The 72,089-nt window shown below is 42.0% G+C and overlaps 1 protein-coding gene across 1 annotated transcript; it reads left to right on the forward strand.

The window, feature by feature from the left end:
- Positions 1 to 35,765: 35,765 nt before the first annotated feature.
- E2F7 (E2F transcription factor 7) lies at positions 35,766 to 52,558 on the forward strand (the record flags this gene model as incomplete). The annotated part of the gene is made up of 12 exons (XM_082280624.1): positions 35,766 to 35,846; positions 38,356 to 38,631; positions 40,593 to 40,761; positions 43,182 to 43,463; positions 44,109 to 44,267; positions 45,308 to 45,445; positions 46,266 to 46,460; positions 47,109 to 47,193; positions 47,805 to 48,324; positions 49,167 to 49,443; positions 50,674 to 51,098; positions 52,382 to 52,558. The coding sequence occupies 12 exons, from the start codon at positions 35,766 to 35,768 to the stop codon at positions 52,556 to 52,558; spliced, it is 2,784 nt and encodes a 927-aa protein (XP_082136750.1).
- Between the last annotated feature and the right edge of the window lie 19,531 nt (positions 52,559 to 72,089).

Below are 72,089 nucleotides of genomic sequence, written 5' to 3' on the forward strand. Positions count from 1 at the left end.
GTAATTTAATCTCTGTATAACAGAAGATTGCATTACCCTGGAAGAAAATTCATTTGTTTAGTTGGGAAGAAGTGACATCATTGAATATGATTCACTTATCTGTGGGTTTAGGTGAGCAGTCTTTTTTAAGCTGATCAGGAGAAAAAGGTGTTCAGCTGGCTCTGTAAAAAAGAAATAAAATGTTGTTTTCTGAAAAAAGGTAATGGCTGTTTCTTTTTGTGGAAAACGTGAAGTCTAACAGGTGTAAGGCAGAACAAAATGAGCATGAAAGCAAGAACACATTTCCATATGCTATTCTGAGATCTCTGAGGGAGACTGAATCCATTTCCACATGGAAAAACAGCACACACATACAGAGTGGGATATTTCTGTTCTCCAACCAAGATGCATATCTATCCAAGGGGATACAGAAATACCAAACTACACTTTGAATTCCTGGGGCAAAACACCAATATCAGGAGTTTGTATCAGGAACTTGACATCCTGCAGGCAGCAGCGCCCGTGTGCACCATGACAGAGCTCCCTTTTGGCTGCTCCCTCACCTCTGTGACCCAGGGGAGGTCTCTCTGACCTTGTTTCTTCCTCCTCTAGCTGCCACTTCACCTGTGAGCTGAAGAATCCATGTCCAAGGTCAGATTTAAGGTCCTTTTGGGTTGCATTGACATATTTCTCAGCTGTGCCACAGGATCCTGTCTACCGGCTTCCAGCTTTGAGATACCCAAGTGATGGATGCAAATTTACAGAAGATCCTATGTCATGGATCCTGAGACAACTAAGGCAGAAGAAGCTTGTGGGTGAATCAAACTCTAAGAAGCCCACTTTCCACAGTGAAAATCACTGCTGCAATGGAGGTACATGGTTCTTTACACCATGCATGGGGACAGCCAGACATCCAGCAGGACAATGCTGAGATGTCACCATGCTGAGAAGGGAGCTGTCATATCTAGCCAGGAGGAAATAACAGGGAAAAATGGGACTGCAAAGCTGACTAACTTCTAAAGCTGCAATAATAGCAATTCTCAGCTGTACACCTCTTCCTGGAGCTAAATCTTACAGCCAGGTCAGTCACAGCACAGTCACAACTGTCCAGAAGGAGACATTATCTTATACATTTGAGATACCTTGGCATAACCAAGAAAGGGATGACAAAGCAAAGAGAGGGAAAAAAAAAAAAACAAGACTAAAAACCCAAGAGTCCAGATTACTGTAGAGCATTGAATATAACACCAGGTGTCATCCAGGAGACTGAAGCTGACCCCTGTGCACTCCAGCACACCAATCAACATCCACTGGTCCTTCAGAACCATCCCTTGAGGGCTAAAAGCCATGGCCTCATGAGCCCACCATGTTTTTCAGGACTTCCTCAAAGACTGGGGTGTTCCTGCCAAGCCCTGCCCTTCAGTTCTGAGTGGAGAGCTGCTGGCCTATGTTGAGGATGGATTTAAACCCTCTGGTGACTGGGACATGCATTTTGACATTACAATAAATGCACCTTACTTCAGTTAGGCTTAAGCTGGTTATTCAGTGGCCAGCACTGACTCAAGGTGAGATCAGAACAAGCAGGATGTGTAAGGCAGCACTACTAGCTGGACTGGGAGCTTCTTGTCAAAACCAGCGTTACTGAACATACAAGCTTCAGTTGCTCTGTCCACAAAGGACCAAATTCTGTGAGTTCCACATAATGGTGGAAATGTCACCAGTGTAAGGCTGGAATCACAGAGCAAGATCTATCCTCCCTCTATCCAGCAATGCCCAGAAGCTCTTGCCATGCGAACTGCTGGATTTACAAGGGTCAGAGTGTCCTTACAAGCAATGACAATGCTGTCAATAGTACAGCTAAGGAAAGATGAGAGCTAGTTGTTGCTAAGAGGCTTGATCCCAGGTTCCCGTTCCTCCTTACACTTTCCACTTGGCAGTATCTCTTGATTCAGCAATCAGTCTCTGGGCAGACAAGGGAGCGCCAGCACCAGGAAAGCGATGTGAGCGCAGGAAGAGCCACGGGAACACCACTTTCAGGGACAATTAGCTATTAAATCAAGTCACCCACAGCATCAAATTGCACTGCCAGAAATGGCTTCACACCTCTTCCAGTGCAACTTTCCTTTAACCAAATGCCCTGGTGAAGTGTCTCATCTTCTTCCTATCCCAGTAGCTGGATGGAGGGTCCTGAGTGCTTCTCCCACAAGCAGAATCAACAGCAGGTTTCAAGTGTGATGGAGCTGAAGAGCACTTGTTTGTGCAAGAGGATTTTGGTGATGTTATTTATCACAGGCATTTCTCACTCTCTGTTTACACATCTTTTTAGCTTCCTCAACTTACTTGTGAAGGCATTCCAGAACAACCAGCAGAGGATGTAAAGCTGATAGCTTATCACCCAGGCACCATGAAGACACATGCATCCTGATATATATCAGGATAGAGGAAGGAAGTGATTTAGTCCTCTGGAGCATGAATGCAGGTGCTCTACAGCTCGCAGAAGCCAGCACATACAAAAGATTCCCGAAGGCTGGTGAGTAATTCAGTGCTGACTTTTTCAGCTGTGTGGAAAACTCCAAACACAGCAGCACTGCCATATTTGTGAAATGTAAAATGAAAAGATATTGATGGCTGGTATCTGCAGCTGGGTTTGTTCTGCTATTTAGGTCCTGTTTCAAATGGAAAAAATTTAGAATAATATGTTAATGCTTACACTGACAGTATTCACATATCAAGACTTGGACTATAGGCATACAGAGCAATTCTGCCTCAATTATTGTGCTTCTGAAAATGTCCTACAGGAAAGAGATGGCAAGGCAGCCTGTTTGGGTTCAATAGCTTTATATACACTGGATTTCATCCTGATTTTATCAATCTAGAAATGAATAAAAAAGCGATATCAGATAAAAAATATGGTTGTTCAGATTATAGTTTCTAAGAGGATATTAGAAAGATTGCAGTTTTTCCTTAATGCCTTCCTGGAGTTTTTAAATAAACACCCAGGTTTCCAGGTCTTTGTAAATTTAATACCTTTTGTCTCTGTTTACTCTTTTTTCCTCTCTCTAGATTGTACAATTACATGCACAAATATTCAAAGTGAGACCAAGTCTGAAAATCACCTAGGCCCACAGCATCCTTGAAACATTAACAAGGAACTGTAGTCCTTTCCCCAGACCTTGTAATACAGCTAACATATCAAAATAAAAATGCCTTATGCTGTGAAGGTAGAGATGTAAGAGAGGGCCAAGAACATCCATACCCCCAAAAGGAATAGAACCCTCCATGCAGGGGACTCCCACAGGTTTCAAATGTATTTCTTCAGCTGAAGTGTTTCCTGACTGAAACCTATGTGCTCATATTAAAAACATCATCTTACGGTCTTTTTTGAAGGTTGAGATCAGAAATGTTTTATACAGTGCACCTTGACTTTAATTCAATTTTATGTTTACATCATTTCACATGAAAACTTGACTTTAAATTTCTTTTTTTACCTCTGTGGAGATTGCACAAGTCTGGGAAGCAAAGCATTTTATTACACTGCAGACTGAAATCTCCTGTTTTCACAGTAAATGACTATGATGAATTGGTGCCTGTGACTGCGGAGCCAGTTCACAGAGACATCACGTCCTCTTGATAAAGGGTCTGCTAATACTGTTTGCAAGGCAAAAGCTTGGTCATTAACCAGAAGCTTGATAGCTTACATAGCCTTTTAGTCTCACATAAGGATAAAAACATAAGAGGGGGTCAATTCTATGCAGTAGATGGAACATTAAAACTCTCTTCCATCACTCTGGTCACTACAGGTAATTTTCAACACAACCATTCTGAAGTGCAGTGCAACTATTCATTAAGAAGAACTAAACAAAGCTATACCTTCAAACTGTGGGCATAATTCCTTGCAGCACAAGAGGTCCCTCAAGCAAAAGAGCTTTTTGCCGGCACTGGCTTGGACCCACAGTAAAATTCCAGCTACTGCATTTCCCAGTCAGTGAACAGTATCAGCTCTGTGCTATGTCATTATGAGTGCTGGACATACCAAAAGTTCTCCTAGGTTTGTTTTTTTTTTTGTGAATAGGGGATTGATTTGGCCAAACACTTGAGATAGGTCTATATTCTTCCATGTGGAACTTGAGCTTCTTTTTTAACACAACCTGCAGCTATTGCTCATTGCTTGAGACAGACTGACACAGTTTAACAACCAACCTCTGTGTAAAACTCATAATTGAAATGTTCAGAATAAAAGGGAGCGTGTAAGCCCATGAAGCACACTAGCCTTCTTTAAGGTATGTTTTTTCCTCTATCTTCTTAAATACATGGAATCTACCTGTGATTTTCCTTTCTCAGAATAGTATATCCCCTTGCCAGACTTTTGCGAAGTTATCCGCCTCAAGAAGGAATGAAAGAAGTGGGATTTGTGAACACTCAAGACTGCCAAGAAATCAGCTGAATGTAGCACAAAATCTTTAGGGCTCCAAAAATTTAATCTTCTTACAATACTATAAAGCCAATACTTATTTACTGCTTTCATACTACAGTAACAGCATACACCCTACCTGAGAACCAGCACATTTTGTTTTCAATGGGGACAGCATCCTAAAAAGTGTCTGCAGGCAGATTAAAATCTCAAACCACTGCAAGGGAAGATCATCACTGGCTGTTGCCACCACTGCTTTGAAGACCGCTCCTGGAGGAACTGCCTGCTGCCATCTATTGATGCACTGTAGGAAGGCGGTGGACCAGCAAGGCGCTTCAGGTGCTTCAGTGAACATTTTCACTGCTGGGTTAGAAATCCCGTAGATCTGAGGTCTGGGACTCTGAGAAAAATCCTTACTTGGTGACTCAAGAGCAACAGAATTATTTAACATAGCTCAAGCCAAGAGTTCATGACAGACAAATCTTAGCTATGTGGGCTTAGGATGGCCTGAACTCCAAAACCTTAAACACCATGAATATCCTTATTGCATCCTCTTTACCTTCCACTGCAGGGGAAGCATTAAGATCTTGACTTTTAGGGGGCCCACCTTATGGAGAGGTCACAGGATCCGTTCACTGCCTCTGCACCTAAGAATTGGATAAATTTGTGATTGTCACTTTCAGCCAGCACCCACAAGTCACTTGGCCTGGGTAAAGCCAGGACCCTCCTAGCCAATGCTGATAACACACCAAGATGAGAACAGCATCCCACGGGAGCAGCAAGCTCCCATGACATCAGCTTTGTGTGACACCGCAGTCACTGCAGGGGCAAACTCTGCAGTCCAAAGAAAGAGGGTGGTAGTAAGGCAGCCCTTCCTAAAAGGCAGCTGCCTTCGACCCTGCAGTTCAAAAACAATTTCCTTCCAAGTAAAGAGAGGAATAAGGGTCTGTTGAGCCTGGTACTGGACCCCTCAGTCCTAAGCAGCTCAGTGCCTTAGAGGTGACCTACCCAGAGGCAGTACCCAGAGTGCCAGTCAGCTGTGATACAAGCCAGCCCTCCTGTACGCTTGTGGTGTACCCTGAGAGAGCACAAAAGGGTCACATTCACCAGCTACATGCTGCAAAATTCACAGGGGTAGGAAAAGAAAGAAGCAAAAACAGCCTTAGGGATGGGATTTAAGTATGGCTGGCACCTGGATTGCCAGTAACCTCTGGGGTGAGTGTAAATGGTGCGGACTCCCTGGCAGTGAGTGACTGCATCTTTGCAAGCACAGAGCACACCAAGATTTATTTGAGTTTCTTCAATGCTAGGCAGCAAAGGGATGGGAAGGTTTCAGTCTGTGAACAGAGGCTAGAAAAATTATTAGAGAGCACTGTAATGAAAGAAGTAAGTTTTAAAAGGGAATCTTAACTCATGATCTGATCCTAGTTAACCCTGGTAAGACAAATGACAGGAACATTTTTGAGTTAGTCCCTGTAGATGGCAATAAGTTAGAGAGGAAGAAGAGAGGTGAGCAAAGAGCTGTGATCTCATTGGAATGGATATTTTAGTTACTATTGGCAGCCTGCTGAGTCAATTCTTCCATGATTTTCTTAAAACAAAAGAGCTTTCCTCCTTCCCTCCCCCCTTATTCAGTTTGAGACTGCTTTTATGTGCAGATTTGGACCCTGAAAGCAGAGAAGTACTGACCCCTGAGGTCCCCAATGGAGTTAACAAGACTTGGGCGGCAGTGGAGAGTGTGGGCTCACACGCCTTTTGTTTTATAGTATTTTAATAACTTAATTTTTTTCTAAGTAGCTCTTCCTTTGGCTAATGCCAGAGGATGGTTTTCATTAATGCTTTTGTATAGCCTGCGCAGGATAGTGGGGCATCAGCAAAAGACTCCCCTCTGCCTGCAGTTTTCATGTTGTTTATGAAAGAATCACAAGGAAATTTTCAACCTTTTGAAACCTGGGATCTTTCTATTGAGATACATGTCATATATGAGGGGCAGATGAAGCAGGTGCAGTGATAGCAAAACAAAACATTCAAAACTTGTGATTTTTGAGCCTAGGTATAGGCTGTGAGAAAGGGGCAATAGAAATCTTTATCAAATAACAATTAAAAATCTTCACCCTCTTATTTGACAGGGAGGCCTAGACTTCATGTACCCACTCTTACTTCATGCTTCACATATTTCTATTAGATTGCCTTTGGAGTGTGAGTGCAAAGAAAATAGGTTGGTAATCTTTCTGGAGACACAAATAAACTTGACAGATTATCTCAGGAGAGTCCTGTACATTCTAAGCGTCTGCAAGTTTAGGCTCAGGAAAAGATTTGGTTTATAGACTAATTGCTTGAAGGATGAATTTTGAATTATAGAACCAACCAAGGCTTTTGACAATTAAGATTTACCATTCTAATATCTTGTCCCATAATTTAGCTCTCCCAGCTGCTATCTGGTGCACTGAGTAACCATTAGCATTTCAGTTTGGGTTCTTGTGTTCTGCTGATGTATGCCAGGAAAGGTTTAGATTAGATATTAGGATTTTCTTCACGGAAAGTGTTCTCAAGCATTCGAACAGGCTTCCCAGGAAAGTGGTTGAGTCACCATTTCTGGAGGTATTTAAAAAATGTGAAGATTTGGTACTTTGGGACATGGTCTAGTGGGACTTGGCAGCGCTGGGTTAACAGCTGGACTTGCGGATCTTAAGGGTGTTTTCCAACCTAAACCATTCTGTGATTCTATTCTCAGTATGCAACCTGCCTCCACGCAGAGACATATGGAACTGGTGAGTCCTTTGACCAGCATTACATAAATTTGAAGAACTGCAAAGAAAATATTGACACAGATTCAATCTACAGCATTTATTACTTACCAACACTTCCTAAAGCATGAGAGTGAGGAATCCAGCTTTTATCTCTCCGGTTTTTTGTGGACTTAGGTGGTTTCAGTTTGTTGCTTGAACTGTATATGGAAAAGTCTACCATAAATAATTTGGTAACCATTTTATTTCAAAGACAAAATAATGATCATGTAACTCCTAAGTTGCATGGGTGCATTTAAAAACAGTACAAGTATGAAGAAAAGTGAGAAGTTAAATTTCTATTCAATGTTTCTTTTTTATTTGCTGTTGGAATTTTATGAAGTTTGGTTTCATAATACAATACCTTTTTCGTCACTCAGTGAGAAATCTGAATGGCTTATGCACTGCTAAGGCTTGTAAATCAAATTTTAGGACTCACAGCAGAAACAACTCTATGTTCTTCAACTTATATTTTGCCTGAATGGTGATCCTTTCTCTCTTTTCTTGGCAAGTGTTTTCTCTCACAGCTTTTGGCCACCACAATAAAAGCAAGACCTTAGAAAGCATCCAAAGGAGGTCTATGAAGATGGTGAAGGGTCTAGAAAGAAGCTTTACAAGGAATAACTGAAATCACTTGGTTTGTTCACTCTGGAGGAAGTCTGACGGCAGTCTACATCTTCCTCATCAGGGGAAGCAGAGGGGCTGACAATGATCTCCTCTCTGTGCTGATCAGTGACAGGACCACAGGGAATGTCCTGAACTTTTGTGAGGGGAGGTTTAGCTTGGATATTAGAGAAGGGTTCTTCACCCAGAGGCTGGTTGGGCACTGGAACAGGCTCCTCAGGGAAGTGGTCACAGCACCAAGCCTGACAGAGTTCAAGCAGAATTTGGACAATACTCTCAGACACATGGTGTGATTCTTGGGGATGGTCCTGTGCAGGGCCAGGAGGTGGAATTTGATGATTCTTGTGGGTCCCTTCCATCTCAGACTACCCTATGATTCGATGATTCTAGGATTCTAGGATTCTGTGATTCAGAGGCAGCAACATTTCTTTTTTTGCCTATCTGCAACAGAGACAGATGTGTGGAATAGTTAATAGCACATGATAAGGCTATTCCAAACTCCTGGTAATCTGATCATGTTCTATAGTCCATTCCTTTGTGAGGCTAGGGCATACAGCAAGGACACTTACACATAGATCAGACTTTAGCAGAGGACTAGATCTCTGAATTGCTCTCTACAGTTTCCTGCAAGCATACTCTATGTGCATCTATATTACAGAATATGAGTTCGATGCACAAGGTCAAAAGGGAAAAAAAGCTTATGCCAGCAGATTTTATAAATATACCTTATAAATGAAATTTTAGTGTAAACAGAATAAGAGAGTGATTTAATTCCTGAAGACCCAGCCCAGAGACCTCACTAATGTGCTAAATAAATTTGAGTTGGTTATGCCATGCTCAAAACCAAAAAAATTAAACAAGCTGTGGGTAAAGTATTGACTGGGACAAGGAAATCTAGATAGAAACTCTTAGCATTTCGCCAATAATAATTCCTTAGCACTTTCCACTAACAACTTGGGCAAAACAGGCTGGACTTGAGCAAATTAATTTAATTTATTCCCAAAGAAGAGTCAGAGTAGGGGGTGAGAAATAAAACCAAATCACAAAACACCTCTCCTCACCTCTCCCTCTTTCTGGGCTCAACTTCACTCCTGATTTTATCTACCTCCTCCCATTCAGCAGTGCAGGGGGATGAGAACGGGGTTTGTGGCCAGTTCATCACATTGTCTCTGCTGCTTCTCCTACTCAGGGGAAGGACTCCTCACACTCTTTCTCTGCCTCCAGTGTGGGGTCCCTCCCACAAGAGACAGTCCTTCACAACCTTCTCTAATTTGAGTCCTTCTCATGGGGTACAGCTCTCCATGAGCTGCCCCAGCATGGTCCCTTCCACACGATGCAGTCCTTCAGGAACACACTGCTCCAGAGTGGGTCCTCCGTGAGGTCCCAGGTCCTGCCAGCAAACCTGCTCAGTGTGAGCTCCTCTCTCCATGGGGCCACAGGTCCTGCCAGGACCCTGCTCCAGCACAGACTTCCTGTGGGGTCACAGCCTCCTTCAGGCACTCATCTGCTCCAGTGTGGGGTCCTCCACAGGCTGCAGCTGGATCTCTGTTCCCCCATGGACCTCCACAGACTGGAGGGTCACATCCTGCCTCACCACGGGCTGCACCACGGGCTGCAGGGGAATCTCTGCTCTGGTGCCTGGAGCGCTTCCTGCCCTTCCTTCTGCACTGACCTCGGTGTCTCCAGAGCTGTTTGTCTCATGTATTCTCCCTCCTCTTTCACAGCTGCCATGTCACAGCATTAAATACATTATCCCAGAGGTGCTACCAGCATCACTGTTGGGCTCAGCCTTGGCCAGCAGTGGATCCATCTTGGAGCCAATTGCAGTGGAAATTGTCTCTGTGGGACATGGGGGAAGCTTCTGTCAGTTTCTCACGGCAGTCACCCCTGTAGCCTCCCTCTGCCAAAACCTGGCCACACAAAGCCAATACAAGCGTACAGAAAAGGGCTTTAAAAGCAGTGTTTAAAAACATGAGTTAAACTTGTGATTAACCAGGAAAAGTAGAAGAGCATTATGGTGTTTATCTGTCTCTACCTGGAGCTGAGACTATTAGTAAATTCAATTTAATAAATCCAAAGCACAGGTAACCCCTTTTTGTGTACAAAATTAGAGAAAACTGATTTCTCTCCCCAAAACTAAAATCACCTTTTTAAAGCATTGGCACACACATTCTGCACAGAGTAAATAGAATTATTATAGCACTTCTTTCACCTTGCTCACCAGCAGTCTCCACCCCTTTCTTCACATTGAACTGTCAAAAAAAAAAAAAAAAAGGGCAGAAAATAAGGAACAACAAATTAAACCACTACATATATTTTAAATTATATAATATATATTATATATGTATTTAATTATAATTTTAAATTCTAGTTTATAATTAGAAACACTGTCTCTGCTATCAACAGGAATGCTTGATTCCTTTAAGGAAATGTTTTTATTGTTATATCACAGCCTCCCCCCTTTCTTTTAACCAACAACCAGAAAACCCCAAAACCACCTTTCATGTCCTTTTGACAAAATCTTATTTTTTTGCTACAGACTTCATAGATAATTTCAGCCCACTTCAAGGATCCCACCTGAAATCCCAGGTGACAGTATGGAACTTAAGTTTTCCTTCCTCAAACAGTGGTAGACAGCATGACTTTGAAATTCTTGGGCTCCCTATTCTCCCCTTGCACGTCTGAACTTAAAATTGAAAGAGATTAAATAGATGAAACTATCTCTTCCATTTCTTCAATAAGGTGATCTACTGTACAGAAGAATAAATTTCAAGAAGTACTCTAGGGGGAAAAAGATGTATGAAAGATATTGTAGTTAAGAGAGTGTCTGCTCAGTATCATGGAGCTATAGCTGTGGGGTTAGCAATAAAATAATATTGTTAAGCAAGGCCTTGTTAAGTAAAACTCTGCCACACATGAACCCCCAGCACCTGACATTGTCATACTGTCTCCAGCCCTCTGTCCTTGCCTCTGCCACGTATTAGGCTCAAGAAGCACAATCCTCTCTACTCCAGAAGCTGCTGGCTGTTCTTTCAGAGACCTCTCGGAACCTTGCCTTTTCCATGGGTTTGTCAATTGCCATCAGCCCAGTAGTGGGTGAACTAGTCTGCTCATCTCTGCTGCTAATCACACAGCATTATTCATGATGTTGACCTTGGTAAAATAATTAATGTTCAAAATAAAGCACTTGCAAGCATCCCACAGGACTCCTAACTAAATCAACTTCAAATTTCTTTGCAGACACCTATTTTGTCCTTTTTGTTCATATGTATGTATACACAAACCCAGTTATTTATCTGCTGAGATCATTCTGTCAAAAGTTGCTCATCTTCCTGTCTATTTTTGAGACCAAACAAACACCAACTTACCTCCCCTCTCCCTCAAAAAAATAGAATGAAAAACAATGGAATGAATAAACCGCTATGTCCTAACAAGGTTGGGGTGCATCATTTTTATTTTCAGAAGATAAAATGCTGTGCCCTACTGGAGATGTGCTATGCTGAAGTAATTACTAAGATGGTAATTCTTTTCAATACTTCAGACAGGATAAAAAATAGCTCGTTTAAAATATGGCAAATAGGCCTTACAGTACAATGAAAGAGATGAGAGTTGGAAGAGAGTCATCTTTAGATTTAAAGTAGAATTAATAATATGCCATTGGCTGCTGAAACTACCTGAATAACTAATGGCAATTAGCAAGCAATCTTTCAGTATTATTCATCAATAACTACACAATTTTGTGAGGTCCGTGTGTTCCTTTTTTGTGATACAGAATAGCCTCAGTGTTCAAAAAAGTACATAAAATTGAAAGTTTGATCCAATTCCAATAAAAAGCTATAGCAATGATTTCAGTAGGAACTGAATATGATAACCTTTGTGCAGAAAGCACTTGAGCAGGTGTAGGCCTACTATATTACAATGTGGAAGTAATTGGTGCTGAGCACAATTAATAGCTAACAGAGATGACCTATATGTAAAGAAGCATTGAAAAGAGCAATAGAAACATAGATACAAGGTTTGGTGAAGAAAAAAAGAGGTAGATAGAAGAAAGGCATTTCATGAGACACAATTTATTGTTTCGTATTCTTCCCATCAGTTTTGGAACACCCTGTTTATTATAAAGTTCTCTAAATATCTCCATTTTCTAAGAGAGGATATCCCTCAGCATCATTTAAAAATATATTCTAAAATAAAATTTCTTCTTCATATTTCTCCTCTGCTATGCACAGACTATCTCCAGAAAGAAAAAATCATTCCCAGCTCTTGTTTCTTCCTTCTTCTTGAGCAGAAGCTGAAGTCCAGGAATTTCAGCCTGAATATAAGGAAGATCTTCTTTACTGTGTGGGTCACCATGCAGTAGAACAGATTTCTCAGAGAGGTTGTGGAGCTTCCCTTGATGGAGATGTTCAAGAAGTATCTGGACACAATCCTGTGCCATGTGCTCTAGAATGACCCTGCTTGAGCAGGGAGGTTGGACCAGATGACCCAGTGTGGTACTTTCCAACCTGACCCGTTCTGTGATTCCTGATGGAGGAAGGAGCTGGCAATAAATATTGTCAGAATGAGATCATCTGTCCATTTAAACCCAAAATTTACAGCTCACTCACTATCTGTTCAGGTGTAGGTATAACTAAAAATAGGGTAGGTGCAAATGCAGCAGCATATATGTCTGGAAGAATTTGCTAAGGGAAAGCCAAATTGCTTGTAATTATTTATTCTAGAGTCTTGTAGTGCATCACAACTACATTTATTTATGGTGGGAATGTAACACCGCTCCTCAGAGCAGACTGGGATCTTCAGTAGCATCATGACAGTGACGTCGTTCACCCCTCCTTGGTGACTGTCATCTAACACAGGTCAGACAGCCAGCAATTGCAGTGGCTTTACTAAAAAATACTGGGTTTGATTGAAGGTTGAGTTCTGTATTGCATGGCCTCTAGCTCAAGTCAAGGCAAATGCTGAAGAAAATCATTCAAACACACATATTGGTCTGTATTTGTTAGAGTTTTCCTCACAGCTTGGATCCATAATTTCCTCTGAAACTCCTTTTCCTGCTGTCTGGAAGAAACTTGTCATCTGTGATCCTTTGCCTCTGACCCTTTCCCCCACTAGCTGCTTTTCTCTCTGGACAAACCTGGGCTGAGTATTTCCTGGTCATTCCTAGAGTTAGGGAACTCTCATCACTGGAATGTGGCGTGTCTGATGGCACACAGCACTGAATACCACGGCTTAAGTAAGTGCTACAGCTTCTGACATAACTCATATCTCCTACATAATACTCATAATGCCATCACATTCTTATGAAGAAAACCGAAGTATCTTCAGTTCAACTCACTTCTCTGAATACAGTCATCTCACATCCTAGCCTGTCCCAACCCAGTTCCAGATGCATCTCTGTTAAGGTGCAAGGCTTCCAGAGGCCCTACATCACAACTTGTGGGTTTCATCTTGAGCAGGAGTGGATTCACCCTCTGGAACCTGCTCTCCATCATTCTCTGAGCATCTCTTACCCTTCAGCACACCATGTGAGAGGTGGAGCATGCTGGATAAGTTCAACACCAGTATCAGCAATAATCTGGTTTTAAAACTTGCAGCTCAGCGCATATTTTCTTCCTAATAGAGCCAGTCTGAGTTTTATTACGTTAGGGATCCATTAATGAGGATTGTACCCAGCAGAAGCATGGTTACATGAAGGAAGCAGATTTAAGCCTAAGAGCCTGAATCTTGTAACAGATGGGCTGGCCATGCTTGCGTTCGTGGAACTGGCTCTCCTCTCCGAGTCTGCATGACATTCACCAGCACAAGGCATCTGCTGGTGAATGTCAAGCAGACTCAGAGAGAGGAGCCAGTTCCACGAACGCAAGCATGTTCAGTGCTCAGTGGGTCACTAAACCTTAATCGTGTTCACAGCTCTTCAGGCTGACGCAGAGTCGATATAAAAATACACAAGTTTGCCAGACTGAAACCCTCCCACCTCACTCAAGATTCAAGAAAGGACATGGGAATTGAAATGATGGTATGACATGTAGGCTCTGAAGAACATTCTTGGGCTGTGTTACATCCAGGTGTTTTGTGTGTGGTGCCAGGTGCAATATTATTGCTCAGGGAATGGAAAATTAAGACTGTTGGGGTTTTATCGTTCAGCAAGGGTACAGTCAGACCACAACAGGCATTAAGGTTAACTGCAAACAACTGAGTTACTGTGGTCTGAGAAGCTGACTCATCATCAGAAAGATTTTAACTAACCATCTGCATGCCTCTGACTCATTGCAACTAAGGAATAAACCCTATATATTTAGCTTAGCTTAATATGCTTTGCTTTACCATGGCACCAAGTCAGGAGTACATAAACAGGCCAGGTTAAGGCACTTCAGCTTTCCATCTGTAAATTGATCACCTGTTCAGCTGTTAATACTTTCAGACATTCAGAACAGCCTAACAGGAAAAGTTTGTAAAACATTTTGGTCCCTAAGCATTTTGTTTCCATTTTGTGCTCTGAAAATCCGTTTAAATCAAAGATATCCCCTAAGCCTCATACTCCTAGCTGGAGATCCAAGGAAGCTGTTCAATTTGCAGGGAGAGTTTTGAGCTTCTGCACTGTATTCCATTGAATATTCTGCTGGCAAGATTTTGACTGATGTTTGTAAATCCTCACAAGCTTAATTAGTTTGAGTCAAACCTAGATTTCTTTGGTTCAGTGAGTGTTCTTGAATAAGAAGCAGAATGCTAGTGAACTGTGGAATTATATAGCACAGGTCCCTCTAGAAATAGATTAAATTCCATAACTAGAGTAGGGCTGCATTATATGTTTTTCAAGTGCCCAGATTCAGGGGTTGTTTTTGCTAAAGCTTTCTGGTAGAAAACATCTCAGCTACATAGAAGCATACTACAGATGTAGATTTTTGCATTTCACATTACTAAAGTTTCAAAGATTCTACTTTAGTTTTGTTTCCAGAACAGTTCTTTAACTGCACTCCTCCTAAAAATATGTTCAGCACTAAAATCAAAGCCAAAACACTGAGAAATATTTTGCTTCCAGGTAAAAGAACCTTTTCCTCCCAAGATAAATATTCACTCAGGCACAAAGAAAAGAAAGTATTGGCTCCTCAGACAAAATGTGCCGCCTTAGGCTATTGTGACATTTTGTTCCATTATGTCTGCAGAAAAGCTTAAACTGACCAGTGATAAAAACACACATTTTATTTTGTTTATGACCAAGACAAAGTATTTGTCTACATAAATGGATAAAAATGCTTGCCTAATGCAGTTGAAGATGTATTTGGTAGTTCTGGATTGCTTGAATATGATTGATTTTCCCGTTTTGTCCTTATCTTTCTCAATAAAAGAGTAATGTGGACATATATCAGCATAATTCATGCTTCACCATTCTCAAGGCTCTAAACAGTTTTATAATATTTCCCCTTAAGTCAGCGTATACTTTACCAGATCAGCCATTTGACAGTTTCAAGGATAGCTTAAGGATTCCTTTGCCCAGTAAATCCCTTGATGCTAGTACCTGTTTGATAGACTTGTGTCACTTTGGTAGGTGTCTAATTCTATTTACAGAGATCAAAACTAAAGAACAACTCCCAAAACTTTACAGTGCAGGAAAAATATGAAATGGGAAAATCAGATTAAGAAGTACTTAAGCAATAAATAATAAAATTACATATAAAATGGACTATCTATCTTTGCCGAGTTTTTTAATGTATAGGTGTTGGTTGGTGATTTTTTTCCCTTGTATCCAGGAAAAGCCTAGCTTTTGGATATACTCAGGGAAAAACATGATATGGGGCACAAGAAATGCATGTTTTGTGGGAAGAAGGACCAGAGAACATGCACAGTAGTACATGAGACCACCATTACCTACAAGCCAGCAGGGGACAGTCGCAGTCCTGGGCTCCTGTTCTGCAAGGGATCTGGACAACAGTTACAATCTATTGCCTGCCCTGAAAATGCAGGACATCTCATCATCTGTCTAGGATTTAGTCCACACTTGAACCACTGCCTTCCTTCATGGGTTTACCAGAAAGAGAGCTAAATAGGAGACTCTAAGCACATTGGAGTCCACTGTTATGGATCTTAGAGCAGAAGCAGCCCATGTCATCCGTGGATGGGTGAAGAAGGTGCTGTCCAAGGCCCCTTTATGTCTCCTGCTCTTTTATATAAAATCTATGTAAAACACATTCATCAAGTGACATGATGAACAAGCACAAATGTTTCATGGTAATTCATTATGAGGAATACTTCCCTTAATTCAAACATGCTCAGTTTGTAGTTCAATAACTACAGAGAATTTGCAAAGGTCTCTTTTCCTCAGTGCCAGCATGAGACAAGGCAATTTTGAAACTTCTGTGCTGAAGGCAAAATTCATATGAGGAATAGGTTGACAACCACAAAACTGACATAAAAAATGGCCACCAGGTATATAATGAGATCTGTTTTTATTTTGCTTTTTTGTATTGGTAGTTTTAGGATTTCTGGGGTTCGTGCTTCTTCTGAAGGTTGGGGGCTATCTTTAAAGATGATGAAGATAAAAGATTTCCTTAAGCACAGGCTGTCACATTAAGTTTTATGACAAAGACCAGATAGTATGGGATTTAATATAAAATCTGAAGGAAAATGTCAGAAGTGCATGACTTTCTGAAGGGCCCCTCTTGCCTGAGGGAGCCCGATGGACCGGTTGTCTGTGATTTTCCTCCCTGCCACTTATTTTGCCAACACCTTCCTCCCAAGGACAGCGTCTTTTTGGACTTAACATGTGCCTGGATGGCTTCAGCTGTGTACAGTCTATCCTGAGCTGCAGATGACTGCCCAGCATGTCAAACAGGACCTTGAACCACCCTCAGTTCCTCCTGCGTGACTTAGCCTCCACAGACTGTTTAAGGCACCCAGCTGGAACAGTCCGTGGGAATCCTTGTCCATATTGCAGTCGCCTGATAGAGTCCCTGCTAAAACTTAGGAAGGTGACGTTAATATTCTGTCCTTTATTTTTCAGAGCTGTTGCCTTCTACTGTGATGCCTGCAGGGGCTACTTCTCAGCATAAAATAGCAGGAGGCTACACAGTACCCTTGAAATTTCCTCGTAGTGGCAGAAGGAACCCTGCTGGGACCCAGACAGCTGCCAGGACTAGCAGGCTGCCAGCTACACAGCTCTTCAAGATCCTCCAAGAGAAAAGCTTCGTATCCATGTAAGTCCAACATCTCATTAAAATCTCTTTCGCCAGACGTTAACTGATCAGCCCAGCCAGATCTGTAACGAGGGATTTTGAGCTCACTCTCACCCTCCTCAGGCCCTTTCCAGCTACTGCAAGAGTCTCCCTGCAGCAGCGGCCCGGAACTCGCAGGCAATGAGTATCCTCTTCCCGCAGTCGTCGGACGGTGCCCTCCGCAAGCTGCCTGTGGCTCTGAGCCCATCTCTCTTCAGGTTAAATGGTTCCTGCTACGCAGCATCCATTTCCTCATGGCAGAACACTACCTGGTGTCTTGAAAGGGGAATACAGTAGTATGGCATCTTGTGAATAAGAGGACAAAGATGGTTTGGTAGACATACATGCAAGCACTGTCCCTCCAGAGGGTGAGACCCATACATAAGCAAAAAAAAAAAAAATTCTGAACTTCCTAATTTATGCAGCTAAATGATTATTATAACCTTCCCCTGCTTTACTGCTCCACTTCAACCTGCCACCTTTGTTTCACACTCACTATTTCCCCTTACATGTCCATGGGTGGCTGCTGGGCCATGTGTGCTTGCAGGCATATCCAGGGGCTTAGAGATGTTATGATTCCTGGCAAACAATACCATATATACATGTTTGCTTCCTGGCTGGACAATCAGGCTCCTTCCTCACTTCCAGACCCCTACCTTCCTCTACTACAATACCTTATATGCAATTAGTAGCTTTTATAATACTATAGTACAGCAGAGATCTGTATGTGGAAGAGCATATGAAAACCACAATCTTTTGTTGTAACATAACTTTCTGTGTTTTCTTAAGGAATGACAACTAACTGTAAATATGCTTAGTTTAGGTTGCCTTTTGCAAAATGTCTCAAAACAGTCCACTGGAAAAAAATATGATTATTCTGTTTATGAAAATGAAGGTACTTTTCAGGACTGTGGGTTATATTTCTTAGAATGGCTATGACTAAATGGACATGAGGCACTTTTAAAAAGGTCAGGAGAGAAGTTATGTTCAGCTGCCTGCTCTTTCCTAAAGCAGTAACCTGATAGACTTTACCCTACTTCTAGCCAGAGTTTTGACAGCCAGCAACTCACACAAGGTTTACACATGGTAAAAATAAGAAATCAGCTAAATCTCATTGTTGGGAGCTGAGCTAAAACGTAAGTCTATTTAATGAGCTTGAAGAATGGCTCATACTTGTTCAGAGAAACCTTGGCAGACTGATCCCTATCCCTGCTCCAGTCTAGGTTGGCCCACATTTCTCCCCCATTTACACCACTGTGTAAGAGATCAGAAATGGTGGGACTTCCTGAGCACAGTGAGCTGCTGCTGCCCTGGCAGCTGCAATGGCACTGCTCTTTCATTAGTTGTGTGATGTTTGCAGTGATTAAGCTAGAAGCAGGTCAGCACTTTTGGGGGGATCTTCCTTGGGGATACACCTCCTTGCCTAACTCCAACTGCCACTATTCCACAAGAACAAAAAGCCTTCACAAGGCCTTGTGAACAGGCATGCTTTGCCTTTTAAGTGCATAACAGGGATTGCTATCCTCCCTCCACTAATCTTTTTTCTTCACCTGTTTCTTTTTTATGGAACCCCTTGTTCTCTTCTCCTTTTCTGCCTAATTTTTCTCTGCTTTTAACCTTTTGCCTTGTTAATTAATTATTCCTTCTTTGTCTCTCTCCTTCCCTCCCTGCCTCATCGTTGACAGAAGGTGACACACTGCTCATGCTGGGAGCATCTACCAGATGACTGCGAAAATGAGCTCTGGCTTATAGACTGCTGGAGGAAATTACAGATGCCCCTTCCAAAGTGACTGCCACACAAGTGCCAAAAAATTGAGGGATGAAAACCAAGACATTTTTAGGCAGAAAGCTATCATCCTACCAGGACCTGAACAGCTATCAGGAACCTGTATGCAGCATATGCATGAGGCTTTCTGCTCAGGCTGTTGTTCTGGTCTGGCAGCTCTCCTGCAGCAGCTTTTGCAGGTACATTTCCCCTTGACAGATTGAAGATTTTTTTCCAAGATGTCCAAATTTGACCTGAACTACATTGCATAAATAGGACATTGCATAAATAAGTATTAATATCTTCCTATTTTCATAAATAGCTTTACCAAGATCAGCATCCTCCTCCCTGCTTTGGAGAGAGAGAGACTGACACACAGCACAGTGCAGTGACCAGCTCTGTGTCACACAACAAAGCAATGACAGAGCCCATAGCTCATCTGTCCCCAGACACAGCTCCTCAAAAATTATGATGATGATAGTTGGGGTTTAAATTCTCCTCTACAGAGACACCCTTCAAATACTATTGATCTAATTAGACATCATTTAATAGTCTTAATAGTCACCCATTCATGGACTCACGTGACAGCTACATGGTACTCTTTCTGAAAGGGCCAAACAAAAAAAATTTACTGCAAATTGTTATTCTTGAGTGGTTTGAAAACTCCAGGGACTTTAGAAATATGAAGAGTCAAAGTCAAGGCCTGAAATCCATCTACTAGATATGAATTTCCATGCACCCTCCATTGGTAAGGGCTGTTTTGACACACCTCACTAGAATGATGACCAGATCAGTTTGTTTTCAAATGGCTGCCTTTGGAGTCTGAAGAACTTAAGACTGTCTGGAATTTAAGCAGATACTTGCAAAGTCACTAAAACTTCCAACACCTGAGAGATGCTTTTGGCTCCACAGCTTACATGTATTTTTGATCTGGTACATGGTATAACATTATCTGCTTTGTCCAAAACATATTTATGTTAATATTAGACGGTTTTACTGCTGCATTTGATTTACAACTGAAAGCTGTAGAACAACATACAGTTAACAGGAAAGCAAGACCAGTTCTGAGAGCCCTTCCTCTTTTAATAAGGTTTGCTGTGGTAGATAGTTTATGCCTTGTAACTGTAAAGGAGAACATGAATAAGAGTGAATGAATCTTTCATATACTCCAACCCCAGAAAGCACCATTCTCCTCAATTAGTTTGACCTCCTTTGTTTGAAAACAAAATAAAAATAGCAACAAAACCCCCAGGCCATAAAATTTCAAGATGTTGCTGAATCAAACCCATAAATTTGACATACTAGAGCCAAGATAAAAAATTCTGCCAAGTCTGTATTTTACAATAGCTGAGATGTGGAGAAGTGTTTTTTCTCTTGAGAGAAATTGTCTTTAAAAGGCTTGTAGTACCAACATGCTGCTTCTTCAAAGACATTCATGCATGTCTTTGGCCCATCATGCAGGTTAGGGTACTGTGTTACAGCTCTTGCTACCTCAGGACTCCTTTCTAACACAACAATATCTGCAGATCCTTTCAGACAGCTCTGTGCTTGTCTGAGCAGTACATGAAAAGGCCAAATCTCCTTCAAGTTTATAAGAGTTTTGCATATACCAATATCAGCTATATCAGACTAGTGAAGACACATTATAGATGCAGTCTTCTACGGAGAAAAGTTTGATTTGTTGTGGTGGCTGTGTCTTTGGAGTGGTTAGGCAAGTCACATCTTCCAGACCCAGCTGGTCCCTCATCCCCATGCCCCACAGAAGTCTGCAGCTCGCTCAGCTGTGCCAGTTGAAGAGAGAAGCCTCTCTAAGGCAGTTCTTTTTGAAATAAAACCCTACTGCTTTTTCTGTAGGAGACAGTTGGAACACCACTGGTTTTTTCCTTCTGCTGCAAAGCCAGTTTCGAAGAGTTTTCCTCTCCTTGCCCCTCCTTTCTGGACTCCAGCAATTATTTCCTACACTCTTTCCAATGTTATGCTGAGGCAACTCCTTAGCATGTCATGCTCTAAACTGTATCAGTAGAATGATCCAGATTAAAAATGAATCCAAATTAAAACCATGCCACAAATAGACATTTTTTAATGTGTGGTATATCTTATGGTCAGTCATGCACAGCATCCACAGAAAAAGCTGTAGCATCACATTAAAAGAGTCCTGATGAACTGCAGAATGGTGATGGGAAGGAGAGGGAAAGATCATCATCTCTTTGGCAGGTGGAAGCCACACCCATGGGATGCCAGGCCTGTCCTTGGGCTGCCTGTGTCTTTCTGTAAGAGGCAGTCCTGTCCCAGGAAGGTCCTGCTTCTCTCTTCTGATCTTCAGATACTTGGTCCCTCACCACAGTGCCAAGCACTTCCGGGGCTGTGCTGGGAACTGGGCCAGGCAACTCCCTTGGGTCAGAAGTAATCCTTTTGTAAGCAGGGACAAGAACTTCTAAAACAGTGTGTCCTCTAAAGAAAGCAAAAAATTACTATAACCTGGCTTTGAGAGTGTGTGTTTTTCATTGAGCCAAATCATTCCAGATATTTAAAGAGCAGTCAGGCAAATACCTCAGCTGGCAGTGACCTGCAGAAAGGCAAGGGGCAGACAGACCAGAATGAACAGCAAAAAGAATTACTCTACCTCAAGCACAGTCACACTAAATATTTAATAAATAATCTAACTTCCTTTCCAGCTCCGTTTTCTTTTCCTGTCACGTCCCTGTCAATCTCTCAAGAAGATTCATGTCCTTGTCAATCTCTCAAGCAAGAATATTTCAAGACTAAAGTTCAGACTCAGTCAAGTTGGTCGTATCCCTTTACTTTATTATGCTACTGTCATCCAGTTGATCAAAACCAGACTGTAGAATCTGGACGCAAAGCTAGATATATTGAATGACATATTGAACAGAGAAGTCCAGCTGATCATAAAAGCTGGATTCCTGAAAAACCGAGTAACACAGTTCTTTCTGAGAACATCTCTTTAAATACTCTGTAGAAACACATACAGTACTTTCATAAGAGAAGGAAATGTCTTCACTTAAAAGTGGTGTGCCAGTATTACTGTTCTCAATAATAAGACGTAGGGTGAAAATACAGGAATGACATGAAATGTTCTCAAACACTTGTCTTATGCAGTGTATCAAATCGCTTGTGTCTTTCAGAGTCTCACAGAACGAAAGGGTCTACTCTGAAATGACAGAATATGTCATCTGCTCCATGAAAGGTAAATGTTTCAATTATTAAACATCTTGAAAGGTGTGTCATGGGCATGCTATGAGTACAGAACATTGGAATCCACAAGAGGGAGAGAAATTAATGAGCAGGAAATGTCTGGAAAAATCATCAGGAGAACGAGACCCCATGCTGCAGTAGGGGACAAAACCCCCAATATCCTCTCTAAACTCAAATCTGATGACAGTATAAATGAAGTGCATGAGAAAGATGCAGATGTGAGTGCACACTGAAGTCCTTACAGTTCTCCACAGCATGCTGAATTTATCCTCTGCCTACATGAAGCATGGTACAGGTCACAGATCTTTCCGTAGGAATAGAATAGTCACAATCTGGTTTAAATACAGTAGCTAAAGCATGTCTTTCTGTCCTTCCCCCCAGTTTAACAGGGCTTTTCACACTCCAGTTTGAGTTACCTTGTTCAGTGAACAGATGGTATGTCAACGTACTTTCACTGAAACTCCTTGGAAAACAGAAAGCTGCCCCATGCATTTTTTTTACCATACCCTCTACATCAACTGTTGTTTTCACCTCAGAACGATTAACATGCTTTTTTTCATTTCAGATGCCAGTGTCACACCTATACAAATGGTCATGAAGGGCAAATGAGTAGTGACAGGTATACACTTTGGACTTTTATTCTGTCAAATTCATTCCAGCTACAGTAGATTTCCAGAATCAATATTGACTGACAGCCAGTCCTTCTAAATATCAGCATCCTCATGAATCAAGTCTACTCTATTACACTTCACCTACAAAGACAACACAAGAAAAGCAAAACCTTGAGACCTTCAATTAGGCACATCTATGATTGATGTACCTAAGTTCACTGTATACACAAATGTACTTGCTGAATAATTTGTACTTAACACGCTTCCCAATTTCATGGGGAGTGCAGCAACTTTAACAAATCCATCTACATGTTTGCAAGACTCATAATACAAGCCTCTTCCCAGGAAAAGAAGTATTTCTCCATTCTCAGCTAGACAAGTTATCAAGTCTCAATCAGAGCAAGGACATTTCATGCCTGTAAATACTTTGTGCTTATCTCTAGCAATGATAACAAGATTCTGACCTTGAATCAATGTCATCAGTCACCAGCCAGTGGCAGCAGACCCATTTGTTCTGTGATTTTGTACAAAAAGCCCAGTTATTATATGACCTGAATGCTTGAGAATGCCTGCTGCTCTTGGACTGAATGCAACCAAGAATCCTCACTGGAGATGGCAGCGAGATGCAACTTCATCTTCCAAATCACTCAGCATTTCCCTCCAGTGTCCAGCATTTCCCTCCAGTACCCTAGGAACATCAATTTGCTACACACCTTTCTGTGTGACTCCTCTAAAACATGTAGGAATGTCCAGATCCAACATAATTGGGAACACTCAGCATCTACGCATGAACACCATCTGGATCTCAATTTCACATTTAATTAGGGTATTGCCAAGCTCTATGTGGAATTCCTAAAGCCAAGGTCTTCCTGCAGAAAGTACAAAATTAGGTATTCAGCATAAAATATGCAGAGACTGGGTCAAGCCTAATCCAGCTGACTGCAGGATGATCTGCTCTCTCTCCTCTGGGCCTGAAACCAGTGCTTCAAGCATCTTCCATGTCTGGTTAGAAATGCAAGGCTGAAAACACCTCCTGGATTTTGGATACCAAGCTGTCCTAGTGGCTGTTAATCATACTTTCATGAAAGCCAAGGAGTTCAGGTTTCAGGGGTAGATTTGTCTGGTCTTTTTTCCAAGACAACCCACTCTCCCAGGCAGGAGTGTGAGCCTCTAACTGTGGACTCCAGAATCCACTCAGGTTAGTATTCCAACTGCCTCTTTACTGACTCTAGTAATTATTTCTTTTTGTTAATATAGCAACAAAAGAATGATCAAGCCCAATCTGGAACAAAGCGCATTGGAAAGTTCAAACCTTGTAAAGCTCAACACCAGAATATATATGCTAACTTTTCTTCATTACTTTCTTACTTATTTGTTGAGCAAGGACAGGTGGTTCTTTAACAGCCTTCCTCCCTCCTGAGCATCTTTAAATTTCCCATTTATACTGATCATTTTAAAAAGAAGGGGAAAAAAAAAAGGACTAAATCAGTTCCTGACTTTTCTGGAAATTATTCTGATTCTTTATGAGTGAGAAGGGTTAAGCACTAGATTATTAACAATTTTTACCAAGCAATGAAAGTAACCCCTGAGCTTTTATTTAGCCATCCTTGGTGTTCAGCAAAAAAAAAGAGTGGCTTCCATTTAATGTGTGGTGCCAGTTCTCTAGGTTAGATACAGCATTCTTTCTTGATAGTGTAGGCAGTACCAGTAACATCAGTTCTTGGTATTTCATCTAAGGAGATGAGCCACTGCACTGAGCCTAATTACTGGCATTCCTAGCTATATGTCAGGAGGACACTGGATGTGTTGGATAAGCAATTCACTCAATGCTTGCACTGAAAATGAGTTACTTTTTAAAGGCATGTGGTAGACTACCTAGTTTTTGCAGCTTTCCCAACATTTAAGAGAAAAGCAGTGCTGTTCTTTATTTTGAGCACTGTCTCATTTCAGACAATTGCAAACTATGTCAGCAAGCTGCAGTGAAGGCATATTCAGAGGTTTCACACAATTACTAGGGGCCACAGAGTCTTGATAATTATTTTCACTTTTCACCTGCTCAACCAGAGTAGCTGAAAGAGATCAATTTCATGCTGTAACTGAATTCCCAAAGGAACCAGAAGCCTCTGGTTGCACACACTGCAGCTCAAACACAGCATCTCATTCATATACTCTAGAAGGCTTTTGAGAATAAGAACAGCACTGTCACTTAAACGTGTGATTTACACCTGCAAATCAGCTAGCAGCATTAACACACTTGGAGATTGATCCTATAGTGGTACATCATAGCAGACCTTTCATTTTTTCGTTTTTACTGTTTTAACATACAGCTTAAGGTAAAGAAAGCCTTTGTACTCAGTCGGACATCATATTTCAAAGCAAAGTACTTTCCACACTGTGTAATTCCACTGTGTAATTACAGTGTGGAACTTGTCACTTCAGAACACTGAGGTGGCCAAGAGTGCAGCTGAGTTCAAAAGTGACTTTGTGCAGGCGGAGTTCAGAGGCAGCTGCTCAACGTGACTGCCTAGATGCAAGTGCTTTCTCAGGAAGTTCCTTGAAGTACTGGACCTGGGAAGAATGATCAGGGAAAAGATCACTTTCTGTAAATTATGATTTTATGTACTTCTCTTCAGTGTTTGTTCCTGCTAGTTGTGAGACACAGGGCTGCTCAGGGCAGACTTCTGGCTTAGTCTGCCGTGGTCATCCCTGTGTTTCCCTATATTCATCAGCACTAACTATAATTACTGAGCAACATGGATGTACAGGTTTGTACAGTTCTGCTCAAGGTAACCTCCCTGAACCTGGTATCCTCTCTGTGACTGACAGATGGTATGTACATGGTAGTCCTTAATGAAATGCATATTAAGTGTGTTTACACAAGCTAATTGCAGCCAATAGGCCTGACCAGACCCAATCTAAGTGATTTCCTTCTCTGTTCTTCCTCTGGTTTCTTACTATCATCTCCCCCACAGGGCATATCAGAGATTTGAGAGAAGGTACTGTTATCTCTGATTGAAAAAGAGGTATTGTTTGTATTTTTCTAAAAGAATATAAATAACTGAGTTTAACTATCTTTCTAGTAAACCACTGCTCAAAACATACTCCAAATGCTCCAGCAGAATATCTTATTTCCCACTTGTTTTGTATGAACTATATCAAGCTTAAGCACATGATTATTAAATTTTAAAAAATAGAGAATGGTTCACTTGGTAATTTTACTGGTTGATGAGAGAGGGTATTTTTGTGTGACTTTCTCTATAACGTACTGAAGCAAGAAATGCAAAAAGGGAAACAAAAAGAGCAACAGTCTAGAGGGTAGATAGGCTTTCTGGGCTTGTAAACTACTCTCATATCCAATCCCTTGCACTGCAACTGATAAGCTGTTGTAGTAAGTCAGGTCCTAAAACGCACCAAATTCCTAGCAGTTTCCCTGCTGATTTGTGGGGCTTATAGGGCAAGTCTTGAGCATCAGACAAATGGTACTTGGGTTTTAGCAGAGACACATAGCTCCATTCTCTATTGGCGTTTTAAACCCTATTAGGCTGGGGTGCTGTTGTTAATTTCATGGCATTGGTTGACCCCTGCCAAAACAGCCATATTCATACATCAAAGAAAGGGGAAAATATTATTCTGGGCTTACAAACATTGGAGAAACAAAAATGTATTTAGAGAAATCTCTAGGGCACCTTTTGTAATATATCCCACAAAACATATAAGATGGCAATGCTATCTATCCTCTTCTCTAGCCCTGAAAAGATCATTACAAATAGGTATTTCAATTTATTTCACCTCCAAGAGCTTCCTTTCATATCAGGGAAGAAATTTTGATAAATCACAGCTTTCATGTGCCAACCATAAGACTTCTATTTTCCTTGAAGTGCATCGTAAGTATAATACTAAATCCTTACAAATACCAAGAGATTTAGGGTCTGCTTCTGGAAGGTGCTAAATGTCTTCATTCCTCTGCAGGTCAAATAAGCCCCTACTATCTATCAAATGTAATGCTGGACCATTGCTTTCTGTAAGTGTCACTATTTTTAAAAACACAGTTGTATAGGACTTCAGATATATAGTCAACTCTGCTCTGTTTCTTATTGGCAATTTATCTGGCTTCCAGACTGACCTCACCACAGCTGGAGACACATCATATGGCTCTGTGCAGAAGCAGCTTAGTGCTAGTTTATTACTCCAGGGACAACCCTGCAGGAGTGTATCTGTATTGCTCCACTCTATAGCCTGGAAACAATGCTTTTGTGTGGAAGTAGTTCAGCTAGTAAACACGGCTGCTCTGCCAGATTGCAATTAGTCCCCTGGAGAACCATGGAGCGCTCTTTGCTCAGAACTCTAAGAAATAAAATATTGAAAAACAATAGAGATATCATTGCATATAAAACAAGAGGTCTAGGGCAGCTCCAAGCAAACTGGCTAATGGCCTTGGGGTAAAGGGGAAGAGTAGGGGCATGGAAAAAAGCAAAGTGACATAAGCAATAGCAGTTCCAAATACTAATTCACCCATGATGGAAGTGAGGAGGGTTTATTAGCCTGAGGGCTTATTAGCATGACTGCAGGGTCAGGTGGCACCAGCTCAGGTTCAACATCCAGACAATACACTTCTGAAACCAAAATCTCTAGATAATGTGACACCAGTCACCAGAGCATCTGTGCAATGTACGCTTTGAGTTCAAGGCTTCACCCCAAAGTTCGGGTGCTCTGAAGACTGCTGCACCAGGCTCTATGACATAGGACAGAGACTTCCATAAAGTCAGGGCTCAGTCTTGTCATTATCTACTGCTGTCTGGGTGAAAAGGGCTTCCCATTTTGCATGTGGGTTTACATTTCAGTGTGGCATCTGCCTCTGCAAATGCTGAATGTGACTAGGACCGGGTTTCAACTTCCACTCTGAGAGTCAGGGACCTGTAAGTTGGCACTGACAGCCCCAAGCACCTAAAGGGTGTATTCTCACTCCCACCCCGCAAAGCAAATGCATTGTGCTGTACTGGCCATGCAAATATGTTTGTATCAAGTTTAGAGCTTGCTATTGACAGTAACTAGAGGTGATGGGGTAGGTAACCCAGTTTCAGCCCTGGCTGCAGCCTCGTATCTTCCCAGGCAGCAGGAACTGCTCAGGTGAAAACCCCATGTCTTCTTCTGCAGAAGAGCTGACTTCTGATGGCTGCAATGGATGTTTGGTGATCACAAGATGCTGTCCTTCTACTTTAGAGGCTGAAATCTGCTGAAGGTGCTCTTTAAGTTCAAGTTTGGATCTTATTAATTCCTTATCAATGTCTAAGAGCTTCTTTAGTCCTACTGGCAGCAGAGATTTTCCCCTTTTTTTTGTTAAGTGGTTTTCTTTATCTGTTTTGTTAGCCCTGCTTTATAGGAGCTGGCACCAGCCAGGCAGTTTTGTTTAAGCATGGCACATACATAACCTGAGAGACCAGTGGGAACTCCTCTCCTTTCCATAGCCGCTTGGCAGGCAGTGAGTCCAGTGACAGTTTTGCTGATGCATGGTAACTTGGCAAAGCAGCAACCCTTTAAAACATACTGTGAAAGGACAGCTGTGGTGGTATCTTCTCAGCAGTTGCAAACTTTAAACAAAGACAAAAACTTAAAATTGATAAAATTTGCAGGTGAGGGGGGTTGTCACATAAGAGATAAGGACTGCTTTACGAGAAGAATGATAAAGATTTCCCCTGAGCCTTCTTTGTCCAGGATTAACAACCCCAGCTCCCTTAGCCAGTCCTCATATGACTTGTGCTCCAGATCCTTGACCAGCTTCGTTGCTGTTCTCTGGACATGCTCCAGCACCTCAATATCTTTCTTGTAGTGAGGGGCCCAGAACTGGACACAGGACTCAAGGTGTGGCCTCACCAGTGCCCAGTACAGGGGAGCAATCACTGCCCTGGTCCTGCTGGCCACACTATTGCTGATCCAAGCAAGGATGCCATTGGCTTTCTTGGCCACCTGGGCACACACTGGCTCATGTTCAGCTACTGTCAATCAGCACCCCCAGGTCCTTTTCTACCAGTCCACTTTCCAGCCACTCTGCCCCCAGCCTGTAGTGCTGCATGGGGTTGTTGTGACCCAAGGGCAAGACCTGGCACTTCACCTTGTTGAACTTCATCCAGTTGGCCTCAGCCCATTGATCCAGCCTGTCCAGGCCCCTCTGCAGAGCCTTCCTACCCTCCAGCAGATCAATGCTCCGGCCCAGCTGTTATCTGCCAACTTCCTGAGAGTGCACTTGATCCCGGCATCCAGATCATCAATAAAAATATTAAACTGGACCAATCCCAACAGTGAGCCCTGGGAAATGCTACCAGTGACCAGCCACCAGCTGGATGTATCTCTATTCAGCACCACTCCCTGAGTTTGGCCATCCAGACAGTTTTTTACCCAGCAAACAGTGCACCTGTCCAAGCAGTGGAAAGCCATATTCTCCAGGAGAATGTTGCGGGAAATGGTGTCAGGTGCTTTACTAAAGTCCAGGTAGACAAAATCAACAACCTTCCCCTCACCCACTTTGCCAGTTAATTTGTCATAGAATGAGATCAGGTTGGTTAAACAGGACCTGTCTTTCATATACCCGTGCTGCCTGGGCCTGACCCCCTGGTTGGCCTGTATGTGCTGTATGATGGCACTCAAGATGATCTGCTCCATAAAAATAAAAAATAGCTATTAGTGAGAAGTGAAGTCTGTTAAAACGAGCAAGAGGTGACCTGCTTATTATTACCACAGGAAAAAGCAATACTTGAAAGACCTTGCAGTTTAAGGTAGGAAAGCATAACAGGAACTAATGGCCTGAAACTTTAGACAGACAAAATCCAATTAGAAATAAGGAAAAAAATTAATAGGGACAATGGGATAATATTTAAACTAATAATAGTGGAAATGATGGATTCACAGTCTTTTGTTGTCTTCAGATCAATACCACATGCTTCTCTGGAACACAAGCTTTAGCCAAGCAGAAGCCTTTAGAATCAATACAAGGGTAATGAATACAATTTTAATGGCCTGCAACACACGTGAGGTCAAACCATATGATCTAATGGTCCCTCTGGCTTTATAATCTAGGAACAATCATATCAGATCAAAGAATACAGGGCAAAGAAATGAAATGAGTTAGGAGTGTTTATGGCAGTCTTTCTCAGGACTACTGCACAAAAAAATTAACAAATATGGGACTTTCTTTTTTCTGTCATGCCTGTCCATCTGTTGATTTTGTTTCTCCATTGGAGAATATTTCAGGAATAGATTTTATCCCTAACTGTAAACAGTCTTACAGAATTCCCTCGGTAGCATATCACTAGGGTCATATTGAGACTTCTGTTATAGTATTTATGATACTAATTTCCAGGTAAGAGTCTATTTTTCAAATTTTTATTTTCCATGTTTGGTCTCAAAAGAAATTTTTAAATTATTAAGGGAAGTGGTTGTCCTGATTTTAGACAGGAAATCAGGATGGAAAACCATTCATCTGTAAGAAGATACCTGGCCTTCTATTTCACTGCCAGTTTAATAGTTAAACTTTCAGGTGGCAGGTCCATGGAGGAAACTAGCACTACTGAACCATTCTGCACAACAAAATAACAGCAAATAATCTCTATCACTAGAGAGCAGTTCTGAATATTTACAGCACAGAATACATCCCTCTTTAAGTTAAACTACTGACAGTTTTATGGAACAACAAATCTTTTCCTGTGAATTTTTTGCAGAAATGGTTCTGTACCAGTGTTTTCTTGATATTCCACAAAAGAAACAAAGAACTCTAGACTTTAATTTGAATCAATGGAGGTTGCAGCTGCATAGATGTGTGGTCTCATGTCTGAATAGCATCCTATGCTGTGAGGTCCTGATTCATCTTAGGATGAGTGCAGTTTCTCTCTGCTACAGCAGCCAGATGAAAGATACCCATAGACCCTTTGCTTTTAGATCAAGGGCTATGCAGGATGAAGATACGATACAGTGTGCAGGAAGACAGGGTTTCAACCATCATGGTGGCTTTCTAGAGTCATCATGTATTATTTCAGTAATCCTTTTAATAATTTTTAAATGGTTTTGCAGTAAACACATTGATTCTTTGTTCACTTCTCTTTAATGCAAAGTTATCTACCCAAGCCCTAGCAGAGTAGGTCTGTGGTATGGGACATTAAGCAAACTGTATCCCACTTAAAGAAGAGTAATGAAATTGGAAGTTTACAGAGAGCTCACCATTAATTTCAGTATGCAGACAGCAATTTAATTCTGAACAAAATAATGGGGGTGCAATGCTACCAGTGCAATCCTTTGTGAAGGATTCAGGTTTTTTAACAGCAGCAGCTGGAAGTGATTTTCAGGTGCAAAGCTGACTCAAGAGCAGTGTGATTTAGCAAGCTACCTGCTTTCTTATGTGATCTTTGTCAGGTTACTTGAGATCAGACCCATAAAAGGACTGAGGCATGGCCATGCCTGTTCCTCCGCTCCTAGAAGGGATTTTTCAAACCAGCTGGAGCACTTGCCTACACTACCCTCTATGCAAACAGTCAGCTGCCTTCCATGAATCTGCAACCCTGAGCAGGGCTGCACCTGAATTAGGCAATGGGAAATACCAAAGACCTGAGGCCCTTCTACAAACTGTAGCCTCAGGTTAAATGTCATTGGTGCCTTCCTTGATTTGAGTCCAGGAAAATTACCTACTATTTTTATAGAGAAGACAGAGCCAAGGGACAAAGCAATGATACTGATAGAACACCAAGAGACTACAGCAGGCAGAAAACGGGAAACTCATCCAATGCCTTCCTCTAGTGGAATGGTTTCCAACGTGCATATCTTCCCTGTCAGTAAGTGAGCCGCTCACCTGTGGTCTATTTGTGACCCCTCTCTGTCCCTCCTGTGAGAGCTGGGGTTCTGTGTTACAGTGAATGTAAACTTCAAAAGCAAGTGGAGAAGTAGAGGAAGAAGGGCTTTGCTGGGTCCAGGTCCCACTCCCAGCCGTGCTTCTGTGTTCTAGCCACAGCTAGTGATGCCACATGTCCATAGAATCACTCTCAATGCAACCTCTTCCGGCTGCTCTTGAATGTTAAATGCTCATGGCTACTGCCCCTGCTGGTGCAGAACATGCGTAGGTCAGAGCAGCCTGAGGTCCTTGAATGGTGGGAACTTCCAAGTTGCCCCAGAAAGGAGATGATACCTAAGCCAGCAGCATTTTGGAAAACCATCAGCAGCAGACACTGGGTACACCACTACCTTCACTGGTGAGAACACTGGTATACAAAGATTCCCTGATGGCTTGGCAATTGGGTGACTCAGTCTGGCTTTTAATGGAAATAAAAGCTCATAATTGGATCTGTCTCTTCCTCACTCCCAGCTTTTGACCTGAAATTTCAAATATCAGCCAAAACAGATGGAGAAATATAATTTTCCATCATAACTGAGCTCATAGGAAAAGGCAGCCAAGAAAAGGAGAGAGAATAGAGGAACTACTGGGTCTTTGGTTCATCATATTTTTTGCATTAAAAGAAGTCTTACAGGTTTAAAGGTCTTAAAAACTATTTCCTATTCTGAGATGAGAAGTACTGTTGAACACATTGATATGATTTGTTTTTATCCATCTCCTCTGTCAAAGGTATTGGCTTTCTATCACAAGGAATTGGCACTTTCACCTCCACCTTGCATGAAATATTGTATTTACAAGTCTAGAAACAAATGGAAGTAAATTAATGGAAATGCTTAATTCTTAATAATATTCATGTTAAATAGAATATATGTGTATATATATATATATTAGTCCACGTACCATGCATTCAAAATCATAAATAACCAGATAGTGGGTTTTGGTCCTGTAAAAATTATATAACAAAATCATTCAAGAACAGGCACTTGTGTTTAAAAATCAGTTTGTTAACTTATTCCTGCCAGTTGTAGTAGATTACCTGTGCATATCGAAATAGATATAAAAATCGTCTTGGAACATGTTATGATATATGATGGCTGCAACAATTAATCTTATCTGATAATCAGCAACCTTCTTTCAAGTGCTATAGCCAAGCAAGGAAATGCAGTGTCATAGTTTTCTTCTGATTAACTCATAACTTGTTTACCAGTTAAAATTTGCATTTCACTATTAGATATTCGGTTTTTTATTTCACTGAACAAAAAAATTGCTTCTTAAATGCACTACAATACTGTGTATTCATCTTATGGAAAAGATTAACATTGCTTAACAAATATGTTTCTATATAAAAATATATAACAAACAGCAAAGTATATTTTTATGTTATATACATTCATCACATTGTGTAACAGTTGAATATGTTAATCTTGAACATTCTTGTTTCCATATTACAGAAGAATCATTGTACAGAGGAATCCAAATTACTGGCAATACCTCCCATGAAAAGCGCTTCTCCAGTCTAAATAAAAATCATTTCCGCAGACTAAACCAGCACCCAGTGTCCCTTCACACCCACTGCGGCTCCCACAGCTGCCCATCTGGTGCTCTGTCTCACTTCTCCCACCTTAGTCTATATATGTGACTCACACCCCTTACAGTACTCAGTGCCAAAGTGGGCTCTAGCACCTCTCTTAAGCATAGGTGTGACGCCTCTCTCCCTCCAGCTCTGCTTTTCTGCCTCTCGTCCACATGCTGAGCTCCACACCTTCTGGGGCTGAATTTAACCCAGCAGATTCCAGCCAGGGCCCTTTGAGCAGTACCCAGCTCTGCTGCCAGGAATACTGTGCATGTCAAACAACAGCAATGTTTAACGAAGGTGTCAAACTTGACTCAAGCTAGTTCTCCCTTAAGGACTTGGAGAGACCTTTAATAGTAACACGTTTATATTCAGAGGCATCCTTAACCTGTAAGAAGTCACAAGCCTTGAAGGTCAAATAAGAGCCCAGGTCCATCCCAGTTGCAAAATTATGGTATTATAAGTCAGTAACATCCCAAGTAGAAAGTGCCTCATTGCCTGCATAGCCTGTAATGATATTGACAGGTATTTGGACTTCAGCTTCCTGAGTCTTGTGTCAACCTACAGATATTCTGATTAATGGCTTATAAATTACCAGATTTGTGTGGCCAGAACCAATCACCATAATGACCAAATGAACTTCTACATGCACATGCCATGGTATTTCAGCAAGTAACTCAGTATTAAGTTCCTAACCACCACTAAGGTCTTAACCAGAAAGTCTCTGTGCTAGAGCTGCAAATGTATTTAGACCCACTAAACTTTCACAACATCTAATACCTTACGACAGATGTTATTAACCTGCAATGGATACACAAATGCCTGTGACAGTTCTAAGATAAAGGTCTGAGAATGTATATTTCTGTGTCACTTTAGTTTAAGTAAATGACTAAAGGGGACAGATGGCAATTTCCTGTCGCTGGGGCTGCAGCACACAAGCAGGTTCTCAGCCACTACACTCTCTTCTCACCTTCTTTCCTTTAGCCTAGAAATCATGCCTGGGCACGTCAGTCTGTGACACAAGATTCTGTTTGGATTTTCCATGACTATGCATCTCTTATGACTCTCATGAGTCTGTTTTTAGAGTTCCTGTGTGTGAAAGCAGCAGTGATAGTTGACTCCTTAGAAATGTTTCTTTCTACATATCTGCAAATATGTACTGAGAGACACGCTTTGCAGTTACGGAATTAATGTTCCTCTTAAAAATAGGAAGACTAAGGTTTAAAAAGTATGTAGAGCTTTTTTGTATAGGGCTATTTATTTTTTTTTTTTTTAATAAAAGGAGGTTCTCTGAGAGTTTATATTTTATTCTCTTCAGCAAATTGTGGTGTACTGGAACTTGCTGAAAAGAAAAAATCAAGAGTATTTTAAAAACAAATAAATTACAATTAATGAAAGAGAGAATATCTACCTGCTTTCTACATTCCTATTGAAAAGAAAATTTTTCTATTCCTCAAAAATTACCTAGTGAACATTTTTATAAATTATCAGAACTGTGCCTTGGATTTTTTTTTCTGTGACAACTCATTACTAGCTCATGAGCTATGTCAGAGCTCCCACAACAAAACAAGACAGGAATAATGCAGAAGCATGTCTGCTATTACCACAACAACAACAAAAATTCTTAGATACAAGAAAAAAAAATCTTAATTACACTTCAACAAGCAAAATTAATTACATTGCACTGAGCAAATTTCTCCAGAAAGAGTCTCAAGCTTAGAGCAATCACTTTCAAGACAGAAGTTCTGCACTGCAGAAAGCTATGATTTTGACAACTTTTCCTTTCCTTTTTTTTTTTTTTTTCAACACTGTGTTTCTATACTCAGAACAGGTACAACTCTCATCACTGCACGGCCCCACAGGCTGCCGGGATTTCACGTGTTAACTTTGGACAAGGCTCCCTTCCAGTTCTTTTATCTTGGTATGTAGTGAGGTGCCGAAGGAGGGAAAACCACACAGCAGAGTCTCAGGAAAAAGCGAAAAGTCCAGGCTGCTCCCCATGGCGTCTGCTCGCTCTACCTTCACGGCAGCAGACTCGCTTCAGGGGATGAGGCGGAGGATCACAGGGCTGTCCGAGCTGCCCGGGGCTGCTGTGCCGCTCGACCCACGGCCCGGGCGGTGCTGTCCCGGCGCGGATACCGCGACGGCGTTTCCTACGAGCCAGTGGCAGGGCGACCGAGGCAGCACCCGGCTCCCGCTGACTCAGCCCTTCCTCCCCCCTCACAGCTTTAAGGACGGCTGCAGCGGCTCCGGGCAAGAGGCAGGCGGCTCTCCCGGCAGACGCACCCGCGGGCCCTTTCCCGCCTGGCGCGGGCGGCGGGAAGGGCGCGGGAGGGGGAGGGCGGGGAGCGCCAAGAAAAGGAGCGAAACGGCTCCGCGCGGGCGGGAGCCCCGGCCCGCCCGCCCGATGCCGCGCGCCGCCTGCCCGCGCGCTGATTGGCCGGCGGCGCGGCCGGGGCGCCCCGGCGGCCGCCCCTGATTGGCCGGATTGTAAAGCGATGTCTGAGGGCGCCTGGCGGGAGCGGCAGAGCCGCGCGCCCCCCGCGCGCCCCGGCCCCGGCCGAGGTGAGGGCGCGGAGCCCGCCGAGCCTCCCGCCCCCTCCCTTCCCTCCATCCCTCCCCGGGAACGCAGCCCCGAGCAGCCGCGCTCCCCTCGCGTCCCTCCGGGGACGGGAGCGGCTCCTCTTAAGAGCCGGGCTAAAAGTGCCTTTTCGCTTTGCAGATGGAGGTGAGCGTCCTAGCCCTGCGGGACCTGGCGAGCGCCCGGCCGGGGCGGCGGGGCCGCGCCGAGGCGGCCCAGAAGGTGAGCGGGAGGGCCGGCGCGGGGTCCGGTCCGGCGCCGCGCGTTCCCTGCACGCGTTGTCCGGAGCCCCGGACCAGTGCGGGGAGGAGAGGAAGAGGGAGGGTGGCGAGAGCGGTGGGCGCCGCGGAGCCCCAGCCCCGCGACAGCAGGGCCGCCACTCGGGGGGCTTTGGAGGGGGTCGGGCTCTGGATTGTGCTTCTGTGGCTCCCGTGGGCAGCTTTTGAGGTGCTGCCCATCGGACCTGCTCTCCCCTGCTGGTCTGTACCGCAGCATCTTACCTGTGAACACTTGGAGCACTGGGATGTCCAGCGCTACCCCTAAAATAAAGAGATAATCCAGTGTAAGACGCCTGAGTCATGCCACCCTTGTCAGTAAGTGAAGTTATTGCACTCTGGTACTGCACACAGGGAACCACATTTTAGCTTTCACCTGAGTAAAACTCACTCAGCGATCTCAAGTATTGCAATGGCTACCATGTGGTAAGGTGGAGAGGGCTCTTGTAGAGACTCACAGTTTTAAAGGTAAGAACCACCAGGCCTAACTTGGCACAGGAATAGTATAGTCTTGTTATTTAGCAGCAGTTTGAGCACGCTGATGGACATGTCCACTATGCTTGCCTTCGGTCTGTATTCATAAAGTGGTGTTCTTCAGTCAAGAGGCTAAGTACGGCCAGTCAGCAAGAAACAAGCTCATTGTTTCCCTACTGCCTCACCAGCCAGGAGATGACATATGTAGCCTTAGCCATAACCTTGCTCAGTAACATCTCCTGAACTAGATGCAATTCACGACCTGCTGTGCATGCTCAATCTGAGTCCTCCAAAATTCACATTTTTCTTGTCAGATGCCATTCCTATTATCTCAGAGATTTGTTTCAATTCCTGCTTACATACTAAGTTCATCAAGCTGGTCTCTCCCATCCTCTATCTCATACCAACTGCCCTTGTGATTTTGTGCAATACAGGTAGGACTTCACAGAATGTTGCAGCTACTGAAAAAAAAAGAAAAGGGGGAGAGAGGGTAAAAGTGTTTTTTACCTTAGCAGGTAGTTATGGTAGTAGAAAATAAAGATCGGATAATAGGAGAAAAAGATCTGAAAGGGCAGAGTCATGTGCTTTTCATGTAGAGCCACTGCTTTCTTCATGGTGGTATTTGCACAAACATGAAGATTTGAAGTACTGAAACAGCAGGTTGCTTCAGTTGCCCTCACTTCAGTTCCATTATCACCAACCATAATGAACAGGAACTTCAGAGGAAGATAGACTTTCTCCATTACTTAAGGTTGTAACATGAAATTGCAAGAAAATACTGAGTGCCAACACTATATAAATATCTATTCCAAGAAGTACCATGGCCTCTAAACTGACCCCTATTTGTCACAGTGTAGTAAGTTACAATTGGCTGACTGTTAGTTGTAAAAAAAGAGATGTGTTTATTACATCCTTTTGGGAAATTTATAGGTGAATGTATGGAGAAGTGTTCTTTATCACTGCTCAGAGCACAATGCTTTTGATGTGCCAAATTTGTTTCCAGTCTGAATGCTACAAAACTGCTCCTAGTAAAAGCCGGTTTCAGTTGTTACTAGAACTTTTTTTCTGCTTTCTAGCTAGATTGTGCCTGTTAGGATGACCTCTGGAATCACCTATTTAAATATCTATTTCAACTACATAATAGTTAAATTACTCCAAGTAAAAGGCAAAACTTAAGAAAGTTTCCAGCTTTTATTCAGTTTCTGAATTGGATTTCTTACAGCACAAAATAAAATACATTATATCAAGGATACCAATAATGCTTCCTTCAGTCAGTCCCTTGAGGTGAGTTAATCTGTAGTGATAATTCTTGCAGCAAGAGAAAGGGATCCAAAGATGAAATACAAAAAAAGTTTGATAGCAGCTAGGGACTGGAAGGAGTTGAGCTTCAGTCAGAAAATGATAAAAATCAGCTGATGAATTAGACTTTTTCCTTCTAGCAGCTCTTAGTTGTAGTCAAGGAACAGTTATGGAGATTTTCTTGATTGCTTTGAGCAGCAGGCAGTGCAGATGCAAACCTTGCCTTGCTTGCACATGAGGTCACATCCCCTTTAGTTTAACATTTTGTGAGTTAGAGCTGCATCCCCAGCACGGCTTTTAACCTGGCACCTTTCAAACAGAACTGTGCTTTCTTGCTAAGTGTAATGTGACCAATGCATGATTTCAGTTTCCCTGCAATTTGGTGATTTATGTTTGTGGGCAATGCTTTCTTGTACCCTGATGGTTTAGTCAGGGTTTAAAAGCCTAATAGGCCACAAGTTGGACTGGTTGACCTCAAGTTCTACATTTCAACGCAGTATCTCCAATACACTTCCTCCAGTACAGAAGCATGTAGAATATTTTAACACTCCCAAGAAAGGCAGAAGAACTGTGCTAAGTATAACTATGAGTGCCAAGGCACAAGTCAGTAAAATTACCTTCATAAGAGTCATAAAATTGATTGATGGAATGTTTTTTTCCTCTAAAAACTTTGTTTTTAATAGGAAAACATATTTGATCGATCCAGGATGGCCCCAAAGACTCCCATTAAGAATGAACCAATTGATTTATCGAAGCAGAAAGGCTGCACACCGGAAAGAAATCCAATTACACCTGTTAAGATCATTGACAGACCTCAGCCTGATCCCTGGACTCCTACTGCAAACCTGAAGATGCTTGTTAGTGCTGCTAGTCCTGACATGAGGGACAGGGAGAAGAAGAAAGAGCTCTTCAGACCCATAGAAAACAGTGAGCAGAGTGACACACCTGATTCATTACAGGTGAGTCTCAGAACACGGTTATCTCATGTTCCATTAGGACTTAGACCTTCCTTAAGTTGCTCCTCAGTTTTCTTCCATCTGGTGCTTTCCTCCGGATGGAAAGCTGCAGAATTGCAAGACATTCCCAAGGACAGTTACCTACACGGCACTGGCTGAGCAGTAGGACTTCAAAAGACTAAAAGTAACTGTCTTAGTAGTAACTGACCTGAGATCCCCTCAAGAGTCGGAATATTACTTAAAAGGACAGTGAAGGAAGTAGAGCTTAAATGTTTGATTTTCCCCAGCTGAAGTACTTCTGAACCACATTAGAAAGAAAATTGCCAGACATGTTTTAAACAAGCATCCTTTTCAAAAATACATTTGACAATGAAAGAACATGCTTTCTAAATCTTTTACCTCATCTGCAGCAGTCCTGCAAAGTGGTCAGCTGAAACCCTTTTTTTCCACTTTCCACTCCCAAACTAGTGGTCAGAAAGCAAGGTGTCAGGCATTAAGACTTGTACTTCACAAGACCCAGGCAATGCAGGGGTTGATCTCTGTCCTCACTTTAGAAAGTCTGTCCCTGGAGAGAATGACTTCAAACTGTAGTAAGCATCATTATGCTTTTCTTCCTTCATGATTTTTTGTTGTTGTTGTTCCAACCACTACTTTTCCTCTCCTGGGTTATTTCTTGTAGGATATCCTTCCCTGGTGATTTCAGCAACAGGAAAATAGTTCTGGGTGCTTCTACTGAGAAGCATCATTTCATAGGTGCAGATCACTCTGGAAGTGCAGGTTTTACAGCAAGTACAGTAGCAACAGTAGTGTAGAAAAGTCTGCAGTTTTCATAGTCATAACACAGCAAACAGTTCTCCAAAGATCATTCCTGACATAGTGTCCAGTACATAAAAAATAGTTGATGTTAAAGGTTAGTTCATTACCACTCCAAGCCTGTTAAGATCACACTGCATTTTTGGGGTGGCTACTATAAAGAATTCAAATATTTTCTAGTTAATAAAACTTTCATTTAATAATTTTCTCCACTTAAAAAGGTAACTTACAAAAGAAGTAGAAGTTTTAGAGTAAGGATGCTGCTATTTCCATACCGTATAAAACTCAAAGAATTCTTTCAGGTCACCAGCCTGCCCCAAGGTTACTTAGTTGCAACTAGCAAAGGACAGTTTAAGATCCCATAAGCATAAGTTTAAGTTTCCTTAAACACGGGTTTCAACAGCTACCACCACCTGCAGCTTTTCTTTGCCAGAGGGCAAGACTTATTTTTCTAACACAGAAGAAAACCTTAGAGCTACCAGTGCAAAAAAAATCCTCCATCATTCTCAGTTTGTGATAAATAAACATACCTCTTTGTACATTCTCGCCATCACAGTTTTGCTGGTTTCTATTTTTTTCCCACTACAGGGATAGAAAGACCACATTCAGGCTATCCTACAGAATTACTTAAGCTAACATCTTGACTTAGTTTAAGGTTCAAAGACTGAGTAGCACCTTTTATAGTCTCTGAGCAAAGTGCCCCCGTCCCTTGTGATAGAGTCACTGTAAAGGTCAGCAAAATCTTTTGGAAGAGGTATTGCAGGAACTTTCTGATGGTTTCTGCATCTCCTGGTTTATTAGAAGTGTTTGAGAGCATATTCTTCCTTCTTTCCAAAAGAAATACTCTTTCCAAGTATAATCTTATCATCTGCTAGTCTTGGGTGTTTGGTCTTACTGACTTTTTTCCTTATGCATGATCACTATTTCGTGACTGCACGGATAAGAGTTTTTCTGTAGGTATCTTATGTAATGAAATAAGAAGAGCTTGCAATTGTGTTATCCAAGTGTCCTGTGCTTTCAAGGAGTCCATGGGGTTTTTTTAATTAGAAAATCTGGTCTTAAATATTGGTAACATCTGAAATATGCTTCACTTGACTATGTCTTGCTTTTACAAGCTCTGCACTAAAGGGTTAACATTTATTTTTTAACAGTATGATATAGTAGATGACAGCACGGTTGATGAATTTGAAAAGCAGAGACCCAGCAGAAAACAGAAAAGCTTAGGACTCTTGTGCCAAAAGTTTCTAGCTCGCTATCCAAATTATCCATTGTCAACAGAGAAAACTACCATTTCTTTGGATGAAGTGGCTTCAATTCTTGGTATGTATACCTACAAAACTGGGGTAACTGATCACCTGGGGTAACCTGACAGGTGGGCCTTCCAAACATCATATTCTAACTGACTACATTCAAGATCTGCCTTTCCCAGGATCTGGATGCTTTTCTAATCATACTAAACAAGAGTTGGAAATGCCTAATATTCCTCAGTGTCTTTGTTGTTTGGTAACACTACCATTTTGAAATCTGCTTTCTGACTTTCTGTACTTTTTACTAGACAGATCTTGCTTCCAGCTGTTTACCATCTGTTGCTTTCTTAAATATTCAATTTGTTGGACACAAGGAGTCAGGATTTACAAACCCTCTGAAGGAGGACTTACAGACAACAAATTTTGTCAAAATGAAACATTTGGGGAAACAATTGTAAACTAACGTGTAGGAGGTAAATTCTGTTTACTGCCTGACTTCTGAACATGTTTGGCATCTTATCTTCCAAGGTCTCATGGTTCATCAAGTCTACCTTAGCTTTAAATACTGCCTTGTGATGGGGAGGTACTGGGAGAACTGCAAGAGTACCATGAGAAATTGTCTTATATTGAGGTGGTGAGAAGGGATTGAGTAGCCCATTTACTGGTTCTGCTGTTAAGTTTGGTTTTAGTTAAAAGATTAATGGAATATCTGCAAGAAGTAGTAAAACTTGGGAGAGAGGACTCAGCCAGGCCACATTAATAACAAAAATATTGAAGTCCTTGGAGAGGTTGTTTCTTTGCTAGGAAGGGCTTTACAGAATTGGACTTACACTAAATAAATCTTGTATCTACATTTAAAACTTAGGTATTAACAGAAAAGATGTAGCAAAAATGAAATTTGTCTCTTTTGGGAAGAAAAGAAACAGAAGAATGATGTCTTCTGTGACTCTGTTAAGAAAGGCCTTGAAATACCTATTTATCTGCCTTGGTAATGTGAATTGGAAATAGGATAGAATACAGATTAGGTAAATAGTTAGATAAATTACTTTTTAAATTAATTGTTCTTTTAGATTTTGCAGTTACTCCTTTATGTGTTTGCATGAGATGCCCATGCTCCAACCTTGTACAGCTGAACATGAATAGTGCTTCATTCTGTATTGGGAGTGGCATTACCTTGCTTTCCTAAATAATATAAACTTTCTTCTAAAATTTACTGTTGGAAATTTTACCTCCAGGAAGGAGGAAGATTGTGGTTGTCCTTCTCCGTTTGTTTTCCCTTCCTTGCTTGTATCCTCTTGGCTTGTGACCACAAAATTACCCAGTGCTGATGTTGCTGCTCTTAATGTAACAAATGGTGTCTGTGATACAGCTTTTGCTACAAATGTATATTGCTTTGTTCACGGAAGACCTGTGGAAGGCCACAAAGGGGTCTGTACTGCTGGTGTCTGACAGACACCAGGATACGTGTAACACTCTTGTTTTTCTGGATTGTGTTTCACTCCAAGTTCTTCACACACTTGGAAGTGCTCATGAATTGTTTCACCTAATATGTGTTTGAGGCTGGTAAGTATTATCCCTATTCTTCAGATGGGTAAACAGCCATCCCACAGTGAAGTTTCAAAACCTTTCCCCTTAACTGGCACTTGTTCTGCTCAGCTGATGTTAATGGTTAGAGGCTTTTTGGTGCAGATGCTGCCACCAGCATATAGTACACTGTGTTATATATAAGAGCCATGCTTCAAACAGCACTGGACACAAGTACTCAGGACAGCAAGCATAGCCACCAACCTGTTCATATTCAGTCCCCAACCTTGCTCACATCAGCAGGCTGAACTCCAGCTGGACATATTTAATAAATTTCCCATAGGTCTTGACCCAGCCAGCACTGATGATTTGTTTCTGTGTCATTTGGGAACAGCAGGTCTCATTCTACACTGCTTTGCACCTTGAAAAGCTTTTGATGCCCCTTTACTGGGCACTTGTTTAGCAAGTAAAGGTAATTGTGCCACTGTAAATGCAAGTGGACAACTGTGCTCCCACTGGTTCCTGTATGAGGGGCTTTCATCTCTACACTGTGGCAGACCCTTTCCTGCCCTCTGTTACACGCAGGCTTGTATACAGGTACATGTGTGAATTTTGAAGCTCTCTGTCAGGAAGGGCCGAGGTGCTCTGAAAACCCTGGGGCACTCTGGGTAGGTCTGAGTGAATGGGGCTGGCAGACTGCAGTCTGCAAACCCTAAACACAGTGTGGATTCTTCCTTAGGCTGAAGCCATGGCTGGTCTAGATGTTAAGAAAATGGACAAAGAGCAGCGTACCATGAAGCTGGCCGCACATAAGTCAGATTTTCAGTGTGCAAATACAGATATATCTAATGGAATGTGCCCATGTGAACAATGACAATGTCTGTTAGAGAACAACCCATTCTCTGCTTCTGTTGAACTAAGATGAGCATCTATGTCTTTTTTATCTGTTCCCCCCCACTTCCCAAACAGGAGTTGAACGGAGAAGAATTTACGATATCGTGAACGTCCTGGAGTCATTGCACTTGGTCAGCCGTGTGGCCAAGAACCAGTACTGCTGGCATGGCCGGCATAACCTCAGCCAAACTCTGAAAACGCTTCAGGAAGCAGGAGAGCTGCAGTATGGAGAGCTGTTGACCTCCCAGCACAAGGAGCAGGACTTAGAGTACAAATTTGGAGAACAGAAAAAGGAAACAATTCCAGATTCTCAAGACAGATCATTACTGGAGTTTTCAGAACCAGATTGCATCTCTGGTAAGATAATTACTAAATGTATGATGATACACAGACACAAGTCTCTTTCTCCAGTTTACTATGTCACTTTTCCTCTTGCTTTGCTTTTAAATTAAATAATAGAAAGTTATGCTTTCCAAAAAGGTGCTGAATTCACCATGGAGGGTACAGAATTCTTCCTTCTATTCTGTTCCTAACATAGGTCTCAAGACAGATTTTTCCTTCTGTCCTACAGACCCGCAGGAAGTTGTGCTGGACAATCCAGTTCTTTCCCCACCTGTGTCTGACAGTAAATGCTTTATCCTGACAGAAAGCACCATCTTCATTTGTCCACTGTTTGCATGCTGCCCATGTAACACATAATGTTTTTAAGTTACAAAGCCCATTAGAGTCACAAAATTATAGTGGCACAAAACAGTGTAACCTAACATAGAATCAGCTCTGGAATTTCACTTTCTAAAAGCTATTTCTGCAAGTTTGAATTTTTATTTCCCTTTGAAGAGAGACTCCTGTCTGCATTACTCAGTTATTTGCTGCCTTTCAATAAATTTCTGCTTTCTGACAAGGAAATATTTACTCCTTTTGTGTGTGAGAAACCTACTTATTAGTTTTCTGGCTGTGATGTATGACATATGCTAAGAGGCTTGGGTATTATTTGTAACACAGCATCTGCAAACAGCAGAAAGGACAAGTCATTGCGGATTATGAGCCAAAAGTTTGTCATGCTGTTCCTTGTCTCCAAGACCAAGATAGTCACTCTGGACATCGCAGCAAAGATACTGATAGAAGAAACCCAGGATACAGTGGACCACAGCAAATTTAAAAGTAAGATGGCTAATGAGAGGCAAATCAAGCAGTCAGTGAGTACAGAAAACAGGGCATGTTTGGTCTGACACCAAACAGACACCAGTAGGTAACAGCAACTGCAATTCATGAATCTTTTCCTGGCATATGGTCTGGGGTTTTTTTTCATTGCAAATGCCTATTTGTGGAAACAGAGCTTGGTGTGGGGAAGAGACACTTTGACAGTTATCTCCCAAGTTTAGCTTCAGAATAAAGAAGCACATTTTTTTGTTGTTGTTGTTGAATTTTTTTTTCATACTTAATCTGAATGGTGTTTCAGAAATGAAACATATTGTTTATTTTAATTGAATTAATTCTCTCTTTGCAGAAATATGTTCCTTCTCCTTTTTACCCCAGAAATCTTTTACAGCTGGATGGCACAGTTTGCTTTCAGTTAGTGAGGATTAGAACTTCAATCCCTTGGAGAACATGGGAAAATCAGCATTACTAAATAAGTCTTCTAAGATAAAGACTTTTAAGCCTTTAAAGTGCTTTTAAAGTACTTGCACTTCAGTCTTAAAATTCTACCCCAAATATAAGAAGAAACATGAGGAGTTTAGCTGGACAATATGTGGGTATCATAGTGAGCTCAAAGATGTTATTTGCTAGAGCCACAGAGATTTTTCTGAGTGTGTTACATTTTTAAAAACATTATGGATATGTGTCCTCTTGTGATCAGCTGTGCACTCCTGTGCCTCTTGCCCCCAACTTCTCTTTACCCATGTGTAGGTAGTTGCATTTTCTGGTCACGTTGATGATGTAATCACTCCCTAACCTATTTCCATCAAAATGAGGGCAATGAGTTTAAACCTGAGCAGCTAAGATATGAAGCACCTGTGATAGTCAGGTGGGAGCTGGCCTGGCAGGCTTCATAGGAGGTGGCCTAAGTCCAGCTTGATTTGATTTTGCTCACCTCATCTATGAAAGCTGTGGTGATAGTCTGAAACGAAATTAGCACATAAATGTGTCCTGTATGCGTTGTAAGGCTGACTCTTTTATCTACTCCTGCCTTTTCTTGTTAGCAAAGGTACGAAGGCTGTATGATATTGCCAATGTTCTCACCAGCCTAGGCTTGATCAAGAAAGTTCATGTCACAGAGGAACGAGGACGCAAACCAGCTTTCAAGTGGATTGGGCCTGTGGAATTCCCTGGAAAGACTGGTAACTTGTGTAGTTTGTATTTTTCTTTTTGCTTTGATAGTCCCTTCCCAAGTGGTAAAATGTTGCTTTCTGTGTGTAAAGAATGGCTCAGCATTCAACATGTACCCTGTGATTATTAACTGCTGCCAGCTCAACATTTGCCCTTGCTAGACTTTGCGCCCAAGGTCTGGATCTGTGGAGGGATGTTGAAGGATACTGCGTCTTATAGGTATTTTTGCACTGACTTAGATAACTGTATGCATAACTGTATCAATTGTAGAGCAATGGCAGATAGCACTGATATCTTTAAATCTGGGTCCACAGCTGTTCTGGGTTGCAAAATCTCAGTAATTCAATAATAATTATACAGTGAATTATTTTCTTTGTAAGGGGGCGTACCAAGTTGATCAGGGCTGTTTCTTGCACATGGCTCCTTTTACAAAAACTTTGTCTGCAAAGAATGAGGTGGTGGGACAGAGGATCTTGTAAGCTCATGCTTCTTGGCCAGATAGGCTCCCTTTGGCTTGGATATTTGTGTCAGGACAGTGCCAGGAACAAGTGAAAGTGAAGGATAATGTAAACACCATCTTAGTGCCCTTTCTCCTCCTGACTAGCACACTAGAATGTAGTGCCTTCTGCAGCTGCTATGGAATGGATAGGAGGGAAGCCCTTACCTTGTCTGCTGGTGCTTACTGAGTTCTAGGCTTGTTTCAGTGTTGTGGGGGTTGAGATAATACAGAGGTTGCCTCTTCCCTTAATGCCAAGTTTGGTAATATGGCAGAAGCCTAAATGATGAGCTGTGTTGACTGAAGGACTGCTGTACAAAATTGTGTCCCTACAGATGAGCTGAGAGGGCACAGCCCAACATCAGATCCTCTGCCCGGGACACAGAGAGGAGCCTGTGCCCGGTACCAGACCAGTGCTACTGGAAAGCAAAGGTTTACACGTCATGCTTCATTTAACAGTGCACAGCCTTGTGAAGCAGCCAGAAGGAAGGTCAGTTCTGAGCCTAACAGCCCACGTCAAGAGAGGCAAGGTAACTACTAATGAAGTATGTTCTTTTCTATCCTGGTGGACCTGCCCAAATGAGGGCATGCACCAATTTAAGGCACTTGATTGGGTGAATCAGCATAGTTAAGTATGTGAATTACTCTTGGGAGGTGCCTATATTTCTGCTGTCCATGTGATAATGAAATTTCTGGTTTAAAATCTCCAGTCAAATCCCTAAAGTTGCATGAGGTGAATCTGGGCCATACTGCAATTGAATCTGCAGTTTGTTTTCTGCAGTTAAATGTTTCTGTTCTGTACTAACTGCAACTATACTACAGTTTTATCTGTGAAAACTTGATAGAGAGAGATTATTTAGCCACAAAATGCTTGCTTTATTTTATGGTTCCTAATATAGTGAAATTTACTGTAACAATCTAATGGACAGTTGTTAAAAAAGACAAAGTAATTACAGGGCTTTTCACAGTTCCCTCTTATAGGAAATGATGATGTTGAACCCCTCTCCAGTGGGACTGAGACTTCTGAGTGTCTTGCAGGTTCTGGCTCTAGGCAATTAGTGGATGTTATAAAAATGTGTCAGGACTGAAAAATTATAGCTATTATTTTATATGGCCGGTATCAAAATACGCTTGGTAAACCTGTCTGTGATTAATTGAATGCCTCTTTGTTCTTTCAGCTTGCACTGTGAATTCAGATGAAAATTGTTCCAAAATGATAAATCTAGCAGCTGTCTGCAGGCAGAAGATAGAGGAAGATACTGGGTAGGTTGGTCTTAACTCTTGTCCAGTTTCAGCTTTGTGCTTGTCATGTTTAGTTTAAGGATAGATTCCATTGATGATAAAAAAATTGCAATAAAGTCTCGTTATTACAATTTTAATACTGATAGATGTCAGCATGGCTTTTTTTTTTTTCATGGTCATTTTACACCCACCTGTGCTTGTTACCAGTGTTGGTGTTTTGCTTCAGTAGTTCTTTCTGTCATATGTGTTTATATAGGTCATTCCTGCATCCTTTGACCTATTGTCTGGGTAAGCTGAGCAAATTATGATTCCATGGAAGGGTGTCTCTGTCTCTCATCGGTCTTCTCTACACCCATCCCAATTTGAATTCATTTGTGAATGACTAGTCAAGTGCAGCCAAAAGCATTATTGTTCCACCAAAAACCTGACTGCTTCTGTGTAATTAGAAATGAAAAAAAGTGACCCTTCTTGTAAACTGTGTAAAAACTGTGGTTTTGGAGTGGAATTTTTCTGCATTTATGTCCAAATATGTATCTCTTTGCTGGTAAGGATAAAGGAGGGGTTTAATTTTGGAATAAATGTTTTTCCTCTTTTCATTACTGTTTGAGGTTTTTTGTTGGTTTTTTTTGTAGGAATAAAGCTTGTGACACTGAAACGATACTAAATTCATCAAAGAACTCCAACACAACCTTAGCTTTCTCCCTTCTTCCAGTTCCTGGGGACTCTGATTTTTGTGTTAACCCTTTGCCTCAGGCAGTTTTCCCTGTGGTTCAGGCAGATGTGCCAAGCTTCTCGCTACCAATTGGCATCAGTGGCCAGGCTTCACACCCTTCCACGCCAGCAGCCTCCAAAACAGAAAATGGAAAACCTACCCTGGTCCCCAACCAACCCTTCCTGTGCTTCCCATCTTCATCCCTTTTCATGTTGTGCGGTGGTCTTCAGGAAAATAATTTGAGCGAGACCCTGCCCACTTCAGGAGATGTGGGAAACAGGAGTGCAGAAGCTCAGGCTGCCGTACCTCCTGTTGGCTGCCAAAAACGCAGCTCCCACAAGTGCTCATCGCCCTCTGCACCTGTAGATGATGAAGAGCCAGCTGCTAAAAAACAGACATTGGAGCAGAGTGATCTCCCCCTCTCACTTGTAGTACCCAAGGTAAAGTGAGTTGCATTATCACTTAGGCTTTCTCATAGTAAGGAAAGGCTTTTGCCTAAGACAGTGTTTCCAGGAGGGAAAATTTAGTACACTGCTTTTGAGAGACACAAATGCTGCCTCCCACATGTTAATAAAATTGTAAGTGGGCTGTGTCAGTAAGTATAGCATTAACTGGGAGATGTTTTCACACTGCCAGGGGAAAATGGACTTGGATTGTTTTGCATAGTGATGTGATGCTCAGCTGTTCTTTGGAATTAGTGTTGTAATCATTGTATTCAGCAAAACAATTGGTCAGAGGGGAAGAAATCAATGTAATTATTACTCCTCACCTTCCCCTGTTAGCCTGGGCTTTCCCAGGCAGCAGCAGCATTGCTTACTTCACTGAGCTATAGCAGATGTGATTTGTTCTTTCCCCCTACTCTCCAGCCTGAGTCCCTCTCTCTGAAGCCCAGTGTTGCCCACAGCAGGCTGGTGAGAGAAAGATGATGAAGGTGATGTGTAGCTATCTCAGAATTCTCTTAAATACTGACAGTAGGGGTCAGGCTCAAGGCCATATCATATAAGCCATTTGAATATTGAGTATAAACAATTTGAAACAAGTGCTTTTCCTTATCAATAGAAAAGTAATCCCAGAGGTCAGGTATTTCTTACGTAGTGTCTCCAACAGCAAAGGGCACAGGGTTTAGGCATCACTCATATGGCTCTTCAAACCCTCAACCAAAATTTTTAACTTGGTGATTTGCTAATCAGGTTTGTGTTGCTCCTTTGCACAGATGCCTGAGAGGTATTGCATGGTTTTATTTTAGCTTGGACTCTTCATTTCCACTTTTGTTTTTGCTTAGAAGCCTTCTGAGTCACCCAAGGCAGAACCTTCCCTAGGAAGTGGCTGTTCATCTGCTGTACGTCTAGAAACAAATCATCTTGACCTCGCAAGTCCTGCTGCTGCAGAGGCTGCAAACAAGGAGTCTGCTAAGCCTTTAGATTGGCAGGAGCAGGAGCAAGAAAAACAATCTCAGAACAAAGACACTGATGAACATCCTCCAGGAAATGAGCACATCTCTAAAGAAAATGCCAATCAGCCTTTCCAACCACAGTACCTTTATGTTCAGCCTACTGCTGGTAAGGACAGCCATGAGATTCAGAGGCACCCAAACCTCTGTATCTGTTCACTGAGCAAATACTGAGTCCTACAAATAGGTGAATAAGTATATTTGGCACAAAAACCCCTGACAGCAGTTCACTGTAGTAGTTTAATAACTCTGAAATCTCTTGACTCAATGTGAACTGTTCCACCTCTGAAAAGATAGGCATTTTTCTGAGGTTCCCAAACATTAATAGTGTTGAACAATGCAGGGTTTGCATGCCTGAATTATGTGCAGCAAAAAAAGACACCCAGCATTCAAAACCTAAAGGAGCTGGAAGTCTAGATTTAGCAGTAAGGTGGCCAATATAGAACAGTAGAATCCCCCTGAATGTATGAATTTAATCACCTTCAAACTTTGTACTGTCTTGTAACATGCATTATCAGGATAACCCCCAAGGCACTGGGAATGTAGCCAGTCCTGCTTGTATGACACCATGAGGATAGAGAGGAAGCAGCTGAAAATACTGCAGTAGGATTTCGTGTCCACCATGTTTTGTGCCCGTGTTTGTGTGCAGTGGATGACTGCTTTGTGGGAACAGGACATGCATGGCAGATTTCTGTGACTACTGCTTTGGTCTTTGAGTCACTTGTGACACGGAGTGGGGTCTATGGCATTTCACTTAGGTTGGAGATGCTCAGTTTGAAAATGCTGGACCTGGTGTTTTGGAAGGTCAGACAAACTGGGAGCCAGAGCAGCTTCTGTTTCGATACAGTAGTTCAGCTGTTCTCAGCAAAATTAATGCCTCTGTGATATATCTTTGTGGGTGTCTCCCATTTGTTGGGTTTGATTTGTCTGGGTTTTTTTTTTTCCCCTCATTAAAAGCAATATTTTCATATAGCAGAGGATCATTGCAGTTAGTGAAAAAAAAGTTTGTTTAGCCAGGATGTTTCTTGTAATTGAAGTTAGATGCAGAAAACAGCAAGGAGCATGGTTGGTACTTCATACGACCAAAGTAAATGGATGCAGGTACAGTGAATAGACAAGTAGGGGGGAAAATGGAGGAAGGTAAAGAAGGGAGCTGGACAGAAGAGTCTGGGGTTTGTGACAGTTTTCTTCATTATTTTTTATTATTTTTGTCACAGTTTACTTCCTAGGCAGACTTTTCTTTATTGTCATACCTTCTTCTTGTTCCAGATGAAGTTACAGTAGTTTAATTCCCTTTTTCAAGTTTATTAATGCTTTGTTTTTTCTCTCTTTGGTTTAGGATTAAGCAGTTTTAATTTCCTGTTCTCTGCAAACCAAGCCCCTGGTGCCATCAGCCTGGCTGCGAATCAGTTGCCTTCTCTAAGTGTGCCCTGTGTCATGGTGCCGTCAGCAGCCTTGGCTTCCTTCCCTCTCGTCTGTTCTCCCTCATTCACCAGTCCTCTTTCCCCAGTTCCCGATGGCTCCTTCTCAGCTGCTGCCTCCACAAATTTCAGTATGTCCAGCCTGGCATCCACCACCCCCGTTTTCATAAGCACCACGGCTGTTGTCACCCCCAAGGTCTCACCTGCCCCTTCGGTGGATCCACAGCAGCCAGCTCACCCCGCTCTGCACCTGAGTCCTGTGCTTACAAGATCTTGCAGTGCTGTTAAACTGGACTCCCCCGTGTGTATGGGACACCCAGTGACCCTTCTGAAGCTGCAGCAGGTAAGGGGGAAAGGTGAACAGAAGTGGTAATGAAAGAGCTGTCCCAGGTGCCTGATGGCGGTGTGTGCAGCAAGCTGGTGCTGCTGTGTCAGTGCAGAGTTGGCATGCTGAGAGCTGATGTCTTCCCCTTAGGCTGTGTGTGTCCATCCTAGCAGTGGCACCGGGCGTGTTGAAGTCATAGCCCAGCATAGCACATCTAGCCCTGAACAGTGAAGTGGTTAGTTTTATATCTCTTACAGAAATTCTAAAATTCCCCACCAATCTAAGGGGATTTTTCCCCATCTGACAGTGTCATGTGTGTTATGCAATGGCTACAGAAAAACATTAGGAGAACAGGAGGATTGTATGTCAGAAATCGGGAGTCAGCTGACTGCAACACTTTTTCAGGTAGTAGTGTCCTGGGTTATCCCCTCAGCCCTGTTCTGATCTCTCTTCACTATGTAATAGAAAAGTAATAGCAGCATCAGAGCTGGGAGAAAACAATGATTCTTGTGGGATTGTTGAACTTTTTTTATAAAGGTATTTTTAAAAATCTACCATAGAACCAGACTTTTGGGTAAAAAAAAATCTGAAGTTCAGAAGTGAGGGAGGACTCATTTATGTGAAATACGAGTGACACAGAACAGTCATGTCACACTGTGTTAGCTCGGTGTTTACAACTATTAGCAGTGAAATTTTGGCACTAATTCAACTTACATTTGTAAATCTGTGATTTGTTTTCCTATTGTCTAATTCAGTGAAAAATAGATCAAACATTTGGAAGCATTATAAATATTATTTTATGTTTATCTTCTTCAAGCTTAGAAAAAGGCTGCAATAAGAGACTGGTTGGCAGCCAATCTGATTACAGATACTAACATCAGAGGTTACAGTAGAGTGGCACTTAAAAGACAAGTGGTCAGGGTTTAGAAGAATAATTTTTCATTTCTCTTGATGGTAACAAATAACAAAAGTGAGTAAAACATCAAGGAAGAGAAAGAGCCATTCAAGCTAAAGGACAAGATTGGCATAAGAACAAATGAGTATGAACTAATCATGAAAAAATTTAAGTTGGAAGCGAGATAAAGGTGTTCATCTTCCAGCAGTGATGTACTAGCATCCAGTTCCAGAGTGAAGAGCAGTGGCAAAGCCCATAGCTTTTCACGTGGAGCTTCTGAAAGGGTGTGTGACCTTGAGTAGCAGGGCACAGGGATTAATGGCTCCCAGCTGTCTTCTGTTTGCATGTTTGTGTGTAGGCTTTGAGAAAACCCTGCCAAATCACTTTGGTTTTGTTTCACAAATAGCCTTCGTCGGCGCCTCTCACTCCCAAGAATATTCGTCCTGCACATCATGAAGCATTTTTCAAAACTCCTGGAAGTCTTGGAGAACCTGTGGCATGGAAGAAAAATGAAGGCAACCAAACCAGAAATGCCAGCTCTGTGCAGAGGAGACTGGAAATCTCTAGTACCAGCCCTGACTAATTCCACTCTTTGCAAGGGGTGGGCAGATTGTCCTTGGACTCTGTATCAATTATGAGAGAACAAGCTCTTGCCTGGCAAGAGGAGCAAGTTAAAATGTCACCCCTTTTGGCATGTTTCCCTACTATCTATTCACCCACTGGTTCTGTTAGCCATCTTCTTCAAAATCACCCTTGGTACTGAAATCCTTTTACTGAATTGTCCTTCAGTACTGATTTGAATTCAGATTCCGTGCTTCACACAGCCTTGTGGGCATCAAATTGTAATTGTGATTTTAATTTGGAAAACTCTCTTTATTTCTGTGAGAAGATGCAAACAGATTCTTTTGGAGTCCCCAGGAGTTCTTTATTCATGGTTTTAAGTGAGATGTCTAGCACTTATCCGGGGTAAGCATTTTATTTGCATGTACTCTACTTAGCCTGAGTAAATCTGTGGTGAAAATGATAAACTTTGCAGTTGTGAGAGCAACTGCTTTCTTGGTTCCAATCTGTCAAATCCTGCCTCTGCAGTGCAGCCTCTTGCTTTTTATTTTGTGTGTTGGAGTGGGATTAGAGGAAAAAGGGATTTTTGCAGTTTCAGACTAACAGATTTTCTCAGGGTAGGATTACTTGAATGTCAGTTGGTTGTTGTACAATTTGCCCAGCACTTGTGGTTAGAAAAACCTAATAATAACACATGATTATGATTGAATGTATACATGTGAAAAATATTAAGACCAAAATAACTGTGAATGTTAACATTTTTATAGTTGTGTTAATTAATTATATTAGTCCTTCGGTTGGTTGGTGTTTTTTTTTTACTTTTACTTTGAGCAAAATATGCAAGTTAGATGTAAAGAATACAAAACCTGAATCGTTAAACAGGTTTGACAAAGTGATTTGAGAGTGGCAAGCCACTGAGAGGACTGTGCTAAGATTTCATCTCCTGTTTAAATATCCAGTCTAGGCTTTATGACCAAGGAATACCGATAAGTCATTAACCTCACTCATTATTAGATTCAGTCTAACCTGAGTCTACTAAGTGCCTACTTAGCTGTTTACTTAAGTGTACTTAAGGGGTATGTACTTAAGTGTCTAACTCTTCACAGGAATTTTGTGACTAGTTAATAGTTCATTTGAGCATGTTGGGAAGACAAGGGAGATCTTATCTATCTAAACCAGAAAAAGAAGTTAAAAAGAGCAGGAGCCTTGAGTTTTAAAGTAATATAAAAAAAAAAGTAAAAAATTATCAGTATACCCTAGGAGAAGATAATGAGGAAGAAAAATCTTAATATTCAGAGTCCTCAAATAATGGATGGTGCTATTAGCAATATAGAACATAATTTTAAGAGTTAATGCTCTTATGTTTGGGTATGTTTTCACTCATGTAGCAAACTGCAATCAAATTTGTGCAGTCTCCTGTTCAAAAGATAGTCTTGCTGTTGACATCACATTAGCCTGGACTTTTAGCAAATGTAAGGCCAGCATGATCAGCTCTCTGTTTGGTACTGGTGTTGATTTTCCAAGGGCAGATGCACTCTTGGACGTGCTATTTTGTTGGTCAAGGGAGGTTAGGACTTTAAGGGTTGGGGATTTGAGGAGGGCATTTTATTTTTATAACAAAATGTATGATGAAAATGGAATTTAAGAAAGAATTTTAGTGAAGCTGAGAGTTTGAGTAATGTGGCCTTCTCTTAGAATAGATCAATAACAGCTTTTTGAGAGGGCTTGGTTAGCCCTCATTGAAAGAAAATCTACAGCAGAATTATCATAGGAAATTTCAGGGGTGGTAAAGAGACATCTTCAGACTGCTAATTTTTTTATATTTTAATGACACTACAGTTATGAAAGTTTACAGTTTTTTCTTCTGAGTTATTTGTTCTTATACACCCACTTAGCTTAATTTTGCTTTGAAAAGCAGTATGTAACTAGCACAGTGCTGCCTCTGCACTTCTGCTGGCAGGCATGCGTTGCTGCTGGGGCAGGAACAGACTGCTAGGGTTCCAGGGAAAACAGTGGGTGCTGATTCTCCAAGCCTTCTCTCTCCCTCTAGTATGGTGCAGCCTTTTAATGAAATGGCAGCTGGGAGCAGGGAGGAGGATTAGAGCTAATATTGGCTCTTTGCTCCGGTTGAAGCATCATCACCAAAATTGCCTTTCTTTGTCAGTAATGTTATTGTGTGCCATAACTAACTTTATACTTGAAAATGCAGGGAGTGAAAATGGATTTTCAGTTTCCAATTTCTGCTTCTAGTTTTGAGTTTCTGTAAATACAGCAGGTCTGGAAATGACGATTGACTCCCTTTCCAGTGGGTCATGGTTGGGAAAGCAGATTTTGAGCCTGCGGGAAAAAGGATGTTGATATGCTGTCTTGTTTTTGTCAATGCAAAATTCTCACTGAAATAGAGCGGGACCACTGAAGCAGTTGGGCAGCTGCTTTCTGTATCCAAACTGCTGAACTAGACCAGTGAGGGGGAGCAGTTGGTTGTCAAGAGGAAATGGGTTTACCTTTCCTATCTTTATCTTCACTGAAAGCTAAGAATTTAAATAAAATAGGAACAACTCATCAGCAAAGTAGCTTTGGAAAAGCAGAATTTGTATTTGCACTGAGGCAAAGTGCATACCCAGGAAGTTCTGCAGGGTCTGTGAAACCTTTCTGTCCCAAGACAGTTGTTGAGGAGGCTGAGCATATAATTTATACTTGAATCTATCTGCCACGTTTACATTTCTGATTGTCTTCTGTAAATTGGTGCTATTTCTGTATTTAAAAGGCTGTATTTTTAATGTAAAGCTGCTTCCAGTTTGTTTTTTTGCACTGCTAGTTTAATATAGATATAAATTTTATTGCTGTTTATAACTGTTCTTCAGTGATTAGGTGTCCTGCTTTTCCTGCTCTCTAGCTCTCTGTGTTTACCTGTCCGCATATAGCTTTACTCCAATCACACTGTTGGGTTGAATATTTTTTTATACTATCTTCTAGCAAAATATTAAACTTTTACAGAATAAAAATTGAAATTAAAACTGAGGCTGTGATTTCAGTATGGAGGACTTTCAAGGATACCCTTGAAAAGAAATATTCCTGCACTGTGTCCAGGTGAGAAGTCCCTGTTGGATGTGAGCACTGAAGGACTAGTAGAGGGTAACAGCTCACCCCAGTGGCTCCAGCATCCATCTGTTTCATGCAGCATGGGCACAATTCCCACCAAGCTGTTGCCGGCACAAGGACCAGTGCAATGTAAATTGGCTCTTAAAGTCCTGGAGCAGGCCAGGGCAAGACTGGGTGGCCCTGGCCCAAAGCCATGTGAGGTGATCCCCAACTGGCCACTGTGGGAGCCCATGCCAGCACCGCCGCAGGGCCTGCCCAGACACTCCCTGGACCCCTGTGTCCCTGCAGCTGTCCCTCGGTCCCACTCTCCACAGGATGGCAGCAATGCCTGCCCGACCACAGCCACCCAAGGAGCTGGTGCTTGCTTTGTGTCTTTACAACACCAGCTACTTGGAAAGAGCAAGTGGACAACACAGCCACAGACCCATGGCTTCCATTCCCTTTCTCCTGCCCTTCCCTAACCCCACACGCGTAAGGCGCAGCTCCCATTAAAATCAACAGCAGGTTCACTACTGCTTTCAGCAAGCCCAGTATTGCCACCTTACCCCTCCCTGTGATTCAAGAGATGTAAGTTAATGTCCCATGTCACCAACAACGGTTGCAAAACAACTGAGTTGCAAAGGGTTGAGATCCTCAAAACTCCTTTCTAAAAGGAAAACTCAGCAGTTTACTCGGTGTTGTTTTTGGGCTTTTTCTGACCTGCTACTCCAACAATAATACAATTGATACAGGAAAAATTAGAAGTTTAATGAGATTAAATACACTATGAGAAATGCTTTGGCTCCACTGACAGGACCATGGGCATCGTTTTCTTGAGGCGGAGCAGGGCTGTAACTTCCAACAGTTTTTGTCCTCACTGGTACACTTAAAACTCCCTTTTTTTGAATTAAAAAGTAGTTAGGGGAGTACACCAAACTCTGTCTGATTCAGTTCTTTCTATAAGAAAGGGAAATTAACAAGCAGTACCATGGTGGATGAATATCTTCATGCTTCCCAGTATGGGCTGGGCAGCCCAGAGCCAGCTAGGAGACAAGTGTCACCCCCTGGTCCTGGAAGGTATTGAGCACTGCCAGCAAACCCAGCCAGAGGCAAGCAAAAGGGAAGCCTCCAGCAAGCAGCAAAGCAAAGCCTGCTCCCACCATGTCCAGGGAAGCAGGTCTTCACCAGCTGTCTTGGTCACCAAGGAGGGTTTCCTAAGAGGTGCCTGGGTCATGGCAGAGCTTTCTCCTTCCAGCCCAGAGTGCCTGAGCAAGGCTCCATGGCCTGCTTAATTTAAAATTTAATAGCTTGGGAAGTAAAGGAGTGAGAAGAAAGGCTTCACACACACAACTGAGGCAAATTCAAGCCATGCTCACTGTGATCGTCTGAGAAGATCCATGTGTGCAGGAAGCATTAATGTCTGGCTTCTTTCCAGCTTTATTTATTGCACCAGAAATGTGAGGAGAATTTAGGATATTTTTTCAAGCACTTTCTCCAAGGACTCCTAGAGCGATTAAATGAATTCTAATGATGTCAGTCAGCACCAGCTTAAGATCTGAGAGTGTGAAGCCTTCCCCCATTCCCCTTGCAGGCCATGGTAACTTTGTTCATGGGTGGCAAAAGACTGCATTGCTTCACAAAATTCTGTGACCTCCAAGTCTGATATCATGGGATCTCCTGAAACAAAACCTTCTGCCTCAGTTGGAGCGCCTCCATTTTAATACATAAATAAGTTCTCGTTTTGGCCCTGAATGTGAGATGCCAGACTTTTATGCCTTTCCCCTGCCTCTGGCTGGGTATTTCTCACCTTGGATGTGACAACAGTGTAATTTCATAGATGATATACCAAATCTGGGTGGGAGGGGAGCATGAAACTTGTTTTTTTCCAACAGCTGCTTTCTTGTTTCAAAACTGACAGCTGTGAACCAGCAGTTTACACTCTTATCCCCAAAGCATGGTGTCATAGGTTAGCAAGCATAGTCCCGGAAGGGACGTCCTTGCTCAGGGGTGCTTACAGTTTCCTCTGGGAACTGATAGAACCTATCAGCTGGCCAGTTTGAATATGGACAATTCTCTAAGCCACTTAAAGTTGTGAACACCTCTGTGATCCACATTTAAGAATAGGCAAACTCCCCCTCCAAGCTCTCTCTCGTTTCCGGCGCTGGGACAGGTGGCTGCAGGCCCCGTGTGGGGGCCAGCGGGCCCGGCCAGGCCCTGCTTGGGCCAGGCCGGGCCGGGCCACGGCCATCCTGGAGCCATGGACCTGTTCCAGCCATGGAACCCCCCCCACTGCCTTGCCGTGGGCAGCCGGAGCGGCTCGGCTCTCCCCCCTCTCCACTGCAATAAGAAACATTCAACATTCCAGCTGCAAAGCTGCAAGGCCGAGGTGAGATTAACCCTTTTACTGCTGTGAAGAGCTGAAAACCTGAGGGAAGAGAGAGAGGAGATGCTTAAAGCTGAAATTCTGTTGTGAAGCTATGATATATCAGAGTATCCTGTTGTAATTTAATGAAGATATGGGGGGTGGAGTGTTCAACTCGTAAGCAAAAGCACCTGCACTGAGATAGGCAGATGCTGACGCAGCTGTAATTTCATGAGAAGTTTGGACAGGGAGAGATGAACCAGATGAGGACTTTTGCTCCAAACGGGAAAGGAGAAAACCTCAGTACCTAGAGATGCTTCCAGAGATAGTCTTAACGATGAAGATGATGAAGACCCTTTGCTCCCAGGGAAGGAGAAGGGCCTCTGTTTTTGTTTCTGAATGGCTCAACCTTAAAATTGTACCCCAGAAAACTTCAAGAGTGGACCCTCGAAAGCAGTTGCGGGAAAAGCTGCAAGTCGGGGGGAAGGGACTCACACGCAGGCAGAGAGACTCCTCTTCCTAAATGGACTGAACAATATTTGGAAGTGGGCGGCTGTCTCGTTGTGATAATGTTTTCATAGCATGAGCAAGAGGAGACTTCTCTTTCTAAATGGACTAAACAAGGTTATTATGGAAGTGGTAAACAGACTGAACATCTTAAGGGTTGTTTTTTCACATTGTCAGTGGGAGAAGGGAGGAAGGTGGGGGGAGGAGGAGAGTTCTGAAGGTGGTATAATTTTTTTTTCTTCCCTCTTTTAGGTCTGTTAATAAACTTTATATTCTTTCAAGTTTGGTGCCTGCTTTGCATTTCTCCTAATTCTTATCTCACAGCAGATAAACAGTAATGAGTATTTTGGACCAAACCACTACACATGGTGTGATAGCAAAGGCACTGTAGTGAGACCAAATAAACCATCAATATATGTAAAATACTGCATCTTGGTAAGTGCCTGTAACAGCAGCTGAAATGGGCCAATTTGGACCAGGTTTAGTCTTTGGGGAAGAAAAGGGAAACAATTTAAAGCCTAGAAAATAAGAAGCAAATATAACGATTTCACCATAAATTGTCCCAAAGGAAACACCTCCCTTATTCGGGCAGCCAACTCTTCAGTGGTAAGAAAAACGCTTTGCGTCTTCATAGTCTCTGCATCTCACTGATAACCAACCAGCATGTAACTTAATCACCCTACACCCCTTCAAAATCTGGATTAATTGGTAACAACTAGTTCTGTGCTGAAATGCAGCAGGAATTAAATGAACATAAGGTAGAAGATGTTAGGGAGGGGTTGACTGGAGCTTTGCTCTAAGGTTTGCCCCAATTAATGACAGAATCTCCCACTTGACACCTCACCTACATTAGTATTTTCATCCTTACAGCACTGAAACTAGGATGTTTGGAAGATGTTGCTTAAAAATGTCTCTACAGACACTCTAGGCCTAAGTGGCAAACACTCAAGCACTTTTGTTCTTCTCTGCCTTTACAGTAACACAATGCCAGTGGCTCCAGTGGACTCACCCTTGATCTACATTGGCTTGAAGGGGAGCAGGGTCAGTTTCCTGGTTCTGGAGTCCTTAATTCTCCCCATCATCTACTGCACAATACTGAGCAAAGCAGTCTTTGACTTCTCTAAATCCAGAGAATGTCAAAAAACCAGGAATTTCACCTGGCTTCACTAGAGCTGAGGATCTAGCTTGTGGATGTGGAGTGAGGTAGAAAGAAAGCAGGGGCCAGCTCTGTTGAGCAGGTGTTAAGAAACAGTCAGACAATATATTCATTGATTTGAAAATAATTTTGAAAATAATTTAGGGATTTTCTGCTCAGCCTTGCTTGGGTCTTCCCATTATTTGGACATGTTAGATTCTACTAGCTTGGGACAGCATCAAAACCTGCCCTTGTGCTCCTGCAGTATAAGCCTGATGGTCTTGGTGTGACCTTCCCTTGCTGTCTGGTTATTGATCTTTAATGTAAGATTCCTTTCCATCAGCGTGAGGCAGCAATGACATAGTTTGAAGCCCATTATGTATATAAGACATTAACAAAAACATTTCAAATGCATTAGAAAAAAGAGTATTTTAAGAGGCTGAGAAAGCAAAAGCTCTTCCCAGCATGCACAATTAAAGAGGAAAAAATGTTTCAGGGAATATATTTTGTTTTAATCAGATAACTATGCCACACCCTGCCAGAGTAGCTAGGGCTGAGCTCCAGGAGCCTCTGCAGGGGATGAAAGGATTCACTTAGGCGCCAGCCTCCCTCCTGCCCTGTTAAGAGTCTCTCCGGACATCTCTTCAAGTTAAGGCAAGCTGCAAAGTCCTGCACAACCCCAGTGAATTGTTATCTCTGTGAAAAAACAGCGGACAGGAAGAAAGTACCAGACCACCAGCTTTTTCCTAGCAAAGTCTTTGCCATTTGTTATTTGTTAAACATGTTTGTAATCTTCCCCTTGGCTTTCTCAAGACATGAGCTTAATTAAAGAGAGCAAAATGAATCTCAAAGGTTCATAAACCTTTTAAGTCTGTTGAGGCTCAGAAAATCTTGGTCTGGATTATGATTCTGCCCATAAAAATGTTATTTTTGTAATTCTGTGCAAAATTGGGTCATACTTATTTCCTCTGTTTCATTTTCAAGGAGGGATTCTGCTTGGCCAATATTAAAAGAAAAATGAGATGCGAAGACGAGTAGCAGAAATCCCTCCCTGAAAAATCTCCCCATGCAGGGCTAGGAGGCACCAACAAGCAGCCCTCATCAGCAAAGGAGCCCACCTCGGACTCAGCCAGCTAAGTTTCTCATTTTAGCCAATGTCCAGATGGGGGATGTCTCCAAGACAATGATTTTAACATGTCATTTAAGTTCAGGTGAATAGTAAAAAGGCTAAAATTATCTTAACTCTGCACAGCCACGTCCCCACAGATGCAAAAGCTTGATAAAATTTTCTGAAGGAAATTGGCTTCTGTTGTGTGAGAGTAGATTCCAAGATAGGGAGGAAGGTTAAAATGACTCTGTTTAATCCAATAGCATGCTAATGAGACAAAGTGATTAATTACACCTCTGTAATGAGAAAGAGATTTTGTACAGGCTTGAATCAGCTTTAACACATCACCCTGTAAACTGACACCATGTTCACATATACCTACTGACAGCTCTGTGCTCTAATTACTGGTGTTTCTCTGTTAAACCAGTGTAATTAAGAGAGAGAGAGACTGTTCTTGTCTTGGGCTCCTCTTTGGCCAAAGGGAGCCTGGCTGAGAAGATTAATCATAACCAGATGGGAGTACAAAGAACTTCCCCCTTCAGCAGTACTTCCAACAGAGGACATTTGGATCAATGACTAGCAGCATGAAGAGATGGATTAAATATCTTTCCAATTAGAGGATCTGTGGTCACTCTCTGTATCGTACTCACCAGGACCAGTTGAACACAGCCATTTGTGGGATGATGGCAGCAGCCACTGCTCACTGAACAGTGACCCACCCTGGGGGCACAAGGGGAGTTTTGCCCTACTACATCTGGCTAAATCTCTCTTCTAGCAAACAGAGTCAGAGCATCTGCTAGAACTGATGGATTTTTGTTCTTAGCAGATTAACAGAAAGCTATATTATAAGAAGTTTGCATATCCCTCCAACAGCCCAGCGTTGCAGGGTCTAATTGCCACACTGGAAATGCAAATACCTGCCTAACCACAGTTGACGATACTCAAGCTCTTTTCTAAAGGGAATTAATTTTTCTATGTCCTTCTTATCCTTTCAAGTTGTCTCCTGTCTGCTCACCAGCAATACAGCCTGTTTAGAGCAGCTTGAAATTGTATGTGACAGGGGGAAAAATAAACATTGAAAACACTTTGGAGGACAAGATGCTAAACTGAAACTGATGCTATGGAGGAGGAGAATAAGGAAAGAAATTCAGAAACATTTGTGGTAACAACAGCCAGCCAGTCAGCTACAGCTGAACTGGAATAGAAGCTAGGTAATTTCCATTTCAACCTAGGAAGATAGGAAACAACTGAGATGATCACAGCTTCAGAAGCAGTTCTGCAAAGAGTGAACAATGTCAGCAAATCCAAGCAATCAGTCACTGAGTATTGCACTGGGATGTTTTCTCATGCCAGTCCCCTGAAACTGATCACCTGGTCTTCTATGGGATTGCATTAGCTGGCACAGCTCTGGGGATCAGCCAGCACTGTACAACAGCTGGAGACAGCGCTACCTCTGCCTGTGTGCACTAACTCAGGGTGAAACCCTTTGTGTCAAACACCCCACATTTCCAAAAGAGCCCCTCGTACGAACGTCTTCTCGCATGTATTCCTGTTATATCACTGCATTTTGACATACTCTGATAGGTCCCATTACTCCACATTGCAAACCAGATGCATACCCTAATTATGTTCTGTAAAAAGGGGAAGATGTTATAACTTGAAGTAAATCCATAAATGTGCTGCCTGGAAAGTGGCACAATTGTTCAGGCATAGCCCTCTTGGGCACAGCTCCCCTCACCCACCCATCTTCCTTCAGGGGGTAATTTTCTCTAGGACTGCCAACCCTGTACTAGCCTTTATGGGAGCAGAGAAGTCGGACTCCCATGCCAGGGATGTGCATCTGCATCCTTTGAGATGGACTAAAAAGGGAACATAACTGTATCACTTCTACAGGGACAATCCTTGCTTCCTTGTCCCAAGTTGTCATTTAGAAATCAGCAATTCTAATAGACAGGATATGCGGAGAAGCTTCTGGAAGTGGAGAGAGGGAATTTACCTCACTGCAGCAGTCCATGAAAAAAGCAATAGAGAATTCATCCAGTCCTTCTGTTAACAGAGGACAGTTCCACACCATACCATCTTCAGAACATTTGTATGCCACCTCATTACTTTTTAAGAGATCAAATGAATCTCTGTCAGTCTCTTCTCAGGAAATTTTCTTCTATATTTAAATTGAGTCCTTGCTGCATTACTGCATTATGGTTGAACTTCCATAAATAAAGGGTAATTTTTTTTTTTTTTTTTTTTTTTTTTTTTTTTTTTTTTTTTGCTTCCTATATTGTCAAGTCATTGATTCTACTGGAAATGCAGAATAAAACTTTTTGTAGTTTAGGTAAGTGATGAATTCTGTCAGCAGAAACTCATAGATCAATTTGAATCCATTTGAATCCATAAATCACATTTGTGGTTTCTGTTAGAGGAGTCAAAACTTTTTGTGCTTTCTCTCAAGATAGTTAAAGTTATACCATGAGTAAAATCCATACATATCTATATATAAAACACTGGAGGTATTTTTTAAGCTCTCAATCTAATGGATTCAGCATTCAGCCTTACCACAATGACCTCCTATTTTTACCAGTGTGTAATTCAACTGTGCAGTTTTGGTTTGTTGTTTGGGAGTAGATTTTTTCAGTGAATATCCTCTTGCATAGTGACCCAGTTCCAGGGGATTTTAGGGGAGGAATGAGTCAGCCTATGGGACATTGGTCATGCTGTAACGTAGATTAAAAAAATCCCGCTTTGGACCTGGATTAAATATCACTGGGAACACATCAGAGTTCATATTACAGCACACTACAAGCAGCAAACTATCAAAGGAGCTTGCTTTGATCTCTGCTTCCTAAAGATTTCAGTTTTGTGAGGCTTGTGGGACTGATATCTCTGAGTACAGGACAATGGATATATCTGGAGAAAATTAATGCCTAAGAAAAATATCTTGGCAGAGTGCTGGTTAGGTTAAGGTGTCTCATTGCAAGACATTTTTTTAATGCCTGCAGTAAGGTCATATCACGTAAGATTGTTATCTCACTGCATTTATCCCAGTTAAATTCTGTCCTATCAATACTTTGTCCCTGGAGCAAAGTGTGACAAGATGTTCATAGCTTCTGAGTCTATGCCATAGAAATGCACATCTGGAATGGGAGCTGTACACACTGAAAATATTTCAGTTGATATGAAACTAAGCAACATTTATACTTAGCAACAGATGGCTGTGAGCACGTCACTGCCATGCCCAAACCACAGTCTGATGCAGCCAGGAAAATCACATTTATAGCCATACCAAGTATGTTGTATTTGAAGAGCTGAGAAAAGTGCTGAAAGGGTTTTCTAGCTAACATAGATAGATAGATGAAGTCCATTTCCCTATAAAATTACTGTTTGCCTATGTAGGGCTTGCTATCTTTTCATAAAGGTAAGAATGGGGAAATAGAAGTGGAATAGTCTCCAGGAGTTGCTAACAGCCTGGCTAGAAGTGCTCCTCATCATCTATTCAATACCATTCTGTCACAGTTCTTAGTGCACTTGCAGCTGGTTCCTCTTCCAAACACCTTCTCGAGACAGAATTACAAAGGTTTGTTTTGGCCCTAAGAAAGCGACAATTTCCAGAAAGTCCTAGACACAGATGCATCTCAATAGTGGGGGTCTCAGAGGACAAGCAAGTGGGAGCATCCTTCACTACAGACATACTGACATGTTCAAGTTCTCCCAAACTTTGTTCACATGAACAGCTTGCTGATTTTTAAGTAAATGCCACCTGTGAGGCTGAGTAAGAAGCTTTCTTAACTCCACTTTAACCACCCCAAGTCCCCAGAAGCAGAAAACTACAGCCACTCAGCTTTGCACCACAAACACTGTCACCAAGTGACCTCAAATTGATGACAGCCTTCAATAATGAAATCTGTAATGCTGCACTCTAGACCCAAATATGCTCATAACCCAAATATACTTTAACCAGAATGTTGTTTGGGGGATTCTTGGGGCTATATTTTTGCATGTGTTTGTGACATACACTCCTGCATGGAGGGGTATAGAAGGACCCTGAGCAAGTTAGTGCTTTACTCTGGGGTTCTGACAAGCACTAGCATTGTCCCCAGCTGGAATGAATGCAAAAGATGCTCCTAGAAGTGAAGTATTGCTGACAATACCTCAACTGCAAGAATTAAACTGGTCTCTGGGTCCAGCCAACTTGACAGTGCCTGCTCTCATTTCCCCTCTTTGTAGCCAGGTACACATATTTCCTCAGGATATGTGCAAAGTATAACCTGTGCACTGGGAATTTATTCTGTTGGATGGGAATTTCAAACAGCAGTTAAGGTGCATAATGGCTGCCTCTTTATGTAGAGCTAATAGCTATTAACCTGGCAGTCTTTGGTCTCAGATGATGTCAGACCCTGGCTGTGCCAAGGATCAAATGATACTCCTGCCTCCAGGGATCATCTCTATCATGTAGGGCTCCCTGCCCTTTTCCCCAGCATTACAAAGTGATCATATTGCAATCATATTCCAAAACTCAGTGAGTGATTTCAGCTTTCCTTAGTAAGCAAGAAACTAAATCTATGCATGATATAAACAGAGTGGGGTTTTTCCAGTTTCTAAAGAGTTTAAATAACGTAGATGATACTGTCTTGGCATCTCTTCTAGTTTTCCTTGTGTTTATTGCTCTTCTACCCAGGTAGGAGTTTTCCCAAGCAGCCATAAATTCTGAGACTGGAAATATCTCAACAGCAGGGGAGCACAGACAATCATTTCTATTTCTGCTCATGGTTTCCATCTTGGAGAGAGAGATGCCATTTCTCACATTTTCTGCAATTTATTTTTTTAAAATTTTCTGGAAAACATTTTTAAAAAGCTTTCAGCATTTGAGAATTTTCAGAAAGTCTTTTCCTTGATATGCCTTGACATTTTTTCCACAAATTTTTCAGTCTTCACATGAGAGAACAAACACTTTCAGTGTGGGTAACATCATGCTTCAAAACTGTGCTTTCTGGAGCATCGTTCTATGACTGTTCCATGACTAACTGACATCTCCTGAACATGAAAGGCACTGCTGGAAACTTAACTGTCCATTCAGTTATCTGCACACAAAGAGCAACTGGTTTGAGTGAAGAAGTGAAAGCATTATAGAGAGGAGATTAGAAAAAGATCCACCTTCTCCTTCTTGGGAAAAACCAGACAATATGTTAAAAGGAATGAATAAAACATACTGAAGAGTGAATGAATATCATTAATGCATGTTAGAAGGCATAAATGCACACTTGTAACAGACAGAGTGGTGGTTTAGGCAGCTTTGCTCTTTCCTGCTTTTAGTCACTTATCAGTAGCCCATAAATTCATCATCTAATACTGGATTTTTGTAAATTTATTTTAGCTAACTCTGTGTTGGTTGGCCAAACTGTCCTTTTCTGGGCAATGCCTTACACTCTCTAAAAAAAAAAAAGACACAACTCTCTGCCTCCTCTAGTTGGCTGCATTTATTGCTTGCATGAAAAGCATGCTGAGATCATGTACTGAACCCATAACACGATATGCACATCTGAAAACGTAATTCCTGCCCTGAAAATTTAACTCCAGTTAAAGTATGCTCAGAGCATCACCAACAACATCCTACAGTTAAGGAGACTGCACTAAAATACCCGTGCTCCAGTCCCATCACCAGACCAGCTGCAAGTAAATTATCACAGAAAGTGCTTACAGGGCCATGAGTGGTTTAATAAAGCCATCAGTCAGAATAATATATGGAGCATGCACATAACTTCACTTTCTTTGAATCTGATTGGCACTTTACTTTACACACCCTTTAGAGGTTGGTTTGGATAGCACATACAACCCTCTTTCAAAGACAACAAAAATTTCACCAGTCTGAACCTGGTGAATATAAAAAAGGAATGTTCTCTCGAGTTTTTAGGAGTTCCCAGTTCATAAAGGAAACATTCATTGGGGTGGGCTTCAGAAAGACTGAAATGATTGTAAAGGCATCAGTTGTGTTGATGCAAAAATCAATTTATTTTGACCTGGCTTTAAGTCATAATTGTACTGCTACAAGAGTCTCATTTAGATGGGTCAAATGCACATTTCTGCAGCAAGAGACACTCTCATTTTGAAAAAATACTCTGTTTAACTGGATTTAAAACAATTATTTGGTGACACTGACAATATGCTTTTAAAACTATTTTAAAGTTACTCTCTCATTTTTCTCTCGGTTAAGGTCATTTTTTTTACCTAAGCATACATGAATGTTTTCCCTCTTAATCAGGAGCAGAGGCTAGCCATGGAACTCTGCCAGGCTGAGCCCCACAAAGAACACATGCAGTTCATGTCACTGCGCTGCAGACACCACACGAGTGGGGTGAGCTCTTCAGGGCTGGGTACTGGGGCATATCTGAGCAGAGACACCACTCCCTTCTCATCTACTGGACCTGGGGAAAAGGAATAATGAAGAAGGCTCATGAAACAAAATCACGTTAAAATATCCCTAGTGCAAAGTTAAGAGGAGGAGAACCCAGCTCCTGTAATGTATAGGATAGGACAGGGTCCCACAGTACCCAGGCTTTTCCTCAGGGCAACCAATGCATCCTGATGGGCCATGATGGTTTCTTGGACACCCTCACTCCCCAGCTCCCTCCCTCCAGCCCATCACCCTAGCACTCTGAAGCAGATGTTTGTGGGATGATGTCTATCCCACACTAGCCACAGGTGCTGGCAGGTGATACCCTGATGCACAGCACTATGAGAAGGGCTGTGGCTCTGGGGGTGCTGTATGTGTGAAACAGCCCTCTGCCCTTGAAGGCTTCCCCATGCTCGGTTGAAGAGGATTGTCCAGCTGACAGCTCCTCTGAGGAAGGCAAGGCATGCCCCATGCCCTTCCAGCATGGAAGGGTGGCCAACATTCCCTCCTCAAGGCGTTTCTTAAACTACTTAACATGTATTTGCATTCATATGAAACCTAGTGTAATTTAGAGACCTAGAATATAACTTATTGCTGAATTCATAAGCCCTAGAAAAAAGCAGCATCACAGAAACTCAGTGTGGGCATCATATGCTCCTCACAGGCAAATGGCCTGTGAATAGGAGAATGGGAATAAACTTCTCACTTTATCTTTAAAAAATTCAGTCTAATCAGATATGGCAGGAAAATTATTTACTTTCAGTGATATACAGAACACAGATACAGGGCAAACTTACCTGGATGATTTGTGTGTATAGTCCTCTATCTTCACTTATCTCAGTTTCTTTTAAAGCTTAACTTTCAGGCTCAGTGACCTGATTAATCCTTCGTCTCAGCCCAAGCACAACATTATCAAAATGTTTCTCAGCCTCACAAGAGCACCTCAACTCAGGTTTAGCATATTTTTTCCTTCCCAGGAAAACACATATGAGTTCAGTTGTCCCAGAACATGAAACAGTTCTTTCTGCAAATTTTTAGCCTGTGTTACATTAGCAATTGAACTTCCCCTCAGCAACAAAACCATAATAAATGTTCCCTTTCCATTGCACAAAGGGAAAATCGGAGTACAGTCTGCTTTTCCTCCTTTGCCTGTGAACTAATGAACACAGACCATAAATGACTGTCTGCAAGACATAGTTATCTGTCCCTGCAAAAGGAACCTAGGCTGCAGGAGAAAATGAGATTGCAAGGAAGAGGGGAGCTGGAGGATTAATAATTACAGGAAAGGAAACTCATTTAGGAGCCTAACATGATCATTACGTAACTAAGCTTTGCTCAAGACCATTCAGATGATAAAGCAGTATACACTCAGAATCAGCTAATGACTTGCTTGAAATGTGTTAGAAGCTGAAGGGTTTTTTAGCATGAGCCTTGACCAAACCTTGGTCAAGGTGACTGGTATTATTAACTGATGATTATTAAATGTGGTCTGTACACACAAAGACTGCTTTCCATTCCCCAGAAAGGAAAATGGCTCTTATCTTGCTGAGGAGGTTTGTCTTTAGAGGGCATATCTGAATTTTCCTAAGTCTTGTTCTTTTTGCTGCACTTCGCCTTCAATCCAACAGTGCCTGTTTCACTCCTCCAGCAACAGCAGTGAGTCTCAGCTAGTTCTGCCTCTAAATCTGTTCTTCCAAAAACAAGCCACGTTTTAAGAATCAACTAGCCAGAACGGCCAGCTCAGACCTCAACCACACTCCACCTTATCCCCCACCTCCCTCAGCAATCAAATACCATTCTCTGTCCCAGCGGGTGGATGGATGTCAGGCTGTCTGTCTTCTGCTAGATGGCAGCAAAGCCAAAAAACCTGTGGCTTCACGGTTTGTTTTGTCATCAGTGAATGATGCTCGTGGTTTTTCATGGTCTTCCTTCCTAGTAAGCCTTCCTGAGAAAGGAAAGTAGCCTCATTCACTTTTTCATCGTCCATTTCGTGCCATTCCAGACACACAGCTGTCTCCCCATATCCCCATGTATGTCTCCCTTCTTTGTGGTGAAAACGAACCCATTTAGCCCCAATACAAAAGAACAGAAGAATACAGGGAAATGGAGGCATGATGATAACTGTATGCTTATCAACATAGCAACAATGTTGAACTACTCTAATAGTTTTTATCTCCTCTTTATTTCCATGGTACCGCTATTCCTTTTGGCAAAAAATACCCAAAAAATGGGTTAACAACCAATTTGGGACAAAGTCTGATTTAACTTTAGTTGGCGGAAATCTGAAGTTCAGCAATTTCTACTATTTTTAGTCAGATTTTATGAGCATGAATATTTTTTCAATAGTTCTGATCAAGATTTCTATTGCTTCACTGCGCTAGATAGATCTCCTGTTGTATATTAAACTTCAGCATAAGAAGTGGTGGTATATCAGGTGGGTACACTCATCTGAAAGTTCAAGAAAAGACACTTAAAACAGTGCCAATGTCTCCCAGAGATTCAACATGAAACAAACCTATGAATTTCAAACTTGTTTCATTTTAATGGCACCCCCAGGTGCAGATGCAATTCTGCTGTTTGCCTGGGAAATGAAGTCCTGCGGATTAGAAGAATGAAGGAATGATTGAAACCAAATCACCCTGTATTTGCTTGGAGTGACAAATAATGCCAGTGCATGCAATAGATTTTCATCTCTAGTGTACAATTTTTTCAAAAATGATTATAATTTATTCCTTTATTGCTATAAAAGATTGGGCACTCACAGACAGCTGGTGACCATGTGGATTTATAATGACATTTAGTAGAAGATGACAGCTATGTGCAAACACCAATGTGAAAGATGCTTTCCCTATGGACAGTTACTGTAGCCCCCAACTGGCAAGTAGGATGCCGAGGGTAAAATGCCCTCTTAATCTCAAAACTTCAGCATTGTTAAAGTAATAATTGTATTTATTTATGTCTTCAAAGCACTCTGTAAGCATTAGCTAATTAATCTTCACTACATATCTGTGAGGAAGACTTTGTAGATGAGCATATGCACAAAGAGATGCAATGATTTACCCAAGGTCACTGCACAGTCTACATTAATGGCAACTAGTACACAATGTTCATTAGACCACATTCACATTGGGAATGGGGTCTTCAATATTTCATTAAAATTACACTGCACACCCTTCTCATCCGAAGCAGAGCACCATTGCAGCTGTGACATATGTCCCATACAGAAACAAAATGACCTTGTGTAGGGTCATCTCCTCTACCTCTTGTCAAATATGCTGCTCTGTCTGCTTGGTTTATTTCCATAGTATCAAATATAAATTATAGTACAGTGCAATTACCTACACACTCTTCCACAACTTCAATTGTTTTTCGTTAGTATTTTACATATAAGAGGATGGCTTGAGAAAAGTTTCTTTTACAGACCTGTCTAGTTTATCAGTTGCCATAGTTAACTGTCCTAATGCAGTTCTAGGTGAAGGAGTTGGTAAAAACATTATAATTATATGCCTGCTCTTCGAATTCACTGTTGGAACCAGCTCCTTGTTTACAGGGTGATAAATTACTGGCCCAAATTGACAGGCCCTGGTACCAAGGACAAATGCAATGCTGATAGCCAAAGAGACGAGTGCTCTTAGCTTGCTGCATACCACTCCTCACCACTCTGTCCTGCTCCTCAGGAGCACATGTCCTCAGCCCCTTCTTAGTCCAAGCAGCACCATTCAGAGGTGTTGGTCAGCTCAGCTCACAGGGACTGAACCGAGGAAGGGAGTTTCATGAGTAGCCCTACCAGCACATCTGAGCAAAGGCGGGGGTGAGCCAAGCCACTCCGGCTGCCCACAGCAGGGCTGTGGGGGGTTCCACGGGTGGAACAGGGCCCATCGGCTCCAGGATGGCACGGGCCCCGCAGCCGCCTGTCCCAGCACTGGAAACGAGAGAGAGCCTCTGCCTCAGGGTTTCTATTCTTAAGTGTGGATCACAGAGGCGGTCACAACTTTAAGTGGCTTAAAGAATTGTCTATATTCAAACTGGCCAGCTGACAGGTTCTGTCAGGTCATGGGGAAAGCTGTAAGCACTCCTTTGCAAGGACATCACTTCTGAGACTATGCTTGCTAACCCATGACAAATGCATATTTCCTTGCACACTGGGGCAACACATCAATGTCACTTTTAGCTTTGCTCACCAGGCACAAGGGATGCTTCAGACCCACTCCTACTTCTACTCTATTTATTATAGCATCACTTCCATTGCACCTATAATCCTTCTATGAAAAGACCAGATAATGAGGACAAAGCCAGAGACATTACACAATGTGACATGTCAGAGCACCTCAGTCATGGCAGTTATTCACAGCATCGAAATATTTAATCCTAAAGGTAGGTACAGACCACTGGTACATTTTGCTACAGCTTCAGCTCCTTGATGATCAGAGCTTGGGAAGCAACTGAAGGATGACATATGTTAATTTAACCTGCACATCTTTTGTGACCTGTGTTACTTACAGTACTGCTCAGCTTTTAATTTCCCTTGTTCAGGACCTCCATCTCAGTATTGTCTTTGAAACCTATCACTGATACAGGTATCTCATTGCATCTTTGTATTGTTAATTCATTCAGCCCTGAAGAACAAGCAGGATGTCTGTCCTATTTTATTTCATCATTTCACTTTTTGAAAATTTTCCTTTCCTATCTATAACGGAAAGTGATTTTGTTTCACTGTTTGTTTTTATCTTGTTTTTGCTGTATGCTAGGCTGTATCCTGCTTTCCTCCAATTGTACTTAAGGTAGACAAAGACTTAAAGGGAAAAATTAGTTTGAACACTGGCAAAATCATACAAGGATAATTCTGAAATGAAGGAGATGTCTATATGACTACCTGAAACATCTGTAAACCATAAGGTAGTTAGAGTAAGCCTTCCTTGTTTTTCCCAAACTGTTCCAACCTGTTCACTTTCTGGTTTTTGCTGAACTACAGCAG

Source organism: Coloeus monedula, assembly GCF_965178545.1.
Source record: "Coloeus monedula genome assembly, chromosome: 4".
Lineage (NCBI taxonomy): Eukaryota > Metazoa > Chordata > Aves > Passeriformes > Corvidae > Coloeus > Coloeus monedula.